General features: G+C 35.6%; 4 protein-coding genes and 1 long non-coding RNA gene across 9 annotated transcripts in view; 3 read left to right on the top strand and 2 right to left on the bottom strand.

Annotated features, from left to right (window-relative positions):
- LOC110466123 overlaps window positions 1-5,213 on the bottom strand; it is a 10,348-nt gene extending 5,135 nt beyond the window's left edge. For both annotated transcript variants that reach the window (XR_002464692.1, XR_002464693.1), the window contains exons 1-2: window positions 5,125-5,213; window positions 2,604-2,674 (exon numbers count right to left, since the gene is read on the bottom strand). This is a non-coding gene — a long non-coding RNA (uncharacterized LOC110466123). The remainder of the gene's footprint in view (window positions 1-2,603; window positions 2,675-5,124) is intronic.
- Window positions 5,214-16,993: 11,780 nt separating this feature from the next.
- LOC110466116 (galactose-3-O-sulfotransferase 2-like) lies at window positions 16,994-21,643 on the top strand. Its single transcript, XM_021522444.1, has 2 exons — window positions 16,994-17,126; window positions 20,124-21,643. The coding sequence occupies exons 1-2, from the start codon at window positions 17,107-17,109 to the stop codon at window positions 21,325-21,327; spliced, it is 1,224 nt and encodes a 407-aa protein (XP_021378119.1). The 5' UTR covers window positions 16,994-17,106; the 3' UTR covers window positions 21,328-21,643.
- Window positions 21,644-34,342: 12,699 nt separating this feature from the next.
- LOC110466125 (galactose-3-O-sulfotransferase 3-like) lies at window positions 34,343-38,097 on the top strand. Of its 2 annotated transcripts, none has more exons than XM_021522455.1 (2): window positions 34,343-34,432; window positions 36,187-38,097. In XM_021522455.1, the coding sequence occupies exons 1-2, from the start codon at window positions 34,419-34,421 to the stop codon at window positions 37,427-37,429; spliced, it is 1,257 nt and encodes a 418-aa protein (XP_021378130.1). In that variant the 5' UTR covers window positions 34,343-34,418; the 3' UTR covers window positions 37,430-38,097. The 2 variants fall into 2 exon arrangements, with proteins under 2 accessions (XP_021378130.1, XP_021378131.1); XM_021522456.1 differs by lacking the exon at window positions 34,343-34,432 and adding an exon at window positions 35,527-35,605.
- A 2,996-nt stretch (window positions 38,098-41,093) lies between these two features.
- Window positions 41,094-58,117, bottom strand: LOC110466114 (organic solute transporter subunit alpha-like). 3 transcript variants are annotated; one of them, XM_021522443.1, is made up of 9 exons: window positions 55,846-55,967; window positions 53,940-53,994; window positions 53,007-53,167; window positions 52,596-52,669; window positions 52,119-52,277; window positions 51,721-51,835; window positions 47,579-47,831; window positions 46,296-46,486; window positions 41,094-41,275 (listed from the first exon to the last, which is right to left on the bottom strand). In XM_021522443.1, the coding sequence occupies exons 2-9, from the start codon at window positions 53,983-53,985 to the stop codon at window positions 41,231-41,233; spliced, it is 1,044 nt and encodes a 347-aa protein (XP_021378118.1). In that variant the 5' UTR covers window positions 53,986-53,994; window positions 55,846-55,967; the 3' UTR covers window positions 41,094-41,230. The 3 variants fall into 3 exon arrangements, with proteins under 3 accessions (XP_021378118.1, XP_021378117.1, XP_021378116.1); XM_021522442.1 differs by lacking the exons at window positions 41,094-41,275; window positions 55,846-55,967 and adding an exon at window positions 58,062-58,117 and having other exon boundaries at window positions 44,130-46,486; XM_021522441.1 differs by lacking the exon at window positions 41,094-41,275 and having other exon boundaries at window positions 44,130-46,486.
- A 186-nt stretch (window positions 58,118-58,303) lies between these two features.
- On the top strand, window positions 58,304-63,911 carry LOC110466126. Its single transcript, XM_021522458.1, has 5 exons — window positions 58,304-58,486; window positions 59,212-59,332; window positions 59,545-59,678; window positions 62,188-62,311; window positions 62,671-63,911. The coding sequence occupies exons 1-5, from the start codon at window positions 58,342-58,344 to the stop codon at window positions 62,687-62,689; spliced, it is 543 nt and encodes a 180-aa protein (XP_021378133.1). The 5' UTR covers window positions 58,304-58,341; the 3' UTR covers window positions 62,690-63,911.
- Window positions 63,912-72,089: the final 8,178 nt, after the last annotated feature.

Here is a 72,089-nt window from a genome sequence, read left to right as displayed (position 1 = left end):
GCAATGGTAGCCATCCAATTTCTGCATATAACAATTCGCCTTTATTGTATACATTGGTAATCCTGTGACTTTTCAAGATTATTTGAATTAATAGCACCACAGTTATCACACACTTCACAGCCATACTCTAAAACTGGTCTCATATATGTTAAAAACAATTTCTCTAAGTTATCCCTTTTAAGTAATAATTTCAATTTGCGAATCGTTGCTATGTATTTTGATACTTTCTTAATGATTTCATCTATATGTTTGGACCACTTGGCATCACTACTTAGTAATACACCTAGGTGTTTATGTTGATCGGTTATTTCAATAGGGATGTTATTGAACGTAAACAGGGGTTGATAGGGAAGATTTGAGAAGAATACTAACATAATTTCCGTCTTCTTAGGATTGAACGACATTAGCCAATCTTTTGACCATTTTTCTAGAGTTTGTAAGTCGTTGTTTAGCACATGCACAATATCATCTAGAGTTTGTGAAGAGTATGATAATGACGTGTCGTCGGTGAAGAGACGAGACAACGATGTGAGTTCAGTAGATTAACGAGGAAAAAGAGAGGCCCTATAATATGTCACATATGTGAGTAATCGATCGGTTCTATGTAATGGACACGTTAAATATATCGAACACTAATTAGATATGCTTTTATCACAACTACAATTAATCTTCATATATATTATAATTGCATAAACATATACATGACAGATGCTTTTTTAATTCACATTTGGTGAATGAGCAGATGTCCGTATAATCTAGAAATACAGTATGTATCAATTATTTAAAAGCGTCCGATCGACTAATAAACCACTTAGAGGGGTTGAGTAACTGAGAGGCAATCGGCAACTGGTGGCCTAATTACCCTGCCGGATCTGCGGGCTGACATCATGACCAATGTCACATATGGGTGGTTTGATCCGGTGTATGTTTGGGTCCCGTTGGCCTGTTGTATTGACTTTGAGTCTAGACCGTATCCCCGCTTATCGATGGTATTACATCTTTGTACTTTTAGACTAGGGAATATTAGGAATACCCGGAACAAATTGCAACAGATATTATTTTTGTGTTCTTGTATTGAAACAAGTCTGTAGATCACAGGAAAAAAGATCCAAATTGAGGGCCCGAAAATAAGTTATATAAGGGTTAAAAGTAAGAAAGGTTATATCTGTGAACGACTTGTCTTATAATATTGTCAATATTTTATTCATGGGCAAGACAACTCGCCAATTATTTGGAAATGTTTAGCTTATTACATAAATATCAGTATTTTAAAAAAAATCTGTAAAATTTATACTATTGATAATATATGACATTGTTTCCGAGTTTAATTCACGTATAGCAGTACATGAATACCGTATTAGATCCGATAATTCAGTTGACGAACCTTGAAATACTATGGTCTGCTTAGATAATTTTGTTGTTGTCCATTCTCAATTTACTCTTTATACTAAATGATAAGGTGCTGCCAGCATTTAATCACTGACATTTGTAGTGGTAGATGATTATGATCTTGCGACGGAGCACAGGTTCGTTACAAATGTCTGAAATGTTTATGTGTGCTGTGACTCATATCAGTAGGTCTGTAACATATGTGTCAGTAGGTCTATAGACTATGTGTATTTCAGACATTTGTAACGAACCCCTGTTGATCAGTGCAGTGTAACAGACGATATTTCTGATAAATTGCATGAGCGTTAAAATTGTTTCCATTGCTGCATTGGTGATTTCAACCGATGTGCATTTTGTACGATATTGCAGACCTTGGTCTTGTTTTCGTTGTAATAAAAGTGTTTTTTATTTTATTTTTTATTTTGCACATAAATTTACAATGACATTGTCAAATCTCACAATGCCCAGCGATATTTCAGCAGCCGTCATGTTTATTTATATTGGATATTGAAGTTCCGGTCAGTGTTGTATTAATACGCTAAGAATTGTGTCTCGGGATGCATGGTAATTAAAGTCCAATCAACGACACATCTTTCAAAGAGGCTATATAGTGACAATGCCATGCAAATATAAATATATACGTATCAAATTTACATGTACGTCCATGCCAGATCAGAATCGTCCTCTGATTTGTTTACGCAAATAGAGATTTATCTTCGTCCTGGCTTCCGCTTAAATTGTTAGAGAATTGTATTAAGTATGTAGTTCATGCCAAGAATCAAACTGTCATACTTGTCCATCGAAACAAATCAGAAATATATAGGAGGTATGGCCCCTGTTTGATTGAGTGGTTTGACTTCCGCTTCACAACCGAGTAGTTTGGTTAACCACACTCGGTAGTGAAGCGGAAGTAAAACCACTCAATCGATCAGGAGCGACACCTCCTATATATTTCAGTAGCTCCTGACTCTTAGCTACTGTTATATGGACAGGTGACCCAAACCTGCTCCTATGACGTCCTATGAGGATACCGGTTAATTGACAATTTGTTAATTATGACAATATTCGAGTTCGAAAAATGCAATATTGCAATAAAAAAGTTCCATTAGCTGAACTCAGGCAAAGATACAGTTGTATGTCGTACGCTAATTTTACATTCTAAATGTGTCATATGGTTTATCAGCAATATAATAGAATATGAAATGAGACTTTACCTGAAGTGAGACCGGATAGTGTGAAACACTTTCGCATGTAGGTCAAACATTCTTGTGTTTTGAGAGATTTGCTAAAAAGTAAAAATTTGTAATGCACTTAAAATAGTATGAAAATATAAACCAGAAAATGCTGAATCATATACGTCAACACACAATGACAAAATCAATATTTAAAGTCGACAGGAAAGCACAACAATATAATTGTACCTTCAAGCATGATACTGGAAACCTGCGTCTTCGATGAGTATGGACGGATAACCTCTCGGTGACAGTGTGACATATTGGGTGGAGATATTTAGGATGAGTATGGGTGGATAACGTCTGGGTGACAGTGTGACATATTGTGTGGAGATATAAAGAATGAATTTGAGTGGATAACCTCTGGGTGACAGTGTGACATATTGGGTGGTCATATATAGGATGAGTATGGGTTGATAACCTCTGGGTGGCAGTGTGACATATTGAGTGGATATATATAGGATGAATATGGGTGGATAACCTCTGGGTGACAATGTTACATATGTGGTGGAGATATAAAGAATGAGTATGGGTGGATAGCCTCTGGATGACAGTTTGACATATTGAATGGTCATATATAGGATGAGTATGGGCGGATAACCTCTCGGTGACAGTGTGACATATTGAGGGGAGATATACGAAATGAGTATGGTTCGATAATTTATGGGTGACAATGTGACCTATGGGGTGGAGATATACAGAATGAGTATGAGTGTATAACCTCTGGATGACAGTGTGACATATTGGGTTTATATATACAGGATGAGTATGAGTGAATTACCTCTCAGTGACAGTGTGACATGCTGGGTGGGGATATATAGGATGGGTATGGTGGATAACCTCTGGGTGACATATTGGGTGGAGATATACAGAATAAGTATGGATGGATATAACGTTTGGATGACAGTGTGACATATGGGGTGGAGATATATATAGGATGAGTATGGCTGGATAACCTCTGGTTGACAGTGTGACATATTGGGTGGAGATATATAGGATGAGTATGGACGGATAACCTCTGGTTGACAGTGTGACATATTGGGTGGAGATATATAGGATGCGTACGGCTGGATAACCTCTGGTTGACATATTGTGTGGAGATATACAGAATAAGTATAGGTGGATAACCTCTGGTTGACAGTGTGACATATTGGGTGGAGATATATAGGATGGGTATGGATGGATAACCTCTGGTTGACAGTGTGACATATTGGGTGGAGATATATAGGATGCGTACGGCTGGATAACCTCTGGTTGACAGTGTGACATATGGGGTGGAGATATATAGGATGGGTATGGTTGGATAACCTCTGGTTGACAGTGTGACATATTGGGTGGATATATATAGAATGAGTATGGACGGATAACCTCTGGTTGACAGTGTGTCATATTAGGTGGAGATATATAGGATGAGTATGGACGGATAACCTCTGGTTGACAGTGCGACATTTTGGGTGGACATATATAGGATTAGTATGGGTGGATAACCTCTTGTTGACAGTGTGACATATTGGGTGGAGATATATAGGATGAGTATGGGTGGATAACCTCTGGTTGACAGTGTGACATATTTGGTGGAGATATATAGGATGAGTATGGTTGGATAACCTCTTGGGGACATTGTGACATATTGAGTTCCGATATATAGGATGAGTATGGGTGGATAACTCCTGGGTCAATGCGGACTTGTTTGATTATTGGGTAATGAAGATGGCTGATAAGAAGGGTTGGAATGAACGTTTGGTAAAGGGGGAAAATCAAGAGAATACTCTTTTTGAACATTCTTTTTAGTAGATGAAGAAGATATTTGAGTGAGTTGAATGGATAAGCAAGTATGAGTACATGTCAAAATTATTTCGAGTTAGTAAAGATGATCTTTATGAGAGAAAGGATGATTGCATGAACAGATGGCATCTTTCGGAGATAAGTTTGGAATAAGTGTGAATGGTAAGAAGGAGGGAACTTTGAAAGAGAGAAGGTCAAATTATGTGCGAACAAGTTTCTATTTGATACACGAATAAAGTAAAGGTTGTGTACACTTTAACTTATATTCGTTAAGGAGCTCATTTTTTTCTTAAGATGGCAAAATAATCTGTGTACATTCCCTTATCTTTTAACCAACATATACTGAGGTACAGAGGAAATGTGATACTACCGTTGTACACTTTAAAACTATACAAGTGAACACGCGATTTATGTAAACATAACCTGATTATAAACTAGCATCTCTCCCCTCCCCTTATTCCCAAAACATTTCTCTATAATTGTTTTGGTTGAATTTTCATGTTTCTATTTATTTATTTTTAATTAAACATCCTGTCATAAACAAACCATGTTGAAATCGTAGACCTAACTATTGACATATCATAAACCCCCCTTTTCTATAGAAAGAATAATGATAAAGAAATTAATCGGAAATGCGTTGCTAAAACATGTGTATAATTAACGTATAACATCAAGTCCCTGTCCGTGTTAGACATATGATACGATCTCCTATTCTTACCTCTTAATCTGCTTCTCTGAACGAAATTTTGTTCCACTTAACAAACTTCATATGAAATACGACTGTCGCCCTCAAGGATCACGTTTGAAGTATCAACTTATAGTGAAATATTGATGGGTTATACACACACCCCTAAAGCTGTATAAAATCCATACACAGACCGTGTTTACAGCCAATATTATTACATACAGAAAATAGACATCATGGGACACTAGCGCAATGCAACACATGCAATGTCTTCTCGTTTTCTGTTTTATTATCCACAATTTACTTCTAATTTGTATTTGATAGATCTTACAATCAACATGTTTCATCGTTTCTCAGTTTGAAACGGGGTTTGACGTCGAAAAAGAGATTACTTAAAAAAGTTATTAATAGCTTCAACCCTTATGAAAACTAAAAACATTATTTAGCGGCTGTCATCTTGCTGTGTAAAATCGCCACAAAATTAAGATATAAGATTAGGTTAAATAGGTATTGAGTCAGTTTAATTTTACATATTTAAGTATATTTATCTTTAGCACTGATTATTGATTGTAAAGTCTGTGTCTGTGTCGTTGGTGACCCCCTCCTGGATTAGATCGGAGATCAGACGACGTAAACAACGGGTAGTGGAACTATCACAACTACGTAGCACTTGGTTTATCTTCTTGTCGGAGTTGAGGATTTTATGTTTAATTTTCTGTTGATGTAGCTTTCATCGATGTTATATTTCGATTTGACTGTGCCTTGGCGCTCTAATAAACATATTTCTATATCAGTACAATGAATTTTAAAACCGCCCAAAAATAACACTGATAAGCCCCCTGTTAAAGTTGACACCCATATCTTTTCTAGTTCCGAAGATAAGCCCTGGTTTAACGATCGTGTTAGAGCTCTACGTAAACAGTATTAAGATGCTTTCAAGAAAGAAAAAGAAAAAAGAATACAAAATCCTGGAAAGTAAGTTTAAGAGGCAATATTTGAGCGCAGAAGGAGATATGTTGGAGTATATGAGAAAACATAACCCCGGGTCTTTTTATAAGAAATTTGTTAAGAAGAAAGCTAAAACACCAATGTGTAATGGTAATCAACTGTACAATCATTTCTGTACAACAAGATAATGATCCAGTCCATCATGATGACTTTAGTCTTACTGATAATGACACTGTTTTTGAGGAATTAGATGCTCCTATTTCGTTACAAGAAGTAAAAAAATGCTATTCGGAAATTGAAATGTGGTAGATCATATGGACCTGATGGTGTGTTAAATGAATGTTTAAAAGCTAGAGAGGAATTAGTTCTTCCAAATTTATCTAGGTTGTTTAATTATATACTAGAATCTGGTTATTTTCCTTCTAATTGGGTGTCAGCCATAATTATTCCTGTCCATAAGAAAGGTGTTTTAAATTACCCTAATAACTTTAGAGGTATAAGTTTAATTAGCTGTCTTTGTAAACTTTTTACCTCTGTACTAAATAAACATATTTTAGATGTGTGTACAAAATATGACCTTATTACTGATGCAATTTGGATTTCGTCCAGAACTTAGTACGATTGATGCAATTTTCGCATTACCTTCTATTATAACGAAAATTTTATCTTCGAAGAAACGTTTGTACTGCTGCTTTGTGGACTTTCGCAAAGCGTTTGATTTTGTTGATAGATTAAGCTTATGGCGTAAGCTGACTAAGCTTGGTATTCCAGGGGAAATGTTATCCGTCATTAAGTCATTTTACAAATCAGTTAAATCTTGTTAATCAATTAACGGTAAATGTTTTAATTATTTTGAGTACAATGTTGGATTAATACAAGGGGACATATTATCTCCTTTATTGTTTTCAGTTCAGCGTCCTGATACAAGATGTTATATACTGATCTAAGAAGATCGCTTGTTGAATCGCAATACTATTCTCAGCCAATAATTTATTATTCTGCAATATCTTGTTATTTTTAGTGGAAAACGATCTAGTTCACCATAAACAAAGTTATTTTGTGTTGTAGGCTGTACATGTAATAATCTTATATAAAACTTAAGGTGTACATGTTCAATATCCTCAGCCGAATGGAAGCCCCATACCTCGCTACCGTAGCAAAGCACGGGCATTACCAATTTATCAAAGTGTTTTCCATTTTGAATATAGATTTAGTAGCTTGGCCGACAGAGTTTTCTGAGCCTCATAAAATGAACCTTCCGATGTAAAAACAATGCCCAAAAACGAAAACTTATTCACTATCTCTATTTCTCCACCGTCAAAATATAATCTAACGTCGCTTGCGACCCTTCCGCCTTTTCTAAATATCATAACCATAGTTTTATTTACACTCTGTTTTAATTTTCATGTGTTACAATACACTTTCAGTATGTCTAATCCGTGTTGTACCTGTATAGCAGACTCGGAAAAAATTATGACATCATCCGCGTATAGAACTAAATAGAGTTTTAAATAACCAATACACCATCAAAACCAATCAATATAAATTCCTTTTCTAAATCATCACCTTGACGAACCCCAGTTTTGCATAGAAAACTTTCTAAAATTTCATTATTTACTTTTACCCTTGATTTGACAGAACTTCTACATAGCTTTATTTACATCAAGCATTTTACCCCTTAAGCCAACTTTTATTACTTTAAGCCACAAATTGTCCCTTACAACATAATCAAAGGCTTTTGAGAATTCAATAAATGCACAATGTAGACTCTTTTTTTAAGTGCAAAAGATGGGAGATAACTCCATTTAAAATAAAGATGTAATCTATGGGACTGTGATCCGTCCTAAATCCAGCCTGTGCGTCAACGTAAACCTTATATTTCTCGGCCCAGAAACTAAGCCTATTATTCAAAACCCTCGTAAATAATTTCCCAACTACACTCAATAAAGTTTTTCCCCTATAATTTGATATATCTGACAGTGATCCCTTTTTATGTAAAGGAATAATATAACCCTCCGTCCATGCATCTTGAAATAATCCTATTGTAAAAACAGCATGTATGGTAACAATACATCAACACCATACATTAAAATTCATTAATTAATAAATCAGGCCCAGCGCTTTTACCTGAGCGACTGCTTTCATTGTTTCTTCTCGTTCAATATCACAGTTCAGCTCTTCAAACATGACCTGTATTTCACCCTTCACAAATCTTTCAACAAAATTTACAACCTCAGTTTCAGGCTCAAAAAAAGGATCATCTGGATTTGTGACAGACGAAAAAAACTTGACAAGATCATCAGCATAAATATCTGATTTCGGTAGATTTTAAGCAGACAATTTTAATAAACGCCAATACTCTCGTGCGTTGTATTCCTTAGACTGTAGTAACTTTCGTGTGTTTCAAATACCTTTGTAAACGATGAATGTCGAACTATAAATATTATTATATGCCAGCTTAGAAATTTAGCCAACAACCTGAACTCTGACCTATTTCGTGATCATTTGTTAGATTCCAAAACATGTACTTGTTACCTCGGAGATGAAACAGCGGAATACTTCTTCCTTATACGTCCAATGTTCAACAAATCTATATCAAAACTCAGAAACCAACTTACTAACCCTATTATTTCCCATGAACATTTTAATACCAGAACCTTATTAAACGGTTGTCATGATTGTGATCAAGAAACAAAATAAAATTTATTACATTGTATATCAGAATACATTACTGAAACTGGCAGATTGTTTGGAGATGGCTTACATCGGCTTTACCTGATGCCAAATCCATTTGCTTCGTATGCAATAAAATTCGATGAAATAAAAAAATGAAATGCGATATGTTAACTTCAGTAGCAGGTCGTTCTAGTAGTAGGGAACAAAATGATTGGGGAATCGATGTTGTCATGTTTGCTATAGTGTGTTGTTGGTCACAGTTAGTGCCGTTTTGTAGGTAAATGTGGGAGTGAGGTCACCGTTAGATTCGTATTTTAGGTAATATGGTGGTGAGATCACCGTTAGTTTCGTATTTTAGGTAAATGTGGTAGTGAGATTATATATAATTACATTTAGTTTCGTTTGCAGGTAAAGGTGGAAATGACATCACCGTTAGTTTCGTATTTAAGATAAATGTGGTAGTGAGGTCACCTTTAGTTTCGTATTTAAGATACATATGGTAGTGAGGTCATTGTTAGTTTCGTATTTAAGGTAAACGTGGGTGTGATGTATCCGTTAGTTTTGTATACAAGTTGGTAGCAAGGTCAACGTTAGTTTCGTCTTGTAGGTAAACCTGAAGACGCATAGTGTTATAAGATAAATGAGATGCAAATAGTTAGTAATTCAGGGAAAAAATGACACCAGTTCTCGTTAACGCAAAATTTAAGAAATACAATAAATATCTTATACTTTAAATAAAAACTGAATGATGCGTGATGACGCACCATGATAAGTTTGTCTGCGACACCTTTTGCAGGTATACCAGTAGGTCTGCAACACCAATGTAGTTTTATTGTTTATATTTTCATTTTTATGTAAGAAATGCAAATATGTTTCTCTTCCATGTCACGCAAAGTTTCCCGTTGTTATCGACGGGGCAAGTTTAATAACTACAACAGACACAGAGGAACAGCTGACATCACGCGATGTTCCTGCACAAAATTAAAATATAAAACAAAGCTTTCATACTTGATTGAACTGTTTTAAATTCTAAGAAAGAAGAAACAATATTCATTTAATATGAATAGAATAATCATTTTCAATAACCATTAATTGAATACTCGGAATAAGAGTCATCAGTTTGGTATGAATAATAAAGGCAAAATTAGTTTTGAACACAAACAGGAATTGAAAACTTTTGCGATCTTTCGAGACGTCCGTTTCCTTTGTCAAGCAATGAGTGTAAATGGCCGGTGTCTCGACTTTACACCGCTGAAAACAAATCATTAAGCCACGGTTTGCCGGAGCAGTTAAGTAAAAAATCAAAGACATTTTGCCCAATAGCACTCTAATACTGCAGGCAGTCAGGGAATGGGTAACACGATCACCCATTTCGCCCCTAATTGGATGTTAAATGGGGTCACAGAGAACCCTATCATGTTAATTGCGAGCCCGCTGATATCGAATCGACTGCAACAATAAAACGCCGTAAGTATGGGACGCAGAAATATAAATAACAAGAAAGGGAAAGTTGATAATCTAAATATTCATACTTGTTAAACACATAATTAACAAGCTTATTGATCACGCAAATACATATGTAATGATCTCTGTATCCGAGGCTGATGCTGTGAGTCTATAGTATCCTGAATTCGAATCAAGATGGTATATGCGACAGACGTGGAAAAAAATGTTATTAAAAGAAAGCGCATCATCGATGTACCTTAAAGTGGAATTGAAGGAATTGGCATGGCGTTGTTCAATGTCACACGATCTTCGATAGATTCAGCCTCGCATAGAATACAAAATAAGTTGGCAAGGAAGGGGATACAGTTTATGCCCATGAAGATGCGAAAAGTTTGCTGGAAAAATCTCGTCACCAACATCAACAAAGATATTGTCAACCAGGAAGTCAACTTTTCTAACGAGATTATCCTCAGTATATTGCATTTCACAAAACATGTTTAGAAATAGTTCGACTTTCGTGGATAATCTTTTTTTCTGTTGTAAATAAGGATATAAAAGATTTAATTTACAAACATTACGTCAACCATTCAAACGATTACTGTTCCTACGTGCCGTAAATGTGGTATATTTTTAAGCATTTTTAATATTATAAATCAGTCCTTTATTTCATTTTTAGAATATTTTTAATGACCCGATATTATAGTAGGAGTAGTGTTATTTACTTATATACACGTGTATGTATGACGGAAAAAACGATTTATCAAACATCTGCTCGCTAATTTATTGCATCGAGTTTCGGAATATAATTAATCATTGAAATTCTTAACACTGAATTTGATGAAGATTCCGGAAAGTTCAATAGACTTTTGTTTACCTCAAACTCTGATATATTGAATCTGTAACGCCGTGTGGTCAGTATTGACCAGGGTCAAAGACACGCCTTTGTGTCCATTTTAAGCCATGTACATTCAAATACTATTTATGTGACATTTGGTGTCATTTTCAAGATAACATTTGACTGTAATATTTTAATATATTACAGCTGTTTCTTCTTTATTTATATTGAAAATTTGTTTACGACATTATTAAGAAATATCGATTTATATTTGCAACAGATTGCATATCTGTCCGTTTGAAATATTTGATTGAGTAGACAAGCTATCCACCTCTTACAATCAAGGAAGCAAGAATAGGCTCATGAAACATATGTTGATGTTGTAATAAATGTCTTTATGAAAATTTAAACTATAAATAACATGGCGTTAATGTTTGATATATTAACCCTCAATAAGGCTTATCTGTCCATGCCTATATCTCATATAGGTTATCCCTTTGTATTACCTGATTGGGATACTTTATCTATTATACATCATTTGTGTAGCACCCAATGATAATCACATCAATATTACTGTGCGGCACAATGCGTTCAAGAGTAGCACGTGTAAATTTAACATTAACAGAAGAAAAAGAATGAAGGATCAGACTTATTAAAGCGCATGATCCCCTTGTTACTACCCCCATCACCCACACACATTCGAGGGTGTTGTAAAGGTGTTTTCTTTTTATGTGTCTGTTTTTAAAAAGGTTCGCTTATAATTGCATGTCATTACAACTAAAATTCTGCAGCTCAGAAACCGTTATACTCAATTCAGATCATAGTATGCTTCAATCGAGGTAGGTGTAGTAACATAACGACATCAGACATTGTGTTCGCAGGGTGTCACACATCTAATGTTCTAAGTATTTCAAGCATCAAGTAAAACAAGGAAAGTAAATATAAGTGAAAGGAACCATGGATACTTTCAAGGAATCCATGATAAAACATAAAGACACAACCACTTTGGTGGTGTTGTATACAAATGTATGTCAAGACAAGAATTCGGGTAAAAATGAAATAACTGGTACAGTGTCAGCACAGATCCACATGCTGTTCCATACTTCCAACCCCTTATTATCGGTCACACAGTGTCAACCAAACCACTATTCGAACTCAAAATAGATAAAACCAAGGGGAAATGTATAAAGGCATTTACAATCAGGCCAGGTGTTCCGCAAGGTTAAGCATCTGCTGCTTCATTGACGACACGCCATGGGAATCTAGGTCAAATGAAATGAAAGTCATGTCTGCAAAGCGCGAATAACATTAATTACAATGAAACAACACGTCACAAATCTGAGCATAATCGATAACATCGGCCTTCATATCACATATGGAAATCAAATGTATCCCATTCGGTCTCGGGTTCAACTAAATTTTGTAGGTAAACTCTTTCGATATCATGATTGAGGGATGAGATGAAAATAATTAAGATTTAAAAATTGTAACATGGACTAGTTTTACCTAACATGGAGCACAGATAAAAACATATCATATACTGGCCTTAGACAACTGTTAACCCAACAAGCCCGCGGAGCAAACATAACTACATTATCGATTGTTTATATGATGGTAACCAGCATGTTAGGTTCAACATAACAAACTTCTCTTTAAATTAGTCATAAACAATTGTATGTCTTTATTAAACTTGTGAGACGAACGTAGCAGACACCACACCGGTGGCTGTACCTTTAACATTTGGTAATAAATACAGTTTGCCAAAAATATATTACGCTGCGCCATACAGCTGATTCGTTCTTCTAGGAATCATCGGTAAATAAGACCTTTCGGATCTTAAATGCTTTTTCTCATGACCTTATTCAAATGAGTTATTTCTCTTTTAACATAATCGTAAACAAATCTGTAAAATTTTCATATAATAATAATATACAACATGTATATACCACCCTATTGAATTTGTAAAATTGCTCTAAAGCGCTATACAACATATGGATAGTAGTAATTGTTATAATTGTGAAACAAAATCAAAAGCTTACAATCACGTTTATACAATTGCACATAATTGAACAAATAAAGGTTGGTATTTACATGACGTCTTTGCAGAGACCCTAAAATGCAGACGTGAAAAGGTGAGTTTTGATGTCCCTCTTGAATTTGGCCAGGGTATTTGACTTTCTAATAGCAGATGGTAAGCTATTCGATAACGTGGCCGAAACACTTCCAACGCACCGGTTTCCATAGGTCACAGTACGAGATTTTGGGAGTCGGAACACACAACAATGATTCTAACTCCGACCGCAGTGATGTATGTACTTATAAAACGGAAAGAACAAAGAAAGTCTCATGTCATAGTGCTTCGTATAACCTTTGTCCTAGTAAACCCTAAATTCTAATACACAAGCTGAAGTTACTAAATAAGTCCTCATCAGTTATAGAATGTTTGAAATCCTATTTAGACTATCATTATCTGTTCAGAAATGTTAGACTGAGAAAGCAACCTGTCCAAGCGTCAAATAAAGGAAGTCCTCTTCTGTGTTTTACAGATAATAGTCAATGCATATGTGCTAATCAGCATATATGTTACATTGTATTAAATCTACTTGTGCACTTGTCCAAATTTAAACTTTAAAAGTGACTGTGTCAGTTGAAAATCTTCCAATAAAAAAAAATAGTTTCAGTTTTCGACTGCTTTGAAGATGTATCCCATCGAAGTCCTCTACGGCTGTCGTATCGTATCGTATCCAAGGACGCGCCGATATTTGCGTTTGCTTGCTAACCACTCAGGGCCCTCTGATTATAAAAGGCACATAACCTATCAAATCGCTGATATTTCTAACATAGGAGGCACGGTAGTCTAGTGGCAGGGACCGGGCTCGTGAACGAAGGGTTGTGGGTTCGAGTCACGGCACAGCACTGTGTTGTATCTTTGAGCAAGATACTTTACTCCGTTTGTTCCAGTCTACTCAGCTGTAAATGAGTACGTGGTTGGGCATTGCTAGAATGTTTGAATGCTAGCTGTGAGCGCCGAAATTGGCAGCACCAGCAGTATTCTCTTTAGAGAGTTGAGAAAGATATTGGCTGGTTGCAAAGACCCTATAACCACGGATAATAATTTGTGAACCTATCTGAGACGACCTACGAACTAGGTTGTGATAAAGCAGTACATCAAAAACCTCGAATTATAATAATTATTATTATATAGTAAATCAGCTGTTAAAATGCGAATGTCCGAGGTATGTTGTCAACTGTGTGAGCTTTTACCAATGTGCTATTCAATAATTCTATTGTACATATTACTTCATTCTTGTAGCTAGTGTTGAAAAGCTGATTACTAAGCAGGTAACACATTTACATAAGTGTCACGACACTTGTTTTTGTTTCCTTTTCTGTTTTATAAAACATGTATTTCGATGTATTGTCAAACAAAATTTGAATAAAACAAAGTTTAAACCAATGTGCTATTCTAATGGAAATAATTCGGAATAGAAGTTTAAAGACATAATTCACAAAACTTCACTCTTGCTGCATATTGGTCGAATAAACAAAACAGATCTCCAAAGCAGACGTTTCATTATTTTTTCGGAGTCAACTATTTCATCTTTTGTGAATTGAACATTTTTATAAGGTCTATTTTGACAATATGTTAAACTCGTTGTTTATAATAACTTCATTATTTACAACATTATTTTAATGATCTGAAGAGCAAAAGGTTGGAAGAAAAATAAATAGAAACTGTACAAGTGTATAGCTGTGCCGTGTTGAGTATGAGTATATGAAAAACAAAATATAACTTGTTTAACAGATAACTCGCTTTTTATACCCTGATAGGCATTGAGTCGTTACAAAGCAAACCATTAGCTATTTAATGGTGGAACAACCTTAGATGCGATTACCTAAAAAGCATTATGAAAAGTTGAACTTGGTTTTATTTTTAATATGTTTATTTTGTGTTTTTATTTTAAATCTCAATTGTGTTTTTAACATAAAATTAATAACATGACAACATACATGACCTGTATTTTATGTTTTGAATAAGGGCCATACATAAGAATATCATCATCATCATCATCATCATCATCATCATCATCATCATCATAAGCATTGCTTCTTCATCATCATCATCATCATCATCATCATCATCATCATCCTGCCCTCTGCGGAATCCGTACTTGTGACCTTACGATCGATGCACCGCCGTCTGCTATGCTGCCCAGTGAAGATTCCTTGTTTTACATGCAGGGCATTAGCACGAATACTGATCGAATGGCGGGATATGGTTTTAAATAGCGTAATGTATCAATCAGTTCGATTGTGGCTTAAAGGAATTTACTTGCAGTACGAATGATAATTATAGTTATTTTCAAATGTAGCGCTTTATCCTGATGAAGCGCTTCACAAATTGATATAAAAGGCATATATATGTAAAGTTAAAATTTATATAAAATACTTATGAAATACAGTTTCTCCACTGTATCTCTTCACTGGAGACATGGGCATATGGCCAAAGTAAGTAAATAGTAACTCGATACAGAAATCCATATATTGTAAAATATGTCCATATCTTCAGCTTCTTTAAACATACGTAGTTAAACACGAACAAGAAAGGGAGACGATGCCTTTCTATTTCAAAGTTACAAAACATAATGATATTTTCAAACTGATTTCGCATGTACCCCATGCCATAACAAACTCAAGAATCATTAAACCTTGCAGTTAGAAACCATGTCAGAATGTATTCAAGAATAAGTAAAGCATGAAGTTACCAATTCAATTAGCGATAACAAACATTATCTAATGTTAGTAGATCTACAAATATCTTAAATTTTGATGAAATTGGTATGCTACATTGCACACAATAAAAACAAACAACAGGAAAATACCGTAGTGTCATCAAAACATAACTGGAATTCAAAACAAAAGTAATAAGACCAGGGACCGTATTCATAAAGTTTTCATGCTCAAGCAAGGATTCTGTGCTAAATCATGTCAAACGATCAAAAAGTCAAATGTAAACATGAAAAACAGTATTTTGCTTTAAGTTTCTTTACTTTTTTTCAAAATTACTGACAAAACTAATTTTTTCGTTAGTTTATAACCGGAACAAGAACTGCCGACCATCACACTTGTTCACAGTCTTCTTCAACATGCACCGTTTGTATATTTGACGTCACACGATGTGATAACGTACTTCATCACAAAAGAAGCAAATATTTATCGGTCAAGTAATTGCCGCAATATGGTTTTTCATTGGGATATGAAAGTCGTATTATTTTCCAGTTAAGTTAAACTTTGTTTATAAAATGTCGTTGCGTATGTTTACCACTTGATTAAAGGAAGCAATCGCTGTCGGTGTCATACACAACCCAGGGACAAGTTAAAAGTGATTAAGAATGTTCCACGTGAATACCTTGAAAAAAGGCGTTCGGACCTCATATTTTGGCAGTGTTTTACATGGTGGTCTATGATATGTCCATCGGTTGTTCGGTGTCACACTTGTGTTTGACATGATCCTCGATATATTGTTATTTTGAGCGTTATTCACGTTACTTGATTATTTATGCTCTGTAACTTCAATGACCGGCCAACCATAACTTTGTCATCAACTCTGATCTTGATCATTCTACTAGTAGTCGTGCTGGTAGGCGAGCGGGGCTTAATGGACAAAGTTTGACTACCTGTCATACATTTTTGTAAAATTATATGATTTCCACAAAAATACATGTTTGTCAACGTGACTGCAATAATAAAAATGCAATTTAACGTTTATTTCACTTTAATTACAGATAACTAAAATGGCAAGCCCATGAGTCCTTATACGAGGAATTTATTCATGAATAGATATACACAATGTTCCTTCAACGGCTTACAATCCCGTCGTTGTGTTTGATTACTGAGGCATGCTTTACAGACGCTCGAAAAGCAGTGATTTAAAACGAAAAAGTAGATAATTTGAATAACAATGAATATAAATAGCACACCTCGCTTGTCGACATGTTTTGTTACTAAATATGAGGATGTTATGATACTAGAACATACTTTTAATATGGGTTATACTGAAGATATATGATCAAATACAAGTAAAGTGGAATGAAATCGTGTTTGTGAGAATGCCCCGCTTCTGGTTTTGGTGAGTATGTGTACACACTGTACGTTAGACGTGTTAGTCCACCTCCACCACTGAATGCTGATTAGATGATATACATTTGGTCGTTGTGGACTACTTAAATACACACTGTACGTTAGACGTATGTTAGTCCACCTCCACCACTGAATGCTGATTAGATGATATATATTTGGTCGTTGTGGACTACTTAAGTACACATTGTACGTTAGACGTGTTAGTCCACCTCCACCAAGTAATGCTGATTAGATGATATATATTTGGTCGTTGTGGACTTCTTAAGTACACACTGTACGTTAGACGTGTGTTATTCCACCTCCACCACTGAATGCTGATTAGATGATTTACATTTGGTCGTTGTGGACTACTTAAGTACACATGCTGATTAGATGATATACATTTGGTCGTTGTGGACTACTAAGTACACACTGTACGTTAGACGTGTTAGTCCACCTTCACCACTAAATGCTGATTAGATGATATACATTTGGTCGTTGTGGACTACTTAAGTACACATTGTACGTTAGACGTGTTAGTCCACCTCCACCACTGAATGGTGATTAGATGATATACATTTGGTCGTTGTGGACTACTAAGTACACACTGTGCGTTAGACGTGTTAGTCCACCTCCACCACTGAATGGTGATTAGATGATATACATTTGGTCGTTGTGGACTACTAAGTACACACTGTGCGTTAGACGTGTTAGTCCACCTCCACCACTGAATGGTGATTAGATGATATACATTTGGTCGTTGTGGACTACTTAAGTACACATGCTGATTAGATGATATACATTTGGTCGTTGTAGACTACTTAAATACACACTGTACGTTAGACGTATGTTAGTCAACCTCCACCACTGAATGCTGATTAGATGATATAGATTTCGTTGTTGTGGACTACTTAAGTACACACTGTACGTTAGACGTGTGTTAGACCACCTCCACCACTGAATGCTGATTAGATGATATACATTTGGTCGTTCTGGACTACTTACGTACACATTGTACGTTAGACGTGTTAGTCCACCTCCACCAAGGAATGCTGATTAGATGATATATATTTGGTCGTTGTGGACTACTTAAGTACACTCTGTACGTTAGACGTGTAAGTCCACCTTCACCACTAAATGCTGGTTAGATGATATATATTTGGTCGTTGTGGACTACTTAAGTACACATTGTACGTTAGACGTGTGTTAGTCCACCTACACCACTGAATGCTGATTAGATGATATACATGTTAATTGCTAGAGAACATATGAAGTACACATTGTACGTTAGACGTGTGTTAGTCCCCCCCCACCACTGAATGCTGATTAGATGATATACATGTTAATTGCTAGAGAACATATGAAGTACACATTGTACGTTAGACGTGTGTTAGTCCACCTCCACCCCTGAATGCTGATTAGATGATATACATTTTGGTCGTTGTGGAATACTTAAGTACACACTGGTACACACTGTACGTTAGACGTGTGTTAGTCCACCTCCACCCCTGAATGCTGATTAGATGATATACATTTGGTCGTTGTGGACTACTTAAGCACACACTGTACGTTAGACGTGTTAGTCCACCGCCACCACTGAATGCTGATTAGATGATATACATTTTGGTCGTTGTGGAATACTTAAGTACACACTGTACGTTAGACGTGTAAGTCCACCTCCACCACTGAATGCTGATTAGATGTTATACATTTGGTCGTTGTGGCCTACTTAAGTACACACTGTACGTTAGACGTGTGTTAGTCCCCCTCCACCACTGAATGCTGATTAGATGATATATATTTGGTCGTTGTGGGCTACTTAAGTACACATTGTACGTTAGACGTGTATTAGTCCACCCCCACCACTGAATGCTGATTAGATGATATACACTTTGGTCGTTGTGGAATACTTAAGTACACACTGGTACACACTGTACGTTAGACGTGTGTTAGTCCACCTCCACCCCTGAATGCTGATTAGATGATATACATTTTGGTCGTTGTGGAATACTTAAGTACACACTGGTACACACTGTACGTTAGACGTGTGTTAGTCCGCCTCCACCACTGAATGCTGATTAGATGATATATATTTGGTCGTTGTGGGCTACTTAAGTACACATTGTACGTTAGACGTGTGTTAGTCCCCCCCCACCACTGAATGCTGATTAGATGATATATATTTTGTCGTTGTGGACTACTTAAGTACACATTGTACGTTAGACATGTGTTAGTCCACCCCCACCACTGAATGCTGATTAGATGATATACACTTTGGTCGTTGTGGAATACTTAAGTACACACTGTACGTTAGACGTGTTTTAGTCCACCTCCACCACTGAATGCTGATTAGATGATATACATTTTGGTCGTTGTGGAATACTTAAGTACACACTGTACGTTAGACGTGTTAGTCCACCTCCACCACTGAATGCTGATTAGATGATATACATGTTAATTGCTAGAGAACATATGATGCAATATGAACCCTGCTCTATATACATATACATGATTTAGTCTTGCTAGGATATTAAATATTTACCTTACCTAGTAATGTACTATTATAATTGCAAGGGCATATAATTTCAATACATCTTTATAGAATGTGCCTTCAACAAATTAAAGCAACACTTCTGCTTTATAAACGTTATTTATATTCTTTACCAATATATAGATATATGTGATTGCCTATCTTATCGAAGGATCCCGCATGTTTCCAGAATTACTTGCCTAAGGCATTTAATGTCAAAAAAGGACTATGCATTTTGAAAATAAATTTCAAAATCCTTAAAAAAATGCTGTCATGGACGAGATGATAAAAAAGACATGGTACTTGTGTATGCTTCCTATCTAAGGGAACTGTATTATCTAAAGGGATAACTTATTATCAGCACTCAGTATTTAAGACTTACATATACATGTATATATATATTTTATTGGAAAAAGTACTTCCTTCGATCAGTTACTTTCGTTGTATATCATTTAACTATAATATATATTTTTGTAGGGTGAGACTTCTTGGTCTTGCGGCTCTGGTTTATACACTACGATGGTTGATATTCGATACGAAACGTGTTGACAAGTATGGAGGCTTTCCGAGGTATATGAGGGAGGACCACCATAGATTTGACCAATTCTGTTTAAGCAAAACAAAAGATGATACTTTCGTGGAAATTGAATCGAATAGAAGACAAATAGATAAACCGGAAGCACGTCATATTGTATTTCTGAAGGTTCACAAGGCAGCTAGTTCTACAGTTCAAAATATCTTTTTACGGTTTGGTGCTATAAGAGATCTCGTATTTATGCTACCAAAGAGTAACAGCAATGTGATTAGTCTGACTAATTCTGTATCCGAGCAAAATGTTCTGCGTTCTCCAACCGGGAAAGTGTATGACATACTTTGTTGTCACGTGATTTATAACAAATCTGCAATGCAGACTTTTATGCCCAAGGATACAGTTTACGTAGGTATAGTCCGACATCCCTTTGAACAATTTCTCTCCACTATCAACTACTTTCGCCCAGTGGAATTTTTCAACATTGCAGGACCTCATAAGGCGAAAACATTCTTGCGTAATCCAACAAAATACGTTTCCAGAGCTGGCATAGGGAATTTCCTGGACAATAGAATGGCTTATGAGTTTAACTTTCCGCGCACGTTATTTATCGATAGAACTGAAGATGAAATACAAACATATCTAAGGAAACTCGATCAGGAATTTACCATTGTGTTAGTAGCAGATTACCTGGACGAATCTATCATTCTGATGCGAAGACTACTAGGCTGGAAGTTAAAGGATATACTACATGGACGTGTTAATACGGGAAAACGCCGGTCCGCAAAAGTACCAAAGATGGAAACGATCACCAAAGAACTTCATAAGCATTGGGCTGAATTGGACTATGCTTTATATGACTACTTTTCCAAACGTCTTTTCGACAGAATAAAACTAGAAGGGCCAGGGTTTCAAAGCGAGCTGCTTTATTTCAAACGGGTCCAAAGAGATGTACAGTCATTTTGTTTCAACACTTACATTTATAATATAAATGTACGAGAAAGTATTGCAATTAATAAGTCACCGTGGAACGAACGATTTGAAATAACAAGTCTTGACTGTATATATATGAATATTAATGAGAACATTTTCATTCAAGAAGTACGTCATCGACAATATTTACGCCAATCACTTACAAATTCGACCGTTTGAATTTTTTCTCCTATCTGAAGAGATATTAACAGTATGTGAATAAGATCGAATGATGAGGATTTACCTCCTAGTTCCAGTTATAATCAAGCACGGGGACAACCATTGGGTAAACAGATCTAAATGATTTAGATTGATTGGTGGGGCATTCCGTCCTTGTTTTCGTAAAAACAAAGCCCTGGACAAATGAATATGTAATTGAGTAAAAAACGGAAAAAATTGTGTCATACTTATGTATTATGAACAAAACACTCTTGGGTCTGAATCGCTCACCTGGTATTAATCTCACAAGTGTAATATTAAAAATGGACTAAAATACAGCTACAGGCAAAATATCAGTGTTTGATCAAAAGAATATATTAAACAAATTAAACATATGACACCTGTGACCCTGAAAGTCAAACAAGGACATCAAGTTGAACGGACTTTATAGCCTTTCATCCCAGCATGCTTCTGGCCAAATATAATTACCCTGGAACCTTAGGCTATTCAGGAGTTGGTTAAAGATTTCAACATATTTGACCCATGTGACCTTGAAAATGGGTGAACCTTGGTAACCCTTTATCCTAACATGTAACTGAATAAAAATCATCACCTTAGGCCTCTTGGTTATTTAGAAGAAGTTGTTTAAATTAAAAAATTGACGCCGGACGGACGACGGACGCCGCACCATGGCATACATGTAAGCCCACTTGCCCTTCGGGCAGGTTACATGTAGCTAAAAATCCAGATTAAAGATGACCTACATAAAAGAATACTGTAGAATAATACTGTAAAATAATAAGCTAGCACAGTTAGCTTGACTGACTCCGAGACAATCTTTTTGTTGACAAGACGTTGATGCAATTTCTCTGTCAATTGGCGTTAGTAATTAATATTAGGCATGTACAATGTAATTTTACTGAGTTGTTAAAAAATGTCTTAAAACCCAACAACCACAGGTATCATTGGTTGTACCTATCATGGTGACTTTCGCTAACATGAGACAATTATAGAACACTCTAACGTCACACATTAGCGTTGCAAATGTCAGTGTCTGAAACGGTTCAAATGAACAGATTTTGTTTGCATCTCACAAAATAATTGAACTTTGGATGTTTTATTCTGCACTTATTCCTATTGTTTGAAACAGAAGACATAGTCTTCTCACGCGCCAATTCTAACTACGTTATGGATTATACAATTTTTAAGATTGAAATCATCTTCTGATGCTATTTGAACAAGTTAAGTAATCAGCTTTGTACAGAAAATATTGCATGGAGATGCATGCTAATGCTTCGTCATTGTAAAACTTCTTTTATTGCTGACATATTTAAAGAATAAATGCATTTTCGAAGAGTGATCTGTCTGGGTACAGATCCGATTTGCGGTCTATTTACAGCGAATTAATCTTTAATCATAGAAGGCACTTAAATCGTACAGTAGAGCCAAGTCCGAGAAAATAGTGCAATAGATCGGTTGTTTTTATATTCGGAAAAATTCGGACATATTCATCATAAAGAGTTAGATGTCCTTGTTAAAAATCCTGGAATTTTAAGAAAGTGGATTTCAATATTTCCCCAAATACCTCCGATTGAAATTTCCAAGAGGGAGACATTAGAGTACTGAGTGTATCGAGTCAAACTATGGCGTGTCTCTACTGCCACCCTGTAAGGACCCATACCAGTAGGCAAGACGCCTGAACATAAGAAGAATGACTGCAACAATTTGTGGTACAATGTACCCAGCTATTTACCTGGCATACATGTAATAAGTATAAAATAAACGTTGCTTGAATAAAACGTGACACAATGTCGTCCGTAAAAAAGGCAAAACACATACGAGCTTACAGTTCGATCGAAAAAAATGATTCTGTGAATACATTGACCGAGTCCAGAGATACCACAACTCATTCACCTCAGCAGGAATACGACACATGCTATGTACTATTAAACTTGCATAAGGTCACTGCTTAACAATGGCCTACATACAAGTGCATTGGTTTTATTGCCTATCTTAATCACTCTACAAGCACATCTGTCAATTCACCTGCTGAAAAAAAGACCAATCAGAGCTAGAGTTTCACTTTTACTGTAAATACTGTAAATCATTGATAAAATAGAGTGCATGTGGCTCTTGGGTTGTGACACATTAATATTTTTATATTGAAAATCATAACTATATGGAAATGAAGTTGGTAACAGCACCGGTATATTCTTACTTGATACACTTGGTTGGGAAATATCAATAGTGTAGTTATAATATGTACAGATGTCTAGCAAATGAAAGAACTATTAATTTATTAAGGTAAGTCACAAATATTTAGAACGGTCAGACGAAAGAAAGTAACCCGTGTTCTTAATACCGTTATAATAGCAAACAATGTATTCATATTTAAAAAAATCAAAAAAAAATCTGATCTCGTAGACACTTATGACAAAAAAAAGATGTGAACGACTGAAATACATACCATTCTATTTGACTTCTTGTATTTTGAGCTAAATTAAAATCCCGTATGTTATTTTGTAGTATCATATAATGTGGCAACGAATTTAAAGTGAATTTGACAGCATAACATGCTTACAGAATGACAGTACATGTCTTACTTTGTTGTTTTTGTCAGATTCTTTCTCTTCGCGAGTATGGTTATTAACGCCATATTTATCCTTGCCTGGTCCACCTATAACGCAGTCACACACACACCGGAGAGATACAAAACAGCAGACTCAGCGCTCAGAGTTCGTACCAACGCTGAGAAATATCTGCTGAATACATTCATCAACATAAATGACGCTCAAGGGCCAGGTAACAGGAACACGTCACTTTATTCAAGCAAATCACTGCCAGCTACAAAAGAACGTCGACATATAGCTTTTCGCAAAGTGGACAAGGCTGCAAGATCAACAGCCCAAAACATTTTTCTATGGTTTGCCAAAAAGCGAGACCTTCTAGTTGTAATGCCGATAGTTCCGAAATTCTTCCGGTCCCGGTCGAGCTGAGAAGTTTTTTGACAGATATATGTGTCCAAACTCATCATGACCATCTAAAAATGTATGATATGTTCCGGTAAGATCAGATATCTGAACAGTGTACGATGACGTGTGTTTATTCTCCTTGAACATGTGAAAGTTCTCCTTAAAAATTTGAAGTGACCACTCTTAACCACTACGTGACCACCCGCCATATTTGTTTTTTCCACTTGGACTGTCTGTGAATTTGAAGGACCTTTCCTCTCCATAGTGTGCTTACGTGTACTGTGTTCATATATAACTCTTATATCATGTCTGAGGATACTGTAAAATTGTCCGGGGATATTCAGAAAAGTGTCCAATCTATGCATGACATTACCGATCCTGTGGTCATTCAGGAAGTGGTCGCCAAGTTACTGAGTAACTCACTATTCAAGGACACGCTGGTATCTTCCATAGGTATCACCCCACTCCAGCAACGTGTCCAGTTCCTTGGGAACAAGTTGGATGATTTAGAACAGTACTCGAGAAGGAACTGCCTTAAACTCAGGAGGATACCCGAATCCGAAAGGGAAAACACCGATGATATTGTGTTATCCGCATGTAATGATACCCTGGGTATCATGGTGACCCTCAATGACATTAGTCGTTCGCATCGGGTAGGCCCAAAGTCCTCTACATATCCACGTGATGAGTATGTATACATTGGACTAGATTGTTCTGTTACTAATGAGCATATGTAATGTCTAATATGGTATTCAATATAAGCATTGCCACATCTAGTGTGCACTCATGCGTGCAGAAGGTAAAATTGTTATGGTACACATAAAATAATTTGGGTAACAGGGGCTGTTACAATATATATTTATACAGAAGGAGTCGTTATCATATGCATTGCTTTAACATGACAAGTGCCATAATTATATTCTCCCAAATCTCCATGTGTGTTAACCACCTAGCTCACCTTTGCTGGTGAAATCGAACCAAGTCAATATAAAATGCCCAACATGCATTTATTCATAGTACATATAGCCGCCATGGCTGTAAAGTTTAAAGTGTAAAGTCAACTGCTTGCAAATTTGTATATATTGTTCAACAAAGCAAATTGTGTGTTACGTAGTTATTTTATTATTATTATTTAATTTACATGTATGTGGATACACGTAAAAAATCTCGTGTTATTGCTAGCATTTATTTTATCTGACTAGTGCTTCTGAATCATAAATACATAACTTTTCTTATACAGAGCCATTCTGTCCAGGTCTGTTTATAACGCTTTATACCATTCTAATGGTAAGGATCAGAGTTTCCGGTATTACTCCTAGTCGCTCAAACGTTTTGAAAGCATGAAAATCTATATATAGCTGAAGTTATCAAACCAGGCCCAAGATGTTCCCCACATGGACCATATATGCTGTCGTTTGGTAAAAGATGTGTTTATTACACCTGTAATGTTTCTTGTTTGTTTTTGTGTTTACTTTTTTGTACTAATTTTTCATTTCTTACTTATGCTCGATTGTGCGGACAATAACAATCCGTATTCGCACAAAGATTCGTTTCGAACAATAACAATGTCTATGATTAGCTTACAAGTAGTACTGGATTGGAACTCCAAATCATTATTTGACGTATTATTACATTTATTTTACATGTTAGATCTACATTTTACGGAACCCATAGTCTGGGCGTGTGTATATCATTCCATGTTCCTTTTCATATTCGATAATGACTGATTTTAAACAGATGTACATGTACAGTGTCCAGCCTGTGGGGTCCGCATCAGATGTACCTATTTATTTACAATATTGTGATCTCTTCCTGTCTCTGAACTCGGCAAATGTAAATATCAGCTTTCATTAAACGGTTAAAGGGATACTCCTACAGTTATGTGTAGATGTGCATCCTAATCCAGGACCTAATAGAAGTAGTGACCAATATATTTCTGACAACATTACACTCATATAAATGCTTGTTCACTAAGGAACAAAATTGATATTATTGATGCTTAATATGGATAATGTGATATTGTCTGTGTTAGCGAGACTCATCTGAACACTTCAATTACAGATGATGATATTCTGACTGAAATTTTTTCTACTGTTTTTTGAAATGATAGACAACACAGACAAGGAAGAGGTGTTCTTATATATGTTTTTTTTTTTTTTTATTGCAAAACGCAGAACTGATCTTGAATCTGATGATGTTGAGGTTGTCTGGGTAGAAATCAAACTACAAAACAAACTTATACTTGTTGGGTGTTTATACAGGGCTCCAGATTCTATAGCCAATTACTGGAGCAAGTTAGACGAAGTCCTTGAAAAAGTCTGTGATCTAAATAAAAGGGTATTTCTGCTTGGTGATATTAACCAGGATATGTTGAAATTAACCTCTAATTCCCATCTTAAAAGATTAATGACCAAATATGGATTGGAAAATATTATTAATGAACCTACTGGAATACCTTCCACATCATCAACTTCCCTCGATATATTTTGACAAATGATACAATTAAAGTCTTTAATGCAGCTGATCATTCTCCAACTTGTAGTGACCACTGTGCTATAAGTGCAACTATTTCATAAAAGACACTTCGGAAAACTGCTTTTAAAAAAACATTGATATATTTTAATAATGCAGACTTTGTTAATGCTAATCATTATCTTTCAGCAATTGACTGGGAAGATGAGCTCGGTAACACAGATAATATTGAAGTTTCAAATGAAATTGTTTCTAGTAAAATAATGACATGTATTGACAATTTTGTACCACATAAGACTGTCGTAATAAGACCAAATGATAAAATATGGATGAATAATGAAATTCGCCTGAAAATGAGACAGAGAAATAGGCAACATTTAAAGGCTAAACAAATTAATACTCCCACTTCAAGGGGAAAATATAGACAGCTACGAAATACAGTTATTACCATGACTAGAAATGCAAAACAAAATCATCTTTCAAAATTACAAAACTCTCTTACTGACAAAAGCATTCCCCCTGGAAAATGGTGGCGAATAGCCAAATCTGTTATTAATTCAAAAAATAAAAATTATACTGATTATCCTTTGGATATTAATGGTGAATTGAAAGAACATCCTTTAGATAAGTCTGAATCATTAAACTCTTTTTTCACATCTATTTCTGCAACTGATAAAACTATTGAAGACGTCCCATCTGATATTCCTCCTTTCCCCCATCAACTATCAAATATTATGATTACTGAGCAAGATGTATGTGACCAGTTCCATCTCATTGATGTAAGGAAGCCCCCAGGTCCGGACTCAATTCACACTAAATTTATCAAAGGTGTATCTGAATCACTTGTTAAGCCTTTACATATTCTTTTTAATAAATCTCTGGAATCTGGCTATTTACCTCAAATCTGGAAAAATGCTAATGCCACTGCTATTTTTAAGGGCAAGGGGGTGAGGAGTGATCCAGTGAACAGTGAACCAGCTATTAACAGTATATGATACAATACTTAAACAACTTGATAGAAGAAAAGAAGCAAGACTGGGTTTTTTTTTGCGATATTAGTAAAGCATTTGACAGGGTTTGGCATGATGGACTTGTATATAAATTAAAAAAGTATGGCATTAAAGATAATGTGCTTAACTGGCTCTCTAATTACTTAATTGATAGGCAGCACCGTGTAGTAATTGATGGATTTCAATCTTCCTGGAAGACTTTATCAGCTGGAGTACCACAGGGCTCTGTCCTCGGTCCATATTTATTTCTTATTTATATTAATGACTTATAAAATGAAATTCAGTCTAATGTCAATTTTTTTTTGCCGATGATACTTCATTATTTGTGCTAATACATAATGATAAAATAGCTGCAGCTGAAATTTGAAATAATGATCTTAATAGAATATCTATGTGGGCAAATAGATGGGGTATACTTTTTAATCCCAACAAAACAGAAGCCCTACTTATTTCAAACAAACATAATACTGATGGACTACATCCTGACCTTATTTCATTAACAACATTGTGGTAAACGTAAAAAAAAGCATAAACATCTTGGAGTTTTTCTTAATTGTCATGGTTCATGGTCAGACCACATCAATTTTGTTTATGAAAAAACATATAAAAAATGAATCTGTTCAGATCACTTAAGTATAAACTCGACAGGAAATCTTTAGAAATAATATACAAATCTTATATTCGTACAAAACTTGAGTATGCAAGTGTTTTGTGGAATAATTGTAATCAGACAGAATCCGATCTTCTTGAATCCATCCAGCTAGATGACATATGCTATTTTTTTAAATAACAAACCGTCATACCCCTAATTATCTGTTTGAAATCATTGAACCTTATGTAATAAACAATGACTTAGTGACTCATGATATTCGACAACAACGTGTATTTCAAACACCCATTTGCAGAACTAGTATATGTTTTAACATTTTTTTTCCTAGTATGATGTCTCATTGGAATAGATCTGATTGTAATTATTATATTTTGAGGTCTGTAAGTGAACTTAAAAAGCAACTCGTCCATCATGCCATTCTTCCTAATGCTGAGGATACATGTACAAATGCTTTTAAATATGGAGGGACTAGATCTTTTAACGTCATTTTATGTCAACTTAGAAACCAGGCAAGTCAATTAAATTCTGATCTTTTTAGAGACCACCTCACTAATAGCCCATCCTATATATGTGGCAACCATGACGAAGATGTGGATCACTTCTTTCTATACTGCCCTAGGTATATAATCCAAAGACAAAACCTATTAGATTCTCTGTCTCATTTGCAGCTTAACATTCAACTAAACCTACATTTAAATATTGACTTAAAACTGATTGAACATTTAGTAAATAATATTAATATACTAACTAAGGGAAGTAACCACCTTAGTCATAATTCTGCTATTTGTGTATGTGTTCAGAAATATATTGAGTCTACTAACAGATTTTGAAATAACTGTCAATTATAGTCCCAATGCGTATGTCTACATGTCTACATGAATATTCCTTCAGCACGGCTCCTGCTCTGGATTGTCAATGACTGGGTAAGCACACAGTGGTGGTGTGTATGAACATTTTAGTGCTGCCCAGTTATTATTGTTATCTGGAGTAGGAGTGGTGATGGATGACTTGTTGGTGTTACAAATAATATTTAATATTTACTGTATTGGATGAAGGTTCCAGTTTTTGATATTAATATATGTTGTAAAATTTATAAAATTTGATTAATTACAAATGAGTATACACACATGGCTTTTCATTTTGAAATATATTTTATATATACTGGTTACTATGTGAAGAAAAAATAACAAAAAACCCCAAATATATTTGTTTTATCTTAGTAATTCTAATTTTAATTTTTTAAATTTTGCTTAGTTCAAAGATAGATAGAGACTATTAAGTATTAAGTAATATTTAATGTTCCAAGCCAGTGCTAATATGTTAATGTCTAAATTATAATTATGTTGTTGTTTGAAATCTATGTAACCCAAGGGAGAGGGCTTGTATAGGCATAGCCTGTTGCCCAATTCCCATTGAATCAATTGATCTAATAAAACAAAACAAAAATGAAATGAGAAATCATCAACAGCACAAAACATCTTTCTACGGTTTGCCAAAAAGCGAGACCTTCTAGTTGTAATGCCGTTAGTTCCGAAATTCTTTTATTCGAATGTTATAAGTTTAACGGGAACAGTTACGGAAAGAAACATTCTTCCTGTACCTAAAGGTAAGTTTTATGAATTCCTGTGCTACCATGTCAAATACAACAAAGCTGCCTTTGCGCGGATCATGCCCCCTGATACAGTTAATATCGGTATTGTACGTGATCCGTTTGAACACTTTATATCTACCGTGAATTACATGCGACCGAAGGAAGTATTAAACATCAACAGTTCCGATCCTGCATATGCATTTCTCAGAGATCCAACAAAGTATAAAAAAACGAACCAGTATCAGTTTAATTAATAACAGGATGGCTTTTGAATTCGATTTTCCAGCAGACCTTTTTGAAACTCGAGACAAATATGGTGTAGAAAAGTATTTACTTAAGTTGGATAACGAATTTCAGCTGATTGTTATAGTGGAAATGTTTGACAAGTCCTTAGTTCTAATGCGGAGAATGAAGGATATTTTTTATGTAAAACTCAATGCAAGAAAAAAACTGTCTGATAGAATAACTTTCAAGCCAGGAGATGTACAATTATATAAAAATTGGGCCGAGCTTGATTATGCTCTTTACAGATTCTTTTTCCGATGACTGCAGGTCCAAATTCAGGCGCAAGGTCCAACATTCTACGATGAACTGCTACATTACAGAGGTGTACGCCAGGATATGGAGATTTTCTGCAAAAGGAATTCGATGTCAAATGTTACATACCAAGTTCCTGCTTCACGCTGGAGTGATGTTTTTGAAATTAGTAAGGAAGACTGTGCTTACATGCAGAAAGGAGAAATACGGTTTATCAGGGAAATACGAAGGCAACAGTACAGATTTGACAATGAAACTATTTAAGCAGTTGATAATTATATCACTTCTTTTAGATAACGTTATACAAAGAAAGACCTCGTGAATCACTGTGATGCATACAGAAGAAAACACACGATCTTTATTTTCCATTGAGTACTTTTAATATCATCGTAAATGAATCGAGTTTAAACGAGATTCCAGATTAGCATATTGATCGTCACGATTATGCAATTGGATAGTGTTTTCTTTTTACAAATCTTCATATTTTATACAGTTAATAAACTATTTACAAGTTATGAAATATCTGGTTGCCACGACATTCGTTGTTTTATTTAGGTACTGCCTTATTCACAATCATGAGGGCAAGCAACAAGGCATTTCGCATAAACGTTACCCCTTCACGTATATTAAAACAAATCGATAATCACTGCATGTCTGTATGGTTTTATTGGTATAGTTTAGCAAGGGGTAAAGATCCTTACTTAATACGAAGCACACAACAATAGTTTCGTATTAGTCGTCTCCGCCGAAACACCTTTGCTATATTTCATATATGTCAATGAGCTTTTTTATCGTTTTAGAAGCACTATCACAAATTGCTTTCATACTTTTAAATTATCCCATAGCCACAAGAACAATTGGTATGCGTCATGAACGTATCGACGCCGCAAATAAGACATTGTCTGAATAATATTTATGTTATACTCCTTATCAAACATACATATATTATTATTATAATCATAATAGGTATAATTACATATATTTGGTTACTCTCAATAATTGGATTTATACTGATTAGGGAGGGAGAGTCTGGCCACGTGTTTTTCTCATTAAACATCTCATTTATGACGAGTTCTCAGAATGGCTCGATATGTTTAAACAGAATTGTTAATTCCTTCTATTATGCATTTAAACATATATATAAGCACACGATCTTATTCAAATATATTGCGTTAATATAGGCTTAACAACAAATAAGAACTCTGGAAATATTCGAATAAAGGTAAGTAAGTATCAGTCCAATATATACCGTTAACACAAATGTACGTTGCAACAGGTTTAAAAAAAACACCATAATTCAACCTAAATAATATTGATTAATCCTACATGTAAACTTGCACTTGTTAACAAATTTTAATGGTTTCCCAATGAATACAATGCATACATTTTATTTCAGGAGTATTGCTAAATACCGATTTTCTCTCGATTTTTAAGTACGAGTGAAACTATTTATATACAGTGAAATATGCAATACGAGAAAAACAGATTGGGTATTATCTGGTAAGATTTGATATGTAAATGTCTTAATGTTTGTAGCAAAGTTGTACAACTTAAAACAACCACTTATTCTATCGTCGCTTCATCAGCAGCTGAACTGAAAACCTGCGGCTGTGGATGCAGTGAATAGAAAAACCCGTTTTGATTGGCCGATATAAAAATATATTCATTCTGTGACAGTTATTTATTTTGGCATCTGTAATAGTATAAAAAAAAGTACAAGTATTATCAAATTGATGGCATTTAATATTCTATGGCAAAAAAACAATAGACTGTACATCACAACTATACGAACATTGACATACGGTATCACTTAACAATACACCTGACTACCTACAATATATACACCTCATTGACATTCTGTATCAACTCGCTGTAAACCACATTGACGTATCAGTTGATTAAATGCCTCATTTACATGCTGTGAAACTAACTTACTAGAGTCTCCTTTCACATACTGCATCACCTATCTCACTATATTAACACTGACATACTCTATCACCTTAGTAACTATACATCTCATTGACACAATGCATCACCTAACATTCTAGACATTCCTTTCATGTTCCTTAGTAACTATACATCTCATTGACACAATGCATCACCTAGCATTCTAGACATTCCTTTCATGTACTGCATTACCTGACTAAATATACAAACATTGACATACTCTATCATCTTAGTAAATATATATCCAATGGAAATAATGTATCACCTAAATTTTTAGACATCCCTTTCATGTACATGTACTCATTGACATACTCTGTCGACATAATGTATCACCTAACCTTCTAGACATTTCTTTCATGTACTCATTGACATACTCAGTCGACATAATGTATCACCTAACTTTCTAGACATTCCTTTCATGTACTGCATTACCTGACTAGATACACAAACATTGACATACTCTATCATCTTGGTAACTATATGTCTCATTGACATAATGTATTGTCTATCTCACTATACAAACATTGAACAACTTTATCATCTTGGTAACTATACATGAAAAAAGCAAATGAAGAATGTTGTAAACTAGGAATAATCCCAAATTGTTAAGTAGGTAAATCGTTTTAGAATTTAGCCAAATAAAAAACAAGCAAGTGCTCCTTATATACGAGTTTACACTATGATAGACAGCCAAACGCGTCACTAAATTAGCTGTTCCAAGCGCAGTTTTCCATTAGCCATTGTGTTGTCACAGGAATGCACAAAATTAGCCTCTAGGTCGTAAACTGCTTGTCTCAATTGTTTATTCATTCCTTACTCTGCTTGGCTGACCAAGACAGTGTCACCCATAGCTTTCCATGGTTAAACCTGGTCGAATCCGTCTGTTACCTTTCGTATTGATTAGTTGGAAAAGATGCGTGTATATGTAAAACAATAGGTTATACACAACAGCTTTCACAGACAATAATGATCAATACGTTTTGTTTGCACGCACAATAGTGTCAAAAACAAATATCCTTGTCCTATGATTTAAATATCTCCGTTTCTGTAGATTTGGCTGAAAACACATTAGAGAAGGTCGGATATGAATCGTTTCTCTATCATCAGAAGAAATATATACCGGTTAAAGGGACTGGTCGGGGGGGAAATTGCAAAATAAATGGGTCTAAATGCGTTCTCTGGCCTTCCAAAAGTTATACCACGGCAATATGATGATCGAGTTTTGCTTGCAATGTCCAGTTTTGACCACTGAAATATCGGGGAAGCCCTGCGTAAATTTAGCGCATATCTATTTATATATGTCACGTGGTTGTTTCGAAGATAACAACAATAGCACGCCGTCATGTACCATGTCGGACTCAACTAGCGGACAAGACAGCAATACTATACGTAAATAATTGTTTTCAAAGGTCATGTATGATGCAAGTGTAGTATTCCTACCTATATGTTGTTGTTATTTGTAACGGTATTGATACCTCGTGCCTGTCATGACTTCTGCATGCATCTTTTTCTTTCGCCGCGATGTTTACATTTGGCCTTGTTGATGTCGCGCGTGCGGTAAAATTACATCACTGATCTGGGTCAATTGAGAGTTTTAGACTGTCAGGTGACGATTTAGGATTTCTTTAATATAATTATAATTTTTATTCTTAGCGAGTGAATTTCAGCAAAATTTGTATCGGTATATTTCATAAGAAGGTATTTTAAACATGTGTATGCCATTTTAGCAAATATGACATTTTTCCCCCGACCAGCCCCTTATCATTTAATCGGCTATAACTAACTGATATGCCATTCAAATAAGAAGGCGTAACACATGGTACTAAAATCGATTTTTCTATTGAAAACCATGTTGAAGCTGACGTAAAGATAGATATACAATTATTGGATACGCTATCGGAAGAACAACGAATAAACGAATTACTCTCCATATATGTGAAGTTAAGTACAAGTGACACCTAGACCGTTGGGCAATGAAACTATTAAGGTAAGTCAAAATGTATTACAACTTTTATATTTTGAGGAAAAAAGTGTATTTGAATAAAATACAAATATGATACAAAATATAATTGTACGTGTAACCTGCTTTCAAAAGCAAATAACCGGTTTCTCTGTTTTCCTCGTAGAAATTAGAACAGTATAGAAACAAATTCAAAAATGCAAATGTAACACCAGGTTTATCAGTATTCATACACGTTAATGCAAAACAAAACGGAACAATCGTAATGTAAAAGTACGTATACCTATACACTGTCATTTAGGTCAAAGAATATTGTGGCATATAAGTACACACCAAAATTCATTACCAAATACTGTGATCTCCCTCAGCTATATTTTTAACGCCATGCAGGAATACTTATTGTCAGGGGGTTTTGGAAAGTAAAAATCAGAATAAAATGATCCAAATAATGCAGTATTCAATTTTCTGCATGTATTGTATAATAATAGTTCTAAAAGAGCACACTTACAGATTCACAGGTTGGTTAATATCAAACGTAATAAAATGTTATACTCCTATTTCCTGACATACTTCATATGTTTTAAAATTTAGAGTAGTAGTTTTTCATATATGATACTTCAAAGACTGATTCTATGCACGTTTCCGCTTGGTAAGGATTAGTGTTTTAACTCACGGACTGTTTGAATGGAAGACAATTACATTAGGGTATCATATAAACCACAAGAACACTGCGCAATTAGGGTCAGCATTGTACAATTCTTAGCCTTACACCTCTATCCTTAATATCATTATTACATTTAACCACTCTACAACAAAACAGCTGCCACATCTTTTGCCAAAAGAGACAATTGGCATATGATAATTTGATATGCCAGCATTGAAATCAATGTAATATTCCGAAGACCTTCGTTAAAACAACATGAATGCATATACATATTAGTAACATATTGCTTATGCATGATATATGTTATGAAACGGGCTATACCATGGTAACAATTTATGAAACGGTCTATACTAGTTTTATTATATGACGGTATAGGAAGTTGAAACAGACTATAACTTTTATGTTGGACATATAGAAGGTGTGGAATAGACTATAGGTGTTACCGCGCGAAAGGAGCGTACAAAATATTTTTGTCAGTGAGTTGCGTTGTGAGTTTGCAAGAGGAGGTGGTTCCGAGATAGGCCATCGACATTAAAGTAGGTGTTGTAGGTTTTGGTCATAGGTCGGTGTATTTGTGTGTGGTATTTTCGGGACGCGTTTTTTTTGGTAATGTTAACGTGTTTGGGATAATATTTAATACTTCACACCTTCTTCCGATACGGTAAGATTAATGGGACTCCGGTAATGGGAGGTAACTCGCGAAACCCACTATACACATGTGCAGCCGCAGGGGAGCTGTGATGTAACTAGTCTATTATACTTGGCTAGATAGCTGTCTATGATTTTGATGAACGTGGTAGAGTGAAGACATATTGTGTCGTTAACCTTTTTTAAGATATCTACTTGGCACATTTGGAACTGTTATAATTTATTTCAAAGGACATATGTACAACTTCTCCTGAATTATTATCAGGATTCCTGTAATAGAGTTTATGAACTGCGTATTCAAAGTCTATGCAGGGTAATGGAATATGAGTGTGTGGTGCGTGTGATCTGGTAATCAGTAATTGTACTATTGTGCAATAATAGGGTTTACTACTACTGTCATTTGTATCATCTGTATTTATCTTCATATCAGTTTCCTGTTTATGAATGACCTGTTTTGTCGTTTTAACAGACTCAATGCTATTACTGGGTTGTTTGCAGTCACCCTCTGCGTCCTTTCCCTGACGTCTTACATGCACCTCACGGCGAAGAGTTCCTTGACATACCAAAGAGCAGCTAGCAAGGTATTGACCGTTTTCTACAACAATACAAAACACCTATCATATCAATTAACCCAATGGCATGATACTCATGGACCAGATCATTCGAGCACGTCATTTTATTCAGTTCATCGACAATCACTGCCAACTACAAAAGAACGTCGACATATAGCTTTTCTCAAAGTTCACAAGGCTGCAAGTTCAACAGCCCAAAACATTTTTCTACGGTTTGCCAAAAAGCGAGACCTGCTAGTGGTATTGCCGTTAGTTCCGAAATTCTTTTATCCAAATGTAATCAGTATTACGGAATCAGTGACGGAACAAAATATCCTCCCTGTCCCTGGGGATAGGTTTTATGAAATCCTGTGCTGCCATGTCAAATACAACAAAGCTGCCTTTGCGCGGATCATGCCCCCTGATACAGTTAATATCGGTATTGTACGTGATCCGTTTGACCACTTCATATCGACATTAAATTATATGCGACCAGTTGAAGTTTTCAAGATAAACACTTCGGACCCTGTTTCTGCGTTCCTCGAGGATCCAACCAATTACCTAAAACGAACCACTATGGGTTTCATCAACAACTGGATGGCTTTTGAGTTTGATTTTCCAGCAGACCTTTTCGAAACTCGAGACGCAAATGGTATAGAACAATATCTACACAAGCTGAATAGCGAATTCCAACTGGTACTTATTGTGGAAATGTTCGACGAGTCCTTGGTTCTAATGCGTAGATTTCTCAACTGGGGAATGAAGGATATCTTATACGTAAAACTCAATTCTAAAGGTAAAGTGTTCGAAAGGATAACTTTCAAGCCAGGAGATGTACATTTATACAAAAAATGGGGCGAGCTTGATTATGCTCTTTACAGATTCTTTTTCCGACGAATACAGGTCCAAATTCAGGAGCAAGGTCAAACATTCTACGATGAACTGCTGTATTACAGAGTTATACGCAAGGATATGGAGATTTTCTGCGAAGGGAATTTGACGTCTAACGCTACATACCTTGTCCCTGCTTCAAGCTGGAGTGATGTTTTTGAAATTACTAAGGAAGACTGTGCAAACATGAAGAAAAGAGAAATACCTTTCATTAAAGAAATACGAATGCAACAGTACGGATTTTTCAATGACACAATCAAACCTGGCTAAAATCTTCCAAACGATCAATTTTGTACGGTGGTTAATTTAGGACATAAACAAAATATTATTTCCTACATTTATTATCTCGAGCACTCTACTTATTATCTCAAACGCTGGACTAAGACTTTACGAATTAATCGTTTCATAATGGTATTTTTATGCAATCGTGATAGCAGAAATGTTGTGTCGAGCGCGTGAGAAGTTATGTCGAGCACTCGCAATAGTAAGTCGAGCGATCGGCATAATATGTTGAGCGCATGATATGATTAATGAAGTAACAAGTATTGTACATGTCCGAAACGTACCAACATAGATTTGCTTCCTTGTTTTCACTTGTAGTAGTGAGTATGTGTTTGACCTACAATTACTTAATAACTGTTTAAGTAGAGAGTGTCTGAATAGGGTATCTGAGTAGGGTATATCATCAAATGTGTTCAAAAAATAATAAATCAATATGAATACGATGTTATTTCGATTGTACCATTTAATTTGGCATCGGAGACAATAGCATATTTTAAAGAGCGTTTTCATTGTTAAGATATGAAGCGTTGATTTCAGTATGGTTTCTTTCTGGAGCTAATGATATCGTTTGATTGTATTACTGATGTAGAATGGCAATAAAAATCAATAATCAATGGTAGCAGAGTACAGTAGAAATGGCTTGATCCTAAAAATAAAGGGCATGTCTCGGATAAACATGGAAAGCGGATTCATCCTGCACAACACACCTACATATATATATATATATTCATAACCTAAATTTTGAATACGTTGTTTTTCAAAAAGTGATTTCCCCAGAATTAGGACTAGTGAAAACCATGGTTACCACATCAAAAAAGGCCAAAAAAAGCAAAAGAATCATGATTTTTAACCCAAAATTTGACCCACGCAAGTAGTATTTTGTTTCCTTAAAACCTGTCCTAAATTAAATATCACCTACTCGGTAACAGAAATACTCACGTTTTAGCATAGGTCATACCGGTGGATTTTTCACAATATTTACACATGTGCTGAGTACAAAAATAGACTACATGAAAAGCTAGCTTTTTTTGTGAAGACACAGATTTGTAAATGGCCAAAAATCTAGTCTCAAACCAAATTCATTTTTTTTTTAAAATATGAAGCCCACATAGTCCCCTTCATCATGCATATGCCAATTTAGTGCTGATTTTTTTTTTTTAAGTTTTGAAACATGTAATATTACAGGGGTTATTCAATGTACAAAAATATCACCCACGGCCACCGTACGCTACTGTACACTGCTACCAATACTTGAAATTTATGGTCAGTATTTGTTATATGTACAAAACTGTACAAACAGTCCAAAGTACTCAGCGAATTGATTAATGTGTAAGGTTAAACATCTTAAGTTATGAATTCAATCTAAATCCGTTTGCTTTTTCCAATATAAATGTAAACGGTACAAGCATTTTACACATGATTTCTGTGTGATTCAGTGAATTGATAAATGAAACAAGCCCTATGATGAGTCACCAGATGACGATAAGATTTCCAGATTACAGCATGACGTCACAAACATTTCAGATATAAAAAATGGTCTGAAAAGCTTGCGTTTTCCAATTTCGCAGATAATATTGATTATATAATAAAGAGGACGTTAAATTCACGTTCCTAGCAGGTTTGTCGTTTCAGCTCGCCAAAGGCTGCCTAAAATGAAAAGTTGATTTTACTCGTTTACTAAATATCACATCAAATACAATCTCATATATATAAAACAAATGCGATTTTTGTACAAAAATGTTGTTGCTGTTGTATTTAAAAATTAAACCGATTGCTAAAATATAAGTGAATATATATCATATAAGTATTCTCGTTATCTTTGATAATCGATCAACAAACATTAGCACAGCACTATTTGTAACAGAGGTAGGAGTCGAACCCGGGACCTCAAAAGAGAAATTCCCTCTAGCCGGGTCGGTAGGAGCCGTTAGTATTTTACAAGGGTAACATACTCCCCCTCCAGGAGAGAAGAAATCGTCCCCTGTTTTTCGATGGGCAAAGCAATTCTCTTGAAAGTGTCGTCAAGGATATTTGTCAATATTTCCGGGGTTCCTACGTGGGAGCTAACAGAGGTAAAAAGCCTTCGCTAGGAGGCGAACCCGGAACCTATAATTTACTAGTCTTACGCTCTACCGAATGAGCTAAAGAGAAATTCTCCCTAGCTGAGCCAATATTAAGCAGCTTGTATTTTACCAGGGTCACATGTCAATACAATCCATTATAAAGTGACTGACTGTTTTGACATATTTAACACTAGCTTTAAAATGTGCATTAAAAATTCACAATAGTCGTTCAATGTCAGCTGAATTCTACACCTCACTTCCTGCCTACGTAGGAATGTATGCTGTACATCACAAACAAATGCTTGTCTTATTCATTCATGTCATGTTTTAGTTGACTGTATTGTATTTTTGAGTGGTTTACGATAATGTTCGGCATTATCAAGTCTATACAGTGCTCAACAAAATGGTCAAGTAAATATGTCATCAAAGAGGTTTTTAATGAAGATCGTGTAAAATAAATACGCTGTTAGACGAACACAAATATTGGATAAGAAATGAGAAATTGTCAACCGCGATTTAAATCCTTTTTTCATACGGACATGGCCATTCTTTATGACGTCATCTAGTTTTAGTGTTAATGGCTACAATCTTGTTGTACACTGTATTTATCACTAATCATAACTTTGAAATTTACTGCCGGTTATATTCGGGGGTAAATTCAAAATGAGAGGAGAAAGGAAAACATTTAGACATAAGTGTGAGATTAAAGAAACATGAAACCACATAGCCCCAAACTATGTGGTAACTGAAACACAAATATCACCAATATTCAGTCAGAAAAAATCTTCGGAAGTTTTGGATCAGCCCAATTCTAGTCAGGTTTAAATGATATTCTTTTTAAAAGGCTATTGACCCTTATTTGTTAAAGGTATCGTACGTTTCCCATAACTTACTTAGACATTTTGCTGACGTTGTCGTTGTTTGTAGATTTTTATTTACTTATCTGCCATTTCATTTAAAAAAAGCAATCACATCTTAATTATAATATGTCTTAATATGAAAGTCCATTTAAAAAGTGTGGCATTAAAATCTAGGTCACCCACTTATTAAAGTCCGAACGTATTAAGTGATTACAAATGACGTATGACAAATGCCAAAGAGGGATAGAACTATGTGGCGATTTTGTCTTTGCTTTAGGCTCACGAGAAGCCAGTAGCAACAAGCCCTAATATTAATCGAACACTATTTATTTTGACTGGCTACCAGGTTTTCTTTGATTGACGACTGATACTTAATTCCATACCTATAGATTCGAGAATACCTGTAGACTATCGATAATTAACAAAACTATATTAGACGTGTGAGAAAGTCCATAACCATGTAAATAGTTATATAAACTGAAGGGCCGTCTATGCAATTTCCCCCTTCGAAATTACTGCTAGAATATGATATTATTTTGTCACTGATGACCTTTTTGTCATTTTTTACCGAGTCTTAATGTAGGCATACGGATACTCAAACCACTGCTTTAATATCAAATACGGGAAACTGGAGGTAGAGACTGCGGTATGTATGCCCAAAGTATACATTCGGATACCTCAATTTCTGTACGGATCCTACAATTAAGCAATCTGCAAGTGTCAATCGATATATTAACACCAAAAGAGGAATTCAGATACCTAGATTGTTGCATTGATAACGAAGGTAGGAATACTTTGTGAAGCTTCACGAATTCACACATTTTAACTTCAGATTCCGTATTCGTCTCGTTGAAGGACTTAATGTGTTAGACAAGGGGATGGCCGGCCTCCTGTGGGAAAGAGCTGACTTCCTGAATAATAAATAAAAATAAATAAAAAGCAATTAACGGGTAACTTAATAATTATATTAATGTTCATTTGATGCATTTGTCTAATAATGATTTATACATCATAGTTTTTATTCGAGTAATGTTTAATCATGGCTACATAGCAATAAGCAATGGTTACAACGTACCAGCAATATTAACGTAGCATGAGTGAAGTTTTATAGCAAAAATAAAAATAACTAAATGATATCATGAGTCTGTAAGAAATGGTGATCTATAAATAATGAAGTTTAAGAGAATGGCGCGTGGTCTTTTACAAAGAAAATACTGTGTTTCGTTTTCGCGCGATATCATGCTCTAACTCTGTCGCAGCATACTACATGTATGACGTTAAAGCGAGATGTTATTAGACGTGCTAAACTACACGTCTAACTCCATTGCCTTAAATGATAAACAATTGGCAGATGAATCTTTTTTTCGAAAAAAAAGAGGAAAAGCTGGATCGAGTAGCGCATGATGCCTTAGCGTGTTCAAATGTTTGTAATAGAATATAAGTACGCGAAATAAACAATGTTTCCTTACCAAACAGCATGTTAACATGAAAACCACAATGCATTTAAAATAAAACTTCTTTTAGTGAAGGAATTGTTATGTTTTGACCTTTAAAATAATTTGCGATTTGGGTATTTACTTACTGGATTTGCTGATGCATTATTTATTTCAATATGTACCATTATGTTCGGATGTCCAGACGTATTTTCACGCTGACTTAGTACCGCAAAATTAGCGAAAACCAATACCAAATATACAACTCACCATCATAATCTGTTAAAAACTTACAGAATTAGTCCCGAGTACAGTCACCTTACTAATACAATAATATATGGATACAATAAATCGATTTTGTAATCGATGCTAAACTATTTAGAGTCCAGAGTTCACTGGTTACCTGGAAAGTACACTAATCTGCCATTATTATATTGTTTTAAATTGTTCAACTACAATCACTGCTTTAGTCAAATAATTGACTGATGGATCGCAAAAATAGGTGCAAAGTGAAATTTTAAATCAACCAGAGCACAGTCGTTACATATTAGTACATATCATTCTCACATATTGTTAATATGTGTTTTTTTTATACATATATCGGGCTTCTTGTGCTTCTCCCACTTTGACCTACAATGATAATATAGGAAATATTCTTCTGGTATCGAACATATCGATGATATCCCATTTTTATGAAAACAACTAAATACGATCTGTAACTATGGGCATTTCAAAACTGTGTCCAATGATTTATTGAATTGCATTTCAAAGTTGACCTGGCGTAACAAAGATATGTGTTTCATGCAATTATAACTTCTATGTGTATTTTGACGATTATGGATAAAAATAGAGAGGCATATATTGTATAATTTTAATTAGAGATGGGGCCAACAATATATTTATGCTTGTCTTTTTTCTTAGACGTTGTCATGTAATGTCTCTTGTTGTCAAAATGTATCATTCTTTCTACAAGTTTTATGCTTCAATAATTCATCAGATGAACAAAACACCGATAATGTCATCTCAGCAGAGGAAAGCTGATTCCACAAGTACTGACGCCGGATCATGTCAATAAATGGCAGTTGGAGTGAAAATGCTATAACATATGTGTGGTGACAATTGTTTATAATCATTGATATGAGATTTCATGTAAGACAATTAGCTTGCTGTCATCATTAACATTAATAATAACCATTGTATTTCTCATCTGAGTATATAGATATTAATTCACATCTGAACTGTTTAAAATCTTAACATCGTGGATCAACTAATTAGGCAAAATAGGTTTTAGAGTGGACTAAATACACATATGAGCTCAGGAATCTTCAATATTGCTTTTGACCCTTGTTTCCAGATTCTGTTAATAAGGGTTATTGTTAACAAGAATAGTTAACTCAAACAAATTCACAGTTGACTTTCAAAGAAAGTGAAAGCATGTATTTAAAGTCGCTGAACTGCATTTATCGTAAATCGTGTACAAATTCCTGCTTTGATAGTTTAAATCGTGAGAGTAAAACAACATCAGCTGTATCCGGTACAGAGTATTGGAGTGTCACGCCCGGTGGAAGTACACCGGCCTCTTAATTGTTTAACTTGCTTTTGTTTTACATTTAATAATAGCGTCAATGCTGCATGTTTAAGTACAAGGATGGTGCATATGTAACTCAGTCGCAGAATCCCAGGACGCCACACAAGACAAATGTTTATTTATCCAATCGAGTCAGTAATTATATCGAGAAAAACAGAGTGTTAGCGAACATTACAGCACGGCATTTGCTGTCTCAAGTGGGAAATGCACACTTTAACATAAAATATTTTAAAAAACTGCTTTGTCTTTAAACGTCAATGCACACTTTTTTTTTATTGCAAATGTATATTGAACGCAATCCTGCTATTGTGATTTAACCTCTGTGATCTCGTACTAAAAGCAGGGCTGTCAGTTTGAGTAAGAAGTTTATGTTTAAATCTGTCGCTTTAATGGTCCATTGACAGCGTAGGTTTTTGATAAAACTGTAATGAGGGGGATAAGATCAGAACAGAGGTCATCTTCCTGTCCCCGGGTATATACTATTGATGCAATTTTGATCGGATTCGCGGACTTATTTTGACATTAGCACCACTGTTTTTACTGAACGTTGAAGTAGGGCGGAATTATTCCGCCATAATCGGCATAAATTTGTCTGCTGTAGCTTCTGTTTCGCTGATCAAATCTTGTTTCAAAGAGAAAGAGCATTAGTTTGTACCCAGACGATTATTCAATAATTGACATAATATACAACAAAAAAACAATTTCAAGAAAAGTAAGAAAGATATTTATTCATTCATTATAATTTAAGCTGCATAATGATTTAAGCTTGTATATTTTATATGTAAAAATTCTTTAAAATAATAAACCTGAGAAGAACAAAAGTAACTAACCCTTTTCCCCTAAAATTGTATGCTAGTGTCCTTATCTGCTAATATCAAGCAATAAAAACATCAACCATATGTAAAGAAAATATGTAAATAATGAGCAAAGTCTAATCACATGAATTCCGTGTCATTATATGTTAACCGACGAAAGCGAAACACTACCAACCCCAACAACGCTTGTGCCATAATATAACGGTGGGAAAAATCTATATCAGTTCAAACATATCCGACTTCGTGAAACGTTTAGATGATCGAATGTTTTGTTCAATGAGTCTTTATAGTGCTAAACTATCTGAATTAGCAACTTTGTGCATAATCAAATATAAGATTAACTAATGCCAAGTTCATAAAATAATTCATATCGTATAGTGTTTTGGTTATCTAATCTGTGCATTAAGAAGTTTCCAAACGAACAAGTGAATAACCCATTATGAGTTATTATTTGTATTCATGCTGTTTTAATAATGGATCTATAACAGTTGGTACAGCTTGTTCAAGTGCATGTATCTGTATATATTTTTTTATGAATTGCTTAATTATTCAATTAATACTGTTTAATTTGTTATTTAGTGACTTTAGTTGCAGCCTTTTTTAATTAACGGAAGATCCCAATACTAGAGTTGGGAGTTGATACCCGGACGGATAATATTAGAAGAAGAAGAAGAAGAACCTGGTCAAGATATACCTTTCCAAGCTATAACTAATTAAAGGCGGGAAATGACCGCACCTGACAATTAGTATCATTTACGTCTTATCCTTTTTACATTGTGGTACGTTGCAAGTGAGAAATCAATTACAGCTGGACACGGTAATATTGCGTGTGTGTTAATCTCAGATAAAAAAAACTTTGACAATAATTTTTTTAGCACCAATGGCAGACGTCATTGTTCACTAGAACAATTATTTCGTATGTAATACATGCATGATATTTGTGTAATTTTTCAAATAGAAATTGGGGTATTTATTTTACAATTGTCACAGGAACTTCAGTATAATTAGAACCTTGTTGAATTAACATTTAACAGATACAGGTTTCTGATATGCGTATTAAATATAATCGTAGATGTACCGTTATAGACCAAGGATATTGTATAATACGAGTAAATACCTGCGTCAATTCACTCGAACTAAATAAGGACCGTAAGTCCTCAACAGATAAAGAAAAACCAAAACAAAAGGAAACGCACCATGAACCTTCCTATATATACTCAGAGGCAGAGCTGAAACTCCAATTCTTAAAATTGAAAAAGCATATGTGTATATTAGTTATGTTGACACTGTTGACAATTTTGTTTAGCAAAGCATATATTTTGAATTTAAGACAGGAAGTGAAAACATCGTTCAAACAAAAGCGCCGATATATGCGCTATTTTTAAAAAAAAATGAGTGACAAAGGGTGTTCTGAATCTACAAAAAAAACGTCTTCATTGTACAAAAACAGACACCAATGACTTAACGATAGCCATTACTAAATAGTAAACTCTATTCTGACGTTCTCATCATTGCCACCAAAACTCTTTAACGACTGGGAGTCGGGGGAAGGGGTGGGGCACACATGTGTTCTAGCAAATACTTGTATCTAAAATCATGAAGACGGGGACTTCAGTTGTGTAGTATAATCTAGCGGTCAGTACCGTGACCAGTTGTAAAGGTTGCCTTCACCAACCATGCATTCCACCGTCACCATGGCAATCATCCGAGTTTTCTTTTACCACCAAAATGAATCAATCGTTATTAAAGTTCAATTGAAAGAACGAGATTTGTTTGCTTCCTTGCGTAATTGTTATTTAACTTTTGTGTGAAGAGTTTTAAAATTTTAAGTATGAATATCGTAACTAAAACAGTGAACGATACACTATTGCTAGGTGATAGATGATAAAACATATCATTTCAAACCAAGTGTGTGATGCTTAGAAACATTTCACTTTAAAGTCACAATGAAAGGTGAGAGAAAACTCGGACTGCATGAAAACAACATTTTGTCTTCAGAGTGTTTTCAAAAACACTGAAACTATGTATTTCTAGCACTTTAGCGTGTTTAGACAGATAACTGTGTTGTGGAATCATGATCTACAACTATATTTACATTGTCTATTTCGACTTCGGTGTCTGCAACACTGTTTCCGTTCTTCGTGACGTCATTTGAAGGTCCTCTTTGGTTTCCGTTAGTCCCGTTCATCTCACTTACTACGATAGTTTCTTCAACAGCACGGTAGGCATAACGTGCCAGCAAGGCAAGCAAGAACATTTCCATAATCAACAAGAAATGATTCACTCCTGCAATCAATCAAAATACAAATGTTACGATTAATTTGAAGTTCGGAAACGCAATATTATTCTTTATCATTCTTAAAGATATACCACGAATACTGTCAGATCATTTCTACAGTTTTGTGCATTTATTATAATATTATGGTTATACAGTCAAATTAAATGGAAGTCAAACATTTTCAACAGAGAAAATTTATGATGTGGTTATTCTAGACATCCAGCCTCTGTTCTTTAGCGATATGTAATAATAGTCTTAATTACTCATGATTTAATGTTTATGCTAAAATTAGAAGATTTCTTACAACAGGTTTTAGTTAAAATCTGCTTATCTGAACTAAAACTAATAAATAAAAAATATTTTAAGTTTCCTGCTGATAATCAATTACGAGTGCGACGTACAAAATATCGGTATTATCTGTCATATGGGAGAAACATATATGGTATTTAACAGGAAACTATTACATTTTCTAACCATTTTACATTTGATTTATAAAGTAACACGAAACAACAATAGTTGCATCAAAAAACGTGCAGAAATCAGCGCAATATTGACGTCATGTCTAATAACGTCACGCTTGACTGCAAGACAGAGTGATATTATGAATGGGCTACCCGACATATTTATACCGTTCTGGTAACAAATTTCCAACAAAATATAGACACATAGATTGTGATCTAAATCATAAATCATACAGATAACGTACATATAAAAGTGTATGCAACAAAAGTGTTCCAAACAACCACTTATTCTGCCGTCGCTTCCTCTGAACTTGAGACCGAAATTCGACGCAGTAAATAGAGCGTACCGTCCTGATTAGACAATACTTACAGTGGTATGTTTGCATTTGAAAAGGTAAAATTCCGTATATCTTCATTGCAGTGGATGTATAAGATTTTATACAATTGATAATTTCCAATTATTCTCCAGTGAAATGTGTTTACATGTAGTGAAGAGACAATCTATCCAATTTCGTAAAAATATGTTTTAATTATCACATTCCAATGCAAATGGAATCATTTTTAATAGGACGTTGTCATTTGGCCTTTTGAAAGTAAAGACAAAAATGTGAACAACTTTAGAGAGATAAGGAGACTTACGTGAAGCTCTAACAGTGGATCCAATAGTATTGGAGCATTCCGGAATACCTGCTCTTCCAAGAAATCCCGTAATGAAGCTCTGGAGATTTATAAACAACAAAGCTCCTTGAAGGGAAATAAATCTGGGCGTCATGCGGTACGTCTTCAGCTTTTCTCTGGTAGCTCGGAAAGTAACCATTAACCCGTAAATAGCCAAAAGAGTTGACACGGTGTTTACTAGATTGAAATATGCAGCTGGGTTGGTAAAGTCGGTCTGTAAAACAAAAGTATTGAGATTAATATATTATGTGTTAGCCTATTACATTTGAAAGATACTTTATCCTCATCTCTAAATACCAATAGCAGTTAGAGCAACAAGATAAAGATTGGTAGTCCAGTGTTCGAATCCCGGTTTGGCATTCCTGCTTTTTTACATTGAGACTACTGATGTTGATTTTTTGTTATTGTTTTCCAATGAGTTCCGCAAACACTATTTTCTTTTCTGAAATTATTAAGCAATTGTATAGTCATGCCGGCAAAACAGTTTTTAAATGCTAGTTTCAGTTTTTGGCGTACATGGCTTACAAAATATCAACAGTAGAATTGGCATATATGCATTTGTACATGATGAAATGGACTATATGGGCTTCATAATTGTTTCAAAAAATTAGTTTTGGGGCTATTTACAAATCAATGTCTACACAACAAAAGCTAGTTATTTTTATACTCAGTACATGTGTAATATAGTGAATTTCCACGTATGCTGTAACGTCAGAACTTTTGTTTATCGAGTAGGTGATATCTGATTTAAGACAGATTTTCACAAAAAGACTTCTATCTGTGTAGGTCAAATTTTGTGTTGATGTTTTTCTTTTTTTTGCATTTCTTCGCGTTTTTTGAGTGGTAACCATGGTTTTCACAAGTCTAAAATCTGTATAAAATTGTATATATATATATATATACATTTTTTATATATATAAAGGTGTGCTATGCTGGATGAATCCACTATCCATGTGTATCTCAGACATGATTTTAGGATCAGGCCATTTCGACCGTATATGAGAAATACGACTTTGTATATGAGAAAATTAATTTTTGATTATTTTGTATGCTTGATTAAGCTTTATTTTCATCCAATTTTGCTTAAAATTAAACAAAAACTTTTGAACAGCTACATGTATATGCCATAAGCATATCAACCTGTGGGATGTATAAAGGGAGGTGACTCGCTATTTGCACAGGCATTTCACAATTCATGTTAATATAGCAATTATATAATTGGTAAAGCTGTTACCAAACAACAAATACTTCACAAGCCAATTTCTTATGCACACAGACTCGATTAAAGTTTCTTTCACTCAGTTCAGCACCCGGTATCCATGGTTACTACACATAAAAGTTGTATTTATTGGAAATGGGTAAAAGGTTTTTTCAAAGTTTTTAAAAATAATCAAGGTCAACAAAACCAATTAATATCTAATAAGCATTCTGTCAAGTGGAATAAGTTGAATGAACAACTTCTGAGGGTCGCTGTCATTTCTATGTAAACAACAGTTGCTATGGTGTCACGTGTCTGATGTTTCAGAATATCTGATATTTTGGTGCTGTTGATCGGTTTCGAGAAACGTCTTTATTACTATTGATGATGTCATAGATGCCCATTGGAAACATCATAGTTATGATGACATCACAGTTACCATGACATCAAAGAACAAGAGGCCCATATGGCCTGTATCGCTCACCTGGATATCTAAGCAAGCATGGCAGAATTCTCCAAATGGGATCCATCGGAATATGCCAGACCCCAAGGCCAATCCTTGTAGCATATATATCTGTATTCGATTTTTCATGACCAGCAATTTTATGTATGGTTATGGGGTTGGGATCTCAACTGTTTCCAATCTGTGCCTCAGAAACTAGGTCCCTATGGTTGTGGCCAGACCCCAGGATCAATTCTAATATCATGACTGCATTTGTCTCTTTATGCCCAACAATTGTATACATAGTTTTGGGGTGGGGATCTTAACCATTTCAAAGTTATGACCCAGGGGTTAAGTCTGCAAGGGTGGGGAAAACCCTGGGGTCAATTCTAATATCATGACTGCATGCGACTCTTTATGCCCAGCATTTGTATATATAGTTTTGGGGTGGGGATCTTAACCATTTCAAAGTTATGACCCAGGGGTTAAGTCTCCAAGGGTGGGGCAGTCCCCAAGGCCCTCCTGGAAGCATATGTGCATTCATCTCTTTATACTCAGCAATTGTACATGTGGTTATATGGTGGGGATCTCAACCATTTCAAGGCAATAAACTGTTTTTGGCCCCAGCCCTTAGCCTTGGGGGTCAGCCCCACCATTTGTACAATTTTAAATCCCCACCACCTAGGGATGCTTCCAGTCTAATATGGTTGATATCCATCACTTAGTTCCAGAGAAGAAGTCGCTTAAAGCAATATAGCCAAATAACCCTTTTTGGTCCCGCCCCTCAGCCCCCTGGGAGGTCAGCCCCACCATTTGTACAATTTTGAATCCCTGCATCCCATATATGCTTTTGATTAAATATGATTGATATCAAGCCCATAGTTCTACAGAGGAAGTGGTTTGTAGAAATAAAGCCAAATTACCCCTTTAATGGTTGATATCCATCACTTAGTTCCAGAGAAGAAGTCGTTTGTAGAAATATCGCCAAATTACCTCTTTTTGGCCCCGCCCCTCAGCCCCCTGGGGGGTCAGCCCAACCATTTGTATAATTTTGAATCTCCACAGCCTAGGGATACTTCCAGTCTAATATGGTTGATATCCATCATTTAGATCCAGAGAAGAAGTCGCTTAAAGCAGTTTAGTCAAATTGCCCCCTTTTTGCCCCGCCCCTCAGCCCCCTGGGGGGTCAGCCCCACCATTTGTACAATATTGAATCCCCACCACCTAGGGATGCTTCCAGTCAAATTTAGTTAAATTCCAATCAGTGGTTAAGAAGAAGAAGTCGTTTAAAGAAATTGTTGACGGACGGACGACGGACCGACCGGCCGGCCGGACCGACGGACGGACGGATGGACGACGGACGCCACGGTATGGTATAAGCTCACCTTGGTCCTTTGGACCAGGTGAGCTAACAAGATAGAAACATCACAGTATCACTGTACAGTTCTGTTTTCCACATGCACAAGATCTCAAAACATCATATTTGACCCAAAATGAAACTGTAGTCATGAAAATTACAAACCAATTCAAGGTTTATTTTTTTCAGATTACCTCCATTTGTTGGTAATTTGCGAGTAGAACTGATCAAAAACACCAGTCAGGAAAATCCACATTACTCGGTAACTATAAAAGGGAGAAAGGAATCTATTTTTGTACTAAGCACGTGAACAAATATTGTGAAATATCCAAAGGATGGACCCACCTTAAACGTGAGTATTTCTGTTACCGAATAAGGGATATTTAATTTGAGACAGGTTTTAAGATTTGAGTTAGAATTAAAACGTTTCTTTGCATTTTCGGCTATTTTTTATGTGGTAACCCCGGTTTTCACAGGTCAAAAAAGTCCAAAATCTGGGGAAAACACTTGTATTTATAATGTAGTTTATAAGTGTTTGTATGTATTTGGTGTAAGATATATAAGGCGTGTTGTGCAGGATGAAGTCACTGTCTAAGTTGTATATCAGACATGCCTTTTATTTTAGGACCAGACCAGTTCTACTATACAATATTACCTAAGTGTTAGTATCAAAGAGTATTGCAGTATTTGTTACTTTTCAAAGTTTTTTTTTATGTTTTAAACGGAACTCCGGATATATAGTATTTCGATATATGAAAACAAATCATATATATAGCATATTTACTTGGTGTAAGTAAATTCAACAACACTATTTTGTACATTTGATGAGAAAAATAGTAGTATTTCATAAAAATTGTTCACCTACTGTTTGCCTGCTTATGTATGTAATTACATATTGCAATATTGGGCATATTTAATATACAAAACATAACAAATTACCTTAATTTTACTCACAAACATTACACAGAGGATCGTTTTTGATATTATATCAAATCACAAATAGGGTTAATATCTACATCGTAATACTCAAAACGCTGAGTCGACAAGGACATGTTAAAGACATTCATTTCGTCTAGCTAAAACAAACAATGAGTTTAGGTACGTACTTGTTGGTTAAGTTCGAATTTGCCATCTGACCACATCACTGCCAATATGAACATGTTCAAAGGTCTCAGGATAGCTACCTGTAGCACTAAACCTTTGATTAATGTCATTGTTCGTCTATCAGGACAGAAAGAAACAAAATAAAACATTGTTCATTAAAAAAAATTGATAGCGCAAAGGACCTCGGCGACGGTCATGATGACAAAACTAATAACACATTCATAAACATTAACTGAATTAATCTGTTTCATAATTGTTGTAAAACAAACAACAATATACCTACATATTGAAATATTGAAATATTGTTATCGCTCATTTACATGCTGTACAAAATGTCTTTTAAAGACATAAAACCATCATTGCTTTGAACCTAATGTTGTCATTTCCTACTATGATTCACCTTGTGAGCGGTATGTATCGCAACCAGATACAAAAACAACAGCAGGGCCCCGTCCTGAAGCTAATAGTCTGATCGTAGTATTCATTTAGCATATTGTTCAGACCTCCGAAACATTCTATCGCCAAATTTACAAAGATGAAGATGCAAAATGACAGGTATCTGAAAGCAAAACATCATTTTATTTAGTAAACTTTGCCACCAACATACGTGTATGTCAATACCCTACCTCTATGTCTGTCTCGATATCATTAACATAACTGTGTACGTGGATTGTTCATTCTTTAGACCTTCAGCGAGACTGATGAGTCCTAAAGGGACGAAATGTCTATTAGGTGCAGTAACACTTTACTTTGTATGACTTTCTCTATTTGATGCGACAGTCTTATTCTGTGATGCAGATCTAGATTATCATGTAAGATGCAACAGGTCATTCTATTGTATAGACTATAACGAAGGAACATCAGTTGCAATACTTACATACTAGACACAAACTCGCCAATCAAAGTCGAGGTCGGTACCAGGATACATAACGAAGAGGCAAATGACACAATCTACAACAGATAAAGAAGAAATCTGTTCAAGTAAAATGTGTCTATCCTGCCTCGTTGTTAGTCATCGTGCATGCTTCAGCACCAAGAGGGAAAATGTATGAATCACCATCGATTAAAACACTTTTGAAATATTATTTTAGAATAGTTTACAGTGATCATCGTTTGTTTACTGTTATATCCTTATCTGTATGGATCAGTTCCTTAAAAGTTTTGCTGTTTCATATTGATTCATTGTGTTTAAAACGTTGTATATACAGGCATATCTAATTACTTGGACGAAATAACAAAAGCGTAATTTTTATAAATGACTGATATACCATCACAGGGAAAGACATACCGGATATAGTGCCAGCAACAAAATAATTTTGGTCCGCTTGGAAGACTCGTGGCAATGGTGGAACAGAAACCATACTTCCTCTGCAAACAACCCGATTGTGATACAAGTGATGGTACAGGTGATAGCTGTCAGGGCAAGCACAGCTGTATCTGACGAGAGTACTGGAATATACATTATCAACCAATCAGCTTAATCACTCAACCAATCACTTCAGTATTTGGTCTAATTGATATCTTTCGCAATACCATTCCATTTTCTTGTATAAGGGTTGAGTCGTGTTTGTAACAGTTGTCACATTGATAGGATTGTAATGAGTCAATACTTGATGACGATGTAGTTTTCATTATTATTTTTTTGTAAGCAACAACGACGTCATAACACGGACGTGATGTGAAGTACCGAGATAAAAGACGTCAAGATGATGACATCAAATAGAACTATTATGAAGATTAAATCATTGTGTAGATTCATAGATGGTCATCCTTATTCCTACACAGTTAATATAGAATACTTGTTCAAAGACAGATCTGAAGCAGCTAAATAATGTAAATTGTTTACAGGCATCTTTCCCTCACTTTCCATTTTATTCTGGGACACTTTAGACATTGATTTTTCACTCTTATTGACCTAAGCACTAACTACTATGCTTACCTTGTTTGGCTCTCTGCAATACTGGCTAAAATTCATGTAGATTTTTCCTTGTTTCGTAAATGTATTACTGGTGATTATTAAAATTTACAGAACGATCATTTTAAAGAATTTAACGTTATATACATACGGTATTGGCTACAAGATGAAATAGATCTGAAATGGTTTTCATTTCATGCGAGGCTATATAACTCATCCCAAAGTGTTCTTGAAACACACCTTGTAAAAGACTCTCAAAAATAAAAACAAATCACCTAAGACAAAACAACACAAATCAACACTTACATTTATACAGGACGCCAGTTGTCGGAAACTCTTTGGAACAATTCATATTAGGAATCTACAAATATAAATAGAGCATTCAGAGTTACTGTTAAAGCAGTCTAATCGGTATTATATTGTACCATCGGAGGGATAACAACTAATTACCCTATCAGACATCACTCTCTCTTTTCCGCCACCGTCGGGAATCGAACCGAACTTCTTGGGAGAGTGAGTGTTCTGAAGTTCATGCTTGATTGCACCCAGTAGTAGTCTGTGCGCGTTAACGTTAGCGATCACGGCTACCAAGGCACCCACAGATTCAGTTTAACATATCTATATTTGTATGTGAAAAAGATATTATCACTCAGGGCCTACACCAGGGTTTATAACCATAAACATGTCGAAGGTTTTAGGCTGTTGACCACTTCAACATTAAATCTTCCTTTTTCGGGGAAAAGGCGACATTAGGTGTGGTGCAGCGTGAGTTGGATTTTTTTTGTGGCAGAAAATTTTCTTTACTTCAAAGCAATATATCTACAAAATTTGAATAAATTCTACTGAGAAATGGCGACACAATCCTATTACCTTAACTTTGTTACATTTGTGTCTCTATGTTACATGTACATATATATATATATATAGTAGATAATGAATAAATAAGTCCTTTTAAAATAAATAAATGAATAAGTCAATTTTAGTGACATATATATATATACGAAAACAGCTTTCAAGTACTTCCTGCTTCTATGGAAGCTCTACAAGGTATCTTTCTTTTATATATGCATGTATGTAAACCGGATGACAGAACAGGTCATGCATCAGCTTATTCCGGTTGGTCATATGCTTGTTCATAATAAAGCCCAATACATATTAGTGGCTATTGCGTTTACGCCTGCACCATGTACTTGAATGTACACTTCAATGCATAGTACCATAACTGTCCGTCCCCATCAGCTGCGTGTTTGAATATTGAATATATTATTACATAACAGGCAATCGTATTGTCACAAACTGGCAATTGAAGTTTGTCTGTCGTGATTCGAAATTTATCACATAAAGGGATCTTCAGAGCAAACCTATGAAGATCGAGTCGATTGCGATATGTTATCACAGTAAGTTGGGACATCTTCGAAATAGAATGGTTCCGCGCTCGATCTTGTCTGCACCCTCGGACTATGTCATTACAAAATTAAAGGTCCGCATTTAGCTACTTCGCGGGCCTCATCTTACTACTTACACCTTACTAATCGCTAGCCTCATACCTGTTCTTTGTATATTGTATATACATAACATTTGATACAGAGGAGCGACACCCGACCTCAAAGCTCATCGACGTTACTGTTAAACTTCCGCGCGATTTCCTTGGTCGTCATCAAATATGTCTACTTCTATTGCCCGCAAAGTGACGCATAAACAGCACTTGATTTTGCCATGACATATTCCAAGATGCCTGGATGCAGAGAATATTTGTTTACCAAGAGTGGATCCTTTGAATTCGAAGAAGAGGTTGGGAAAGTAGACATATTTCAAGATTCATGGATGCAGAGAATATTTGTTTACCAAGAGTGGACCCTTTGAATTCGAAGAAGAGGTTGAAAAAGGAGAGTTTTTACTATCGATAAAAGGATAGTTCAAGAACGGAAATCAAAATCGCTGTACGGTAATCCTGATTAAATGGTACCAGAAGCAATTAGAAGCAAGATCAGTTAGTGTTTCGTCTTCCTGGATCATGTATAAGTATGGTATCATTGGTAATCAGGTAACCATGTAATAGTGTATGCAGAAAAGGAACAGCTTATCAAAGCTTTGTCTGCCGATACAGCCACGAACTAGTCATGCAGGTCGTTGAGTGTGGTTTAGAAAGCGGGTCAGGAAACACAGATTTTGGTACAGTATAATTCTGCTTTAGATGATGTAATGCGCATACTTCCGTTTTCCGATCGTCTGGCGTTGTCGTCCACGGAATCTATTAGTTTCTACGTGCGGATTAATTGAGAGTTTAATAAAGGCTAACTTTGGAAACAAATTATAGGCAACTTTTAGACTTGACGGCAGGACATTCTGGAATTTCTCATAAACCCGATGTGGTCCGTTCAGGGTCGATATCAGACGATACAGGCTATGTTTTCTAAAGCCTGACTGGTTGGATCAAGATCACCTGGAAGTCAAGATTGATTTGTGATATTGACTCGGTGTTATTATTTTTTGGAAACAACAGAATAATATTCTCGATATGGTCTTGCTTAATCATAACGTATACAAAATATTAGCAATGCTTTTTGACAAACATTTTACTTTACTTTGCGATTTTCATAATTTCCATTTTGTTTAATGATAAAAGAAAAATCATGATTTTATACCTTATACAACAATTAATTACTTTTATTTCGGTGAATATGTGCATATATGAACATGTACCTCAATAGTAATATTGACCTCGTAATATCGCTTTCACGGTACGTTTATACATACATTTACCACATATTCACAAAAGCCTGTAATTTATCATAGTTAAAAACAAACATTTCAAGCATATTTCATGATGCGTGGAAATGTAAATATATGTACGCAAATAAATTTGAATTCAATAATAAAACACTACTTTGTGTTAAAAGTGAAGTTCCTATAATACTGGGATTTTCTACGGCTGACTCGTGAGGCAGAGGTTTTTGTTTTCAGTTTCAGTATCGCAAAAATTATCATAAAATGATCACGAACTAGCAGTTAGTGTAAACATAAGTTCGAATATTTATGTTTTAAACTTTAACTACATAGTTGCATGTAAACCTCGTTATAAAGCCATATTTGTGTTAATATAAAGGTATTTGGCGAAATAGCGAGGGGATCTACATGTAGTAGATTAATTGTCAGGGAAAATTATAAATGGACCTTGAAATAAGTAGACGGAAAGCGGGGAGGTAAAGCGAATGGCATCATATCGAAGACTTCCTATGCAGGAATGTAAAGAATAGTGGCATTTTTTATTCTTAAATATAATCATGTCATGATCATTGAGTATCCACAGCAGTGGCGGNTGAAGCCCAAAAAACACTTCTGGATCCACCACTGCACAGGGCGAGGAGTTAACATTTAAGTTGAAAAGGATGATGACCTGCTGCCCTCAAAGGAATCGCACCCTTAATTATACATGTACAGGTGTATATAGAAATGCGACTTGACGGTCGTTAAGGTTGTTTATATATCTCTATGCCCCGTGGTCAACACGTTCATACTATTTGAACTGATTTATACGTATATATATATATATATATATATATATACACACATGCTAACATTAATCTCGGAAGATTTGTCAACGTATATTAAAGTCACAATGCCGTGGTTTACGATAGATATGGGTCACTACGTATAAGGTATACGTGGTACGTGGTACGTCGTTAGACAAGCCAAAAGTGATCCTTTGTAAGATAAAAATCATCCGGTGTCACAGACCAGTGACACCCGAGCACATAGATAAAGGGGTTATAATATAGGCGTATTGTATACAGTAATCTACAAATGAAGGAAACATACCCCTATGTAAATAATTTCTCACAGAAAAGGATATTCGAAGCTTTCAATAATATGGGTGAGGGGGTTGTCGCCAATCGCCGCATTTAATCTGATGTAAATACAAAAAAGCTCCTATTTGTGGCCAGAGAAAAAGTAGTATCCGAAAAGGGAAGGGCCCACCATGGATGCATTAAAGATGCATGACGATTCTACGCCATGTCAAAATATAGATATTAGACGACGGCGAAATATATAGTTTACATATGCACATCAGGCAACACTTAAATTAAATAATAGCACAGACTTAGAATAGAATTCCGTTTATTATCTAATTCCGTGATAAAACACATCGTATAGCTCAATAGAAGTGTGTTCTAGTTCTGACACCGTATTTCATAATCTCACCGATATACTGTCCCTGCCGTAATTGGTTACTTCAGCAACTGTTACACTTTCATAATATGCGCTACGATAACTAAGCTAGTAGGCATATATGTAAATAATCACAAACACGTGTTTGCATGTGTACCCTTTCCGTCATTTTCTACAAAACTGCCCACCTTATTTGTGCATGCATCATGTATTGATTAAAAGTTAAAAACATAACTTGGAAATAGAAAGTATACTTACAAACTAAAAAGCGCGCAATGCGGAGCTAATCGTTCAAATCCTATCCACAATATCAGAGACGTATATTCTGTATGTAATCTCCAAACATGTACAGTTCTCATCTGTTTGTAGGTCACACCCCAGTCACGTGACCGGTCAACACTAGGGTCATTTTCTGAAACCTTCTTTGCCAGTTTTCTTAGCCAGATGAGTTTCCGATTGAGTTGCCTCCCTTAGACCACTGCACGAGGAACCTGTACCCTGGTACAACGTACTTCCGCCTTGGGGTGAACGAACAAAGATGGCGGGCGATATCAGGAAAACGAAATTGCTGCCAAAAGTACATTCTGTTGTCATTTCAATCTTGATTTTCGTTTTCTGTCAGAACAATCTATCCTTTGTATTTGGAGTGGTTGAAATCACCTCTAAGGAGAAGCTAACGGGAGGTAAGTGACGAGTTCGTTGAGTTGCTACGGACGCCAAACAGTGACGATAGTTTACATCGTCATGCAAGTCAAGTCAAGTAAACTTACTTTATAAGTCGGTACGTAGTTTAACATGATAACATCAGCCTGTTAAAGTCTTTTACAACCGACTATAGATGTATATTACGTTCACTGACATTGCCGTAGTTTCTATACAGTTTTGATTCACATGCATGTGCTTGGGTTCTGGAATATATATGTTATATTAACGCACCCCACTAGACTTATACTTATAAATCATAGCATAAGGCACGTGTTGTTGCGATAGCTAGTGGGGTGCGATAATATACGGCATATATTCCAGAACCCGAGCACCTGTGGTTTTTAGCCAAAAGAGCCCCAAAGACATCATTATTTACATCCCAGGTTTGGGTATCCCCTTGCCAAGCTTACATTCAATTCTTGAAACAAGGTTTGGTCATAGGCAGCCATGTACAGGAGAGGGAATAGAAATGCACAGTCAGTCCTGGGTTCAAACCAGTGAGGACCCTCCAAACTCTGGTCGCGGGCAAACAACTCGGTCCAATATTTTGTTTTCACCTTTAGTATAAAGTGGTGATATATTCAACGGAAATACTAACTTACAATAATATGAATCATATTGTGTGCAGTATGACATTCTCAGCCTTTTACAGATGGTATAACATATGGTTACTTTTTATTTATTTTTTAATATGTAATTTCAGAATGTGTAGATTACAATGGCAACACCATGGCTGATTTGGATGAAACAACTATTTCCTTGGGATCATGTGACACTAAAATCTGTCACAAAAAGACTTCTGGAAACTACTTTGTATCACTCAGGTAAAACAATCTCTATTTGACACTAAATGTATAACAGGAGCTGTTGGATAGGTGGGCCATATTATTGCCATCACTAATAAATGCAATACATGTATTATTACTACTAGAAATAACTAAAACAACGTGTCTATTTTATCATAGCTGATAACATTTATACCTGATGACTGGCATATTAAATAGGTCATAACATTGTGTATACTGATTTGCTAAAGCTGCCATCCATACCTCCCAGACCTGGACAATGGAAATTGTCAGGTAGTGGAAGACACTGGTGCACTCTTTCCAAACTGTTGCCCTACAGTGACCTGTGGTACAGGAACCGCGCCCTCCACGGTTGACCCGACATGTAAGTATAAGGTCACTCCAATCTGATTCTCTCAACTGTCAACCCTTTCCCCTGAGTATTACTTATCTGTTGTCCCGAGTGTTACAGACTCGGACACACCCGAGTGTTACAGACTCGGACACACCCGAGTGTTATAGACTCTGACACACCCTGAGTGTTACAGACTCGGACACACCCGAGTGTTACAGACTCGGACACACCCGAGTGTTTCAGACTCGGACACACCCGAGTGTTACAGACTCGGACACACCCGGGTGTTATAGACTCGGACACATCTAGTGTTACAGACTCGGACACACCCGAGTGTTACAGACTCGGACACACCAGCCATTAACTATGGTACTTATATTGTAAAAGTTTTCTTTACTGATAAAAAACCAGACATATGGACATAAACAATAGAGAATTGTTAGTCAGAACCCGAAACGTTTAGAAAATACATTCATTAAGCAGTTATAGTCAAAACTTGAATTAATTTTAACTGATAATTTCTGTTGTTCTAGGTAACTAATATATTGCACAATACCTTTTTGTGTAAATTGACAGTAAAGCATTATATACATGATTGAGATGTTGGAGTCCCACACAAGCAGTTATACATAATTATTATATAGCTTATATGCATTGATTGAATTCAAGTACTCCCAGATGTTACTACAAAATGTTGAGCAAGAATGTAAACAAAATGTGAATGAATAATATAAATAATGCTACCACCTTGACAATGAAACAGTGGTAAATCCCAGATATGTATACTCCCCCCTTATCAAAGTCACACTGCGCAGTGTGGCTAAACTGTGGTATGTTACCTTGGACATGATAGAATAGATGTAATCAACAAATATGTTTGTATGCTAAAGTGGTACAATTGTATGTATATAAAACTCTTATACGGCTTTGAAAATGTTGAATATTTTCTGGCTTGTTGACCTCCATTAATTCATTTTTTAAGCTTTCCAAGTGGCCATGAAACATTGGAATACATTGTCTTAACATTAGATTACGTAATTCTATTTAGGTTCTTGTAACATCCTCAATAATAGCCATACAAATGCAGATGCTACCATGATTGCTTCTGGGTCTACCCCCACCCATAGGGATCATAAATTGAAATAATTGTGGTTCCCACTTCATAACCTTATGTACACAATTTCTGAGCATCGACATTTTGATACAAACTTGCCACCAGGATTGCCTGGGGGTCTAGCCAAAGATAATCTAATAGGTTGAGATACCCACCCAATAACCATATATGTAATAGCTGGCTATGAAGAGATGGACACAATCATACTACAGATTTGTCCCCAGGGTTCTATTCCCAACCCCTGGTGACTAAGTCCCTTGGTCATGAAATGGAAATGTTTGAGGTACCCACATTATAGTATATATGCTGGACATGAAGAGTTAAACACACTTTTTCTTATTTATTTTTTATTTTTCAAAGTCTATATACATCATCATACATCCACACCTACTCAAACCTCCTCCTCCATTCTGCGGCTGCCAACACTGCTGTTGCTGCTGACAAATTAGTTTTAATAAGAAATGCTTTCCCATGGATATTTGAAATATTATATGTCAGACTTGATGATAAAACTGTAGGAATTAAACTTATCATAAAATACTTAGTTGATCAAACTATAGGAAACTTATCATAAGACCAGTAATTAATATTTAATTGATTGATTGCAAATAAAGTATGCACAAGTACTCAATAGTCTCGAAACTATGATTGTGTATTTTAATTTCAATACTAAACAATAGTACAATGTGTCTTGGTATTTAAGTTGATTTTACCACTATTAAGGTTATATAAGTACCTTTATAATATTTCTACAACATCAATATCTGACATTGTATATATCAACATTTGGATAAAAATGTCTTCACATGCATGGTTGCTCTTAAGTTTCAGAATTCTAATATGACAGTTACCAGATGCTCTAGTGTACCTGGCTGTTATTTGTTATGTATATTCCACTATACATCTTCAATACTCCAGGTGTTATGTTCACTTTCTATTTGATTGGTCTCAGGTTAAAAAAATCTGACCAATTGTTAGGCTGATACCTGTCCTTTGAAGATTACAGAGGAGCGAAACCCAACTTCAAAATGTTTGTTCTTTACACAACCGACAGATTCATTTGATGTACATCAAAGGATCAAACTTGTCTTCTTGTTTCATCCAGAAGGTGGTGCACACTGAGCCTTCGACTTTGTTATGTCATATTCCAGGGTTTACGCTGACTTTCACTCTCTCCACCCATGGAGGATGTCCACTATAATGCATTCACTAATGTTAACTATTGTAAGTAATCTACAGTGACCTTTACATTTTGTTATCCAAGTTGGTATTTTTTTGGAAGAAAGAGGATCCTTGTAACTACATACAACAATCTTCATGAGTTTGAATTCTAAGTACTCTGATACCATTGTATGTTAATGTTCACTTTGTTAAATAGAATCTCTTGCAGCCTGTTTTTAAAATTAATACTGGTTCCTGTTGTAGCTTGCTATGATCTACATTCAACAAAAACCTGTGATATTTGGTCAAACTTGACCAATCACTGTACTGACTACACTGAGTATGGCATACAGAACTACACTTCTGTCTACTGCAGACATACCTGTGGGTAAGTGATCCACTCATGATAACTTTGTATATCTTTGTGTCTTCTTTGAGTTGGTGTTTGCATCAAGTTCAATTTTATTTGCGACAACTTTATCAATTTTGCATTAACTTTTTTTGTCAACCTTTTGACAACTTTTTACCAATTTTGTATAAAAAAAATTCAATTCGGTATTGATTTTTGTGAATTTTATAGTAATATCTCCCCAATTTTTGTTTCAATTTTATGTCAGTTTTCAGTGATGTAAGAAATACATTGCATCAGTTTTGTACCTGATATTTAACAGATGTGTGTTTTTAATTTCTTCAAATTTCTTTGGTCACTTGGTCACAATCACTAAAACATCTTTCTGTTTTGTGCAGGATTTGTTCTGTCGGATGAACAGGCAGCAACTCATAACAACGGATGCCATTCAGCATCTTTAACAACTCCACTGTGTTTGAAACATGACTTTATTATTTGTGTTGTTCTTTAGGATAAATGTGATCTTATTCTTTAACATAGATATTCTTTTCAAGAGCCCTGTAAAATTATTTTTTGTTAATTTAATTCGGATTTGGTCAATTAGTTGATTACATATATGAAAGGTACACAAAAATTGATGACACTTTGAAAAAATACCCAAGAACTGATGTCATATTTGAAAGGTACACAAGAATTGGTGACACATTTGAAAGATGCACAAGATTGTATAGTTTGATAACTAGCCAGTTAAATCCCATGTTTTTTTGTATTCTTCAGTTTGGAATGTTATGTGAATCTCCAGGATGACAAGCATTTGATACTCTTTCATAAAAATGATATGACAAACAAATATTTTCCTATAAATTCTGTTTAAAAAGTTAATGTGCAATTCTTTGAATTTTTCATTTATGGGAAATACAATTTAAGTAGTTTTGTAGTGGCATGAGTTAAGTTGTATATGTAGATATATTATTCGCTGGACGAATAATTTGTAACAGTAAGTAGAAAAGTATGTTTTACATTTACATAAATTATTGTTGTTGATCAATATTTAAGTTCGCTATACGGACATGTTGTATATTTTACTGTTGTTCATATACGTACACTGGAATGTATGGATAAAATGTGAAAAATGCATATATAGTTTATAATTTGAATAGGCTTAATTGAAAGAGAAAAAAATAAGCACAATGAAATTATAATTAAATTTGAAAAATATGTACAAAAGAAAAATGGTTGGATTTCCAATTTTCCTTAATGAAATACTTGCAACAGAATTAGTTATTGTACATATAATTAAATGTTGCAGAAATAAAAATTTCCATAGTATCTGATTTCGAATAAAATACAATTTGTAATTATGAATTCATAATTAGCATACTGACCGATCCATCACATAAAATGTAAGGCATGGAAATGAAATATGAACACAGCTAATAGTAAGTAATTGTATAATAAACATTACTTTAGATTAATGTTTTGTGAATTTAACATTGAAATGTTCACTTCAATTCCCTTTAAACACTATTGTATAGAGACACATTCTTAACTTTATTAATGTTATACTTTTTTAGCTCACCTGGCACGAAGTGCCAAGTGAGCTTATGCCGTGGCGCGGCGTCCGTCGTCCATCTGTCGTCCGCTGTCTGTCTGTCGTCCGTCCGTCGTCCGTCCGTCGTCCGGCGTCAATATTTTAATTTAAACGACTTCTTCTTAATAACCGAAAGGCCTACGGTGATGATATTTGGCCAGAAGCAAACTGAGATGAAGGGCTACAAAGTTTGTTAAAATTAATGACCTTCACCCAATTTCAAGGTCACAGGGGTCAAATATGTTAAAAACTTTAAACATCTTCTTCCCGATAACCAAACTGCCCAGGGAGACGATATTTGGCCAGTAGCATGCTAGGATAAAGGGCTACCAATTTTGTTCAAACGAATGACCTTCAATTATATTCAAGGTCACAGGGGTCAATTGTCTTAAAAAAAACTTTAACCAACTTCTTCTGAATAACCAAAATGCCCAGGGTGATGATATTTGGCCAGTAGCATGCTGAGATGAAAGGCTACAAAGTTTCTTCAAATGAATGACCTTCACCCATATTCAAGGTCACAGGGGTCAAATATGTTTAAAAACTTTAAAACAACTTCTGAATAACCAAAATGCCCAGGGTAATGATATTTGGCCAGTAGCATGCTGAGATAAAGGGCTACAAAGTTTGTTCAAATAAATGACCTTCACCTATATTCAAGGTCACAAGGGTCAAATATGTTAAAAACTTTAAACAACTTCTTTTAATAACCAAAATGCCCAAGGTGATGATATTTGGCAAGTAGCATGCTGGAGTAAAGGGCTATCAATTTTGTTCAAATGAATGACCTTCACCTATATTCAAGGTCACAGGGGTCAAATATGTTAAAAACATTAAACAACTTCTGAATAACCAAAATGCCCAGGGTGATGATATTTAGTCAGTAGCATACTTGGATCAAGGGCTACCAAGTTTGTTTAAATGTATGACCTTGAATCATATTCAAGGTCACAAGGAGCAAATATGTTCAAAATATTTAAAGAACTTGTTCTGAATAACCAAAAGGCTCAGGATGTTGATATTTAGTCAGTAGCATGCTGGGATCAAGGACTACTATGTTTGTTAAAGTGAATGACTTTGACTTATATTCAAGGACACAGGGGTCAAATTTGTTTCAAATCTTTAAACAACCTCTTCTGAATAATCATGGGTCCCAGGATGTTGATACTTTGCAAGTTGCATCCTGAGATGAAAGGCTATAAAATTTGTTCAACACAATGACTTTGTTCGACTTTCAATCACAGGGGTGAAATGTTTAAAAAAAAAATAACAGGCTCTTTTGAATGAATTTTAATCATAAATACTGATATTTTGCCTGTAGCTTTATTTTAGATCACTTTTAAGGTTACAAGTGTGAGATTTATACCTGGTGAGTGATGCAGGCCCGTTGGGCCTCTTGTTTTATTTTACATTTAGTTTGAAATGTTTGTTGATCTTTAGATTTAATCAAGAAAGATTTTTTGTGTATAAGATAAAATAAAATGTGATAAAGATTTCTGTGATAATTTATTCATAATTTTAAATATTTTTTCCATTCTATTCCAACTTGGTAAACAATGTTTTTTTCTACATGTGATTACAATGGAGTACAGCAAAGTTTTTTCTACAGGTGATTACAGCGGAGTACAGCAATACAGTAATCTGATTTCATTTTTTTTTAAATCTTGTATCTAGCAATGACTTGAGCTTGTTTTGTACTCAGTAAGTTATGAGAGGTTTTTTTAAAGACTGACATGTCCATAAAGGACGGTCCAGTCTGTAATTAGGTCCATTACTTCAGGCCTTCAGCTAATTTGTGCACTCAAAATATAAGTATTGAAATGTTTGTTTTTTCTGGGACCTGAAATACTAGAGAGAATACTGAAAGATTTAACATTTTAAATCAATAATTGAACCTTTTTTGTCCAATTAATGTTTGAATTTGAGTAACAAAACAATCAGTTTCAGATATAAAAGTAGATTTATTGATACGTACATGTATCATGTAAATGACTAAATTGAGTATTAAGAAAACCAAGTCAGTCTTATATTGCAAGACATCATGATTTTAGAGTTTAAGCTTTTATTATTACCCTACTGATGTGAAATCCTGAACTAGGATGTGAGTGTACATGTGATACAGTATTTATACAGTAACCCGTCCATAGTGTACATGTGATCGAGTATTTATATAGTAACCCGTCCATAGTTGTACTGACCAATATGTAACTGATACATTGTAAGTATGAAAACTATATACGGTATGTGCACGTTTGATTATTTTTCCATCAGTTTAGAAATATGCTGTCTGCAATTAATGTAATAACATCATGAAATATAGTTTCTTTATGTCAGACAATTTAATTTTTCATCTTTAATGGTGTCCATTTTGGTATACATGTATCTACTCTTTTTTTTATATCGGAGACTATGATGTTGATTATGTTTAAATCATTATAATATCAATTTATAATTGTTTGTAGTTACTAATAAAACTGATACTTATCAACGTCTTTGTACAACTTTTTTTATCAATATTACACTTTGCAAAAATTCCTGTAGCCTAACTTTTCTCAAAGAAGTGATGTAGCAACATTGTTAGTGGAGTAGGTATCGTCTGTTCTGTGCACTACGTATGTTACTACATGTAACACGTCTGTTCTGTCCACTACGTATGTTACTACATGTAACTCTTCTGTTCTGTGCAATACATATGTTACTACATGTAACTCGTCTGTTCTGTGCACTACGTATGTTACTACATGTAACTCGTCTGTTCTGTGCACTACGTATGTTACTACATGTAACTCGTCTGTTCTGTGCACTACGTATGTTACTACATGTAACTCGTCTGTTCTGTGCACTACGTATGTTACTACATGTAACTCGTCTGTTCTGTGCACTACGTATGTTACTACATGTAACTCGTCTGTTCTGTGCACTACGTATGTTACTACATGTAACTCGTCTGTTCTGTGCACTACGTATGTTACTACATGTAACTCGTCTGTTCTGTGCACTACGTATGTTACTACATGTAACTCGTCTGTTCTGTGCACTACGTATGTTACTACATGTAACTCGTCTGTTCTGTGCACTACGTATGTTACTACATGTAACTCGTCTGTTCTGTGCACTACGTATGTTACTACATGTAACTCGTCTGTTCTGTGCACTACGTATGTTACTACATGTAACTCGTCTGTTCTGTGCACTACGTATGTTACTACATGTAACTCGTCTGTTCTGTGCACTACGTATGTTACTACATGTAACTCGTCTGTTCTGTGCACTACGTATGTTACTACATGTAACTCGTCTGTTCTGTGCACTACGTATGTTACTACATGTAACTCGTCTGTTCTGTGCACTACGTATGTTACTACATGTAACTCGTCTGTTCTGTGCACTACGTATGTTACTACATGTAACTCGTCTGTTCTGTGCACTACGTATGTTACTACATGTAACTCGTCTGTTCTGTGCACTACGTATGTTACTACATGTAACTCGTCTGTTCTGTGCACTACGTATGTTACTACATGTAACTCGTCTGTTCTGTGCACTACGTATGTTACTACATGTAACTCGTCTGTTCTGTGCACTACGTATGTTACTACATGTAACTCGTCTGTTCTGTGCACTACGTATGTTACTACATGTAACTCGTCTGTTCTGTGCACTACGTATGTTACTACATGTAACTCGTCTGTTCTGTGCACTACGTATGTTACTACATGTAACTCGTCTGTTCTGTGCACTACGTATGTTACTACATGTAACTCGTCTGTTCTGTGCACTACGTATGTTACTACATGTAACTCGTCTGTTCTGTGCACTACGTATGTTACTACATGTAACTCGTCTGTTCTGTGCACTACGTATGTTACTACATGTAACTCGTCTGTTCTGTGCACTACGTATGTTACTACATGTAACTCGTCTGTTCTGTGCACTACGTATGTTACTACATGTAACTCGTCTGTTCTGTGCACTACGTATGTTACTACATGTAACTCGTCTGTTCTGTGCACTACGTATGTTACTACATGTAACTCGTCTGTTCTGTGCACTACGTATGTTACTACATGTAACTCGTCTGTTCTGTGCACTACGTATGTTACTACATGTAACTCGTCTGTTCTGTGCACTACGTATGTTACTACATGTAACTCGTCTGTTCTGTGCACTACGTATGTTACTACATGTAACTCGTCTGTTCTGTGCACTACGTATGTTACTACATGTAACTCGTCTGTTCTGTGCACTACGTATGTTACTACATGTAACTCGTCTGTTCTGTGCACTACGTATGTTACTACATGTAACTCGTCTGTTCTGTGCACTACGTATGTTACTACATGTAACTCGTCTGTTCTGTGCACTACGTATGTTACTACATGTAACTCGTCTGTTCTGTGCACTACGTATGTTACTACATGTAACTCGTCTGTTCTGTGCACTACGTATGTTACTACATGTAACTCGTCTGTTCTGTGCACTACGTATGTTACTACATGTAACTCGTCTGTTCTGTGCACTACGTATGTTACTACATGTAACTCGTCTGTTCTGTGCACTACGTATGTTACTACATGTAACTCGTCTGTTCTGTGCACTACGTATGTTACTACATGTAACTCGTCTGTTCTGTGCACTACGTATGTTACTACATGTAACTCGTCTGTTCTGTGCACTACGTATGTTACTACATGTAACTCGTCTGTTCTGTGCACTACGTATGTTACTACATGTAACTCGTCTGTTCTGTGCACTACGTATGTTACTACATGTAACTCGTCTGTTCTGTGCACTACGTATGTTACTACATGTAACTCGTCTGTTCTGTGCACTACGTATGTTACTACATGTAACTCGTCTGTTCTGTGCACTACGTATGTTACTACATGTAACTCGTCTGTTCTGTGCACTACGTATGTTACTACATGTAACTCGTCTGTTCTGTGCACTACGTATGTTACTACATGTAACTCGTCTGTTCTGTGCACTACGTATGTTACTACATGTAACTCGTCTGTTCTGTGCACTACGTATGTTACTACATGTAACTCGTCTGTTCTGTGCACTACGTATGTTACTACATGTAACTCGTCTGTTCTGTGCACTACGTATGTTACTACATGTAACTCGTCTGTTCTGTGCACTACGTATGTTACTACATGTAACTCGTCTGTTCTGTGCACTACGTATGTTACTACATGTAACTCGTCTGTTCTGTGCACTACGTATGTTACTACATGTAACTCGTCTGTTCTGTGCACTACGTATGTTACTACATGTAACTCGTCTGTTCTGTGCACTACGTATGTTACTACATGTAACTCGTCTGTTCTGTGCACTACGTATGTTACTACATGTAACTCGTCTGTTCTGTGCACTACGTATGTTACTACATGTAACTCGTCTGTTCTGTGCACTACGTATGTTACTACATGTAACTCGTCTGTTCTGTGCACTACGTATGTTACTACATGTAACTCGTCTGTTCTGTGCACTACGTATGTTACTACATGTAACTCGTCTGTTCTGTGCACTACGTATGTTACTACATGTAACTCGTCTGTTCTGTGCACTACGTATGTTACTACATGTAACTCGTCTGTTCTGTGCACTACGTATGTTACTACATGTAACTCGTCTGTTCTGTGCACTACGTATGTTACTACATGTAACTCGTCTGTTCTGTGCACTACGTATGTTACTACATGTAACTCGTCTGTTCTGTGCACTACGTATGTTACTACATGTAACTCGTCTGTTCTGTGCACTACGTATGTTACTACATGTAACTCGTCTGTTCTGTGCACTACGTATGTTACTACATGTAACTCGTCTGTTCTGTGCACTACGTATGTTACTACATGTAACTCGTCTGTTCTGTGCACTACGTATGTTACTACATGTAACTCGTCTGTTCTGTGCACTACGTATGTTACTACATGTAACTCGTCTGTTCTGTGCACTACGTATGTTACTACATGTAACTCGTCTGTTCTGTGCACTACGTATGTTACTACATGTAACTCGTCTGTTCTGTGCACTACGTATGTTACTACATGTAACTCGTCTGTTCTGTGCACTACGTATGTTACTACATGTAACTCGTCTGTTCTGTGCACTACGTATGTTACTACATGTAACTCGTCTGTTCTGTGCACTACGTATGTTACTACATGTAACTCGTCTGTTCTGTGCACTACGTATGTTACTACATGTAACTCGTCTGTTCTGTGCACTACGTATGTTACTACATGTAACTCGTCTGTTCTGTGCACTACGTATGTTACTACATGTAACTCGTCTGTTCTGTGCACTACGTATGTTACTACATGTAACTCGTCTGTTCTGTGCACTACGTATGTTACTACATGTAACTCGTCTGTTCTGTGCACTACGTATGTTACTACATGTAACTCGTCTGTTCTGTGCACTACGTATGTTACTACATGTAACTCGTCTGTTCTGTGCACTACGTATGTTACTACATGTAACTCGTCTGTTCTGTGCACTACGTATGTTACTACATGTAACTCGTCTGTTCTGTGCACTACGTATGTTACTACATGTAACTCGTCTGTTCTGTGCACTACGTATGTTACTACATGTAACTCGTCTGTTCTGTGCACTACGTATGTTACTACATGTAACTCGTCTGTTCTGTGCACTACGTATGTTACTACATGTAACTCGTCTGTTCTGTGCACTACGTATGTTACTACATGTAACTCGTCTGTTCTGTGCACTACGTATGTTACTACATGTAACTCGTCTGTTCTGTGCACTACGTATGTTACTACATGTAACTCGTCTGTTCTGTGCACTACGTATGTTACTACATGTAACTCGTCTGTTCTGTGCACTACGTATGTTACTACATGTAACTCGTCTGTTCTGTGCACTACGTATGTTACTACATGTAACTCGTCTGTTCTGTGCACTACGTATGTTACTACATGTAACTCGTCTGTTCTGTGCACTACGTATGTTACTACATGTAACTCGTCTGTTCTGTGCACTACGTATGTTACTACATGTAACTCGTCTGTTCTGTGCACTACGTATGTTACTACATGTAACTCGTCTGTTCTGTGCACTACGTATGTTACTACATGTAACTCGTCTGTTCTGTGCACTACGTATGTTACTACATGTAACTCGTCTGTTCTGTGCACTACGTATGTTACTACATGTAACTCGTCTGTTCTGTGCACTACGTATGTTACTACATGTAACTCGTCTGTTCTGTGCACTACGTATGTTACTACATGTAACTCGTCTGTTCTGTGCACTACGTATGTTACTACATGTAACTCGTCTGTTCTGTGCACTACGTATGTTACTACATGTAACTCGTCTGTTCTGTGCACTACGTATGTTACTACATGTAACTCGTCTGTTCTGTGCACTACGTATGTTACTACATGTAACTCGTCTGTTCTGTGCACTACGTATGTTACTACATGTAACTCGTCTGTTCTGTGCACTACGTATGTTACTACATGTAACTCGTCTGTTCTGTGCACTACGTATGTTACTACATGTAACTCGTCTGTTCTGTGCACTACGTATGTTACTACATGTAACTCGTCTGTTCTGTGCACTACGTATGTTACTACATGTAACTCGTCTGTTCTGTGCACTACGTATGTTACTACATGTAACTCGTCTGTTCTGTGCACTACGTATGTTACTACATGTAACTCGTCTGTTCTGTGCACTACGTATGTTACTACATGTAACTCGTCTGTTCTGTGCACTACGTATGTTACTACATGTAACTCGTCTGTTCTGTGCACTACGTATGTTACTACATGTAACTCGTCTGTTCTGTGCACTACGTATGTTACTACATGTAACTCGTCTGTTCTGTGCACTACGTATGTTACTACATGTAACTCGTCTGTTCTGTGCACTACGTATGTTACTACATGTAACTCGTCTGTTCTGTGCACTACGTATGTTACTACATGTAACTCGTCTGTTCTGTGCACTACGTATGTTACTACATGTAACTCGTCTGTTCTGTGCACTACGTATGTTACTACATGTAACTCGTCTGTTCTGTCCACTACGTATGTTACTACATGTAACTCGTCTGTTCTGTGCACTAGGTATGTTACTACATGTAACACGTCTGTTCTGTCCACTACGTATGTTACTACATGTAGCTCGTCTGTTCTGTGAACTACGTATGTTACCACATGTAACTCGTCTGTTCTGTCCACT

Source organism: Mizuhopecten yessoensis, unplaced genomic scaffold (genome assembly GCF_002113885.1).
Source record: "Mizuhopecten yessoensis strain PY_sf001 unplaced genomic scaffold, ASM211388v2 scaffold11117, whole genome shotgun sequence".
NCBI classification, from domain to species: Eukaryota; Metazoa; Mollusca; class Bivalvia; order Pectinida; family Pectinidae; genus Mizuhopecten; species Mizuhopecten yessoensis.
Note: the sequence above shows the minus strand (reverse complement) of the source record. Positions and strands in the feature narration are given on the sequence as shown.

Excerpts from the sequence above, each read along its gene's own strand:
- LOC110466116 (XM_021522444.1), top strand. The coding sequence starts at position 17,107 with ATGCCCCGCTTCTGGTTTTG. Across the intron at positions 17,127-20,123 it reads ATGCCCCGCTTCTGGTTTTG|GGTGAGACTTCTTGGTCTTG; the intron begins GTGAGTATGTGT and ends ATATTTTTGTAG.
- LOC110466114 (XM_021522442.1), bottom strand. The coding sequence starts at position 53,985 with ATGAATTGTTCCAAAGAGTTTCCGACAACTGGCGTCCTGTATAAAT. Across the intron at positions 52,670-53,006 it reads TGTTGCTGGCACTATATCCG|ATTGTGTCATTTGCCTCTTC; the intron begins GTATGTCTTTCC and ends TATCTGTTGTAG. Across the intron at positions 47,832-51,720 it reads AATTCGAACTTAACCAACAA|ACCGACTTTACCAACCCAGC; the intron begins GTACGTACCTAA and ends TTTGTTTTACAG.
- LOC110466126 (XM_021522458.1), top strand. The coding sequence starts at position 58,342 with ATGGCGGGCGATATCAGGAAAACGAAATTGCTGCCAAAAGTACATTCT. Across the intron at positions 58,487-59,211 it reads TAAGGAGAAGCTAACGGGAG|AATGTGTAGATTACAATGGC; the intron begins GTAAGTGACGAG and ends ATGTAATTTCAG. Across the intron at positions 59,333-59,544 it reads AACTACTTTGTATCACTCAG|CTGCCATCCATACCTCCCAG; the intron begins GTAAAACAATCT and ends GATTTGCTAAAG.